At 31.6% G+C, this 72,089-nt stretch overlaps 3 protein-coding genes and 1 pseudogene across 3 annotated transcripts; 2 read left to right on the top strand and 2 right to left on the bottom strand.

Annotated features, from left to right (window-relative positions):
- Positions 1–28,934: 28,934 nt before the first annotated feature.
- Positions 28,935–32,073, top strand: LOC139087998 (aminopeptidase N-like). The gene is made up of 2 exons (XM_070636980.1): positions 28,935–31,470; positions 31,584–32,073. The coding sequence occupies exon 1, from the start codon at positions 28,971–28,973 to the stop codon at positions 31,104–31,106; it is 2,136 nt and encodes a 711-aa protein (XP_070493081.1). The 5' UTR covers positions 28,935–28,970; the 3' UTR covers positions 31,107–31,470; positions 31,584–32,073.
- Positions 32,074–43,078: 11,005 nt separating this feature from the next.
- On the top strand, positions 43,079–44,372 carry LOC139088000 (protein CNPPD1-like). The gene is made up of 3 exons (XM_070636981.1): positions 43,079–43,246; positions 43,317–43,610; positions 43,684–44,372. Exons 1-3 carry the CDS (start codon positions 43,199–43,201, stop codon positions 44,353–44,355), a joined length of 1,014 nt encoding a protein of 337 aa, XP_070493082.1. The 5' UTR covers positions 43,079–43,198; the 3' UTR covers positions 44,356–44,372.
- A 651-nt stretch (positions 44,373–45,023) lies between these two features.
- Positions 45,024–49,023, bottom strand: LOC139087999 (uncharacterized; annotated as a pseudogene).
- Positions 49,024–64,282: 15,259 nt separating this feature from the next.
- On the bottom strand, positions 64,283–67,724 carry LOC139087997 (angiopoietin-4). The gene is made up of 5 exons (XM_070636979.1): positions 66,474–67,724; positions 66,241–66,372; positions 65,636–65,823; positions 65,265–65,451; positions 64,283–65,179 (listed from the first exon to the last, which is right to left on the bottom strand). The coding sequence occupies exons 1-5, from the start codon at positions 67,632–67,634 to the stop codon at positions 64,988–64,990; spliced, it is 1,860 nt and encodes a 619-aa protein (XP_070493080.1). The 5' UTR covers positions 67,635–67,724; the 3' UTR covers positions 64,283–64,987.
- Between the last annotated feature and the right edge of the window lie 4,365 nt (positions 67,725–72,089).

Below are 72,089 nucleotides of genomic sequence, written 5' to 3'. Positions count from 1 at the left end.
ATTTTTTTTAAAGAAATCAACACAAATTTTTAATTTTGAACACTTTGAAATATCGTTTTTATATTTAATATAAATTAAAAAATCATTTCTGGCCAAAACGAATAACTTATAAATGCAGTGATTTCACAATTATTGAGATAAATGTTCTCAAAAAAAATATAAATTTGTCATCTTGAAGATTATTGTACAAATTCAATAATCAAATAGACTATTTGATAAAAAAATATTAATTCAACCTACCACTTAGACTTTTTTGTTAACAAAACACTCACAACTCTTATTTCTTTAAAAAAAAATAGAAATTGAATGAAACTTAAAACTTTTAGCTCACAATTTTTAGGACCTTATCGTCTTATTGTCAAGATACAAATGACTAAAGAATACGAAAAAAATTATATCAAAAGCATTCATGACAGATACGTATTTAGGATGAGATCACAAATTTTGTTACAAGAACTAGGAACAGATAATGATTCATTCAAAACAGTAAATTGAAAACTAATAAAAATTCAACATGACACAATTAATATTAAATATATATAACAAATGTCAATTAAATTAAAGAGATATTCATAAACTTTCTGCTTTGTTCTGTCTGATGCAGCGACCATTAGAAGCTTAGTCTTCTCCTCATTTACCTTTAGTCCAATGCGTTCAGCTTCACGTTCCAGCTTCGAGTACGCATCTGTGATAGATCGTAAATTCCTTCCGACGATGTCAATATCATCTGCGTATGCCAGTAATTGAGTCGATTTGTTGAATATCGATCCACTAAGTTCCAACCGTGCCTTCCTACACACACCTTCCAGCGCAATATTAAAGAGCTTAGTCGACAACTCATCCCCCTGCTTAAGTCCAGTTAATGTCTCAAAGCTGTCGGATAGCTGCCCTTGGACCTTAACACGACTCTGGACCTTACACAGTGTTGTTCTAAGTAGTCGAATCATCTTATGAGGAAATTGGAACTCGGTCATGAGATTCCACAATCCTTCTCTATCAACGGAATCATAAGCTGCTTTAAAGTCGATGAGCAGATGCAGCGTTTCCGTGTTCTTGTCACTACTCTTCTGAATGATTTGTCTCACGCAATGTATTTGGTCAATTGTCGACCGGCTCTTCCTAAAACCCGCCTGAAACTCGTGCAGAAAGTCTTCGTAGAGAGGCTCTAGCCTTGACGAGAGAATTTTTGAAAATATTTTATACGCTGAACTTAACAGTGTAATGCCGCGAAAGTTGCTACATGTCAACTTACACCCTTTCTTATGGAGCGGGCATATGACTCCAACTGTCCATTCATCTGGCATTTTCTCCTCATTCCAGACTTGTACGATGATTTCATGCATCTTCTCCTCTAACATAGAACATCCAGTCTTAAACAGCTCAGCTGGTAAACTGTCCTCACCTGGAGCCTTGTTGTTCTTTAGTCTAGCAATTGCTTCACGTACCTCGCTCAATGTGGGTTCAGGACATTCCTTGCCATCATTCCTCTCGTATAGTCTTGTTGTTCTGCTTTCTTGACAAGCTTCACCGACATTTAAGACCTCTTGAAAGTGTTCCTTCCATCTGTCCAATACTTTAGTTTGACTGCAAAGCAGTTCACCATTCTTTGATTTACAGATAGCTACTCTTGGATGGAACTTTTTCCTTGCGAATTTGACAGCATTGAAGAATTTCCTCGACTCATTCATTGACTGGAGCTCCTCAATATCATCAAGACACTGTCTGTCAAATTTTCTTTTCTTACTTCTAAAGAGTTCTTTTTTGTTACGTTGAAGTTGCTTTATTTCTTCAGTTCGCGCTCTCGTTGTTCTCATATTTTTTGCCTCAATCAGTCTCTGAACAGCTTGCTTGCACTCGTCATCAAACCACTCTTTCTTTTCTGGTTGATGGTACCCAAGGCATTCTTCAGCAGCTTGCTTCATTGCAATATGACAATCCTGCCATATCGTCAGTTCGCCATTTCTCTCCTTCAGTTGTTGTTCCACTCGAGCATTGAAATTTTCCTTAACTCTGTTGTTCTTGAGCTTTGTCACATCATACTTCTTTTGTTTTGTGCTCCTTATTCGTCCAATGTTGCTCAACCTAAATCGAATTTTAGCTCCAACAGCATAATGATCAGAATCATGGTGTTCGATGTCCGCTTGTGTGTATCTGAAGCTTCTTACATTCAGAATGTTTGATGCATGACGGTTGTCGATCAATATATGATCGATCTGGCACTTTTTTCCTCCTCCAGGTGGACTCCAGGTTGCTTTACGGGAACTTCTCCGTTGGAAATATGTTGAGCTTATTCTCATGTTCATTGCGGCGGCGAATGTGATAAGTCTCAGTCCGTTTTCATTTGACTTAGGGTGAAGACTAAAGGATCCAATCGTTGGTTTAAATGTCTTTTCTCTTCCAATTTGGGCATTTATGTCAACGATGACAATCTTAATGTCACTTCTAGGACAGTTGTCATAAGTCCTTTCTAATTGCGAATAGAATGCATCCTTTTCATCATCCGGGCGTTCATTTGTTGGGGCGTATACATTAATAATGCTGATGTTAAAGAATTTTCCCTTAATTCTCAATACGCACAGCCTGTCACTCACAGGCTTCCAGTCTATCACTTTTTCGGACCATAGTGGATCAACAATGAAACCTGTGCCCCTAATCCTTTGAGTTGCATTTCCGCTTGCAAACACCCTAAATCTACTGACATCCAAAACGTTGTTTCCAATCCACCTCGTCTCCTGGATTGCTGTGATGTTGCTTTTATAGTGCCTCAACTCGAGCACTAAAGCCTGCAAGGCTCCTGGTTGTGTGAGCGTTCTTACATTCCATGTGCTGAGTTGGAGATCTCTTGTCCGTTTGTGTTTAGCTGGGGTCGTCGTTGGTAACATTTAGCATTAAATCAATAAGCAGACACATATATACTGATGGTGGAACTATTCATCATTTCCTTAGTGTCAATGGCAGAAGATTCGAAGTGGTGCAAGACTTCAAGTACCTCGGATCCTTTATTAACACCACAGCAGATGTCAGCATGGAGGTACGCAAACGAATCCACTCAGCTTATGGTGCATACTACAGCTTAAAGCACCTTTTTACGTCCAAGAGTCTGTCTAGAGGCACAAAGGTGATGCTATACAAGACGCTCATTCGGGTCATTGCATTGTACGGCTCGGAAACCTGGAATTCTACACAAGCAGATGAGGAAGCACTTGGTGTCTTTGAGAGACGAATACTGCGAGCGATTTATGGACCTGCAAAAGAAGGTGAAGTATACCGATGTAGACATAATCATGAACTTTATCAGCTTTTCCAGGATGCTGATATTGTCACTGTTCTTCGTGTGAATCGGTTGAGATGGGCAGGGCATTTGAACAGACGACCACAGGATGCCCCAGTATATAGAGTAACCTTTGCAGACTTTGTGGATGGCAAAAGATCAAGAGGAAGACCGAAAATGTCCTGGATTGATTGTGTGGATAAGGACGCTAGAGTTCTCAATATCCCTAATTGGCAGAGGTTATCGAAAGATAGAGCTGTCTACAGACATTCTTTAAACGCGGCAATGGGCCCCCGTGCGCCCCAGCCAAGGAAGTAAGTAAGTAAGATATTCATAAATCAATATAAAGCATTAATCAAAGAAAACGGAAATTCCACTTATCGAGTTTTGAAGCTACTTTGTTCAATTTGTCGGTAGTTTTCAAAATATGAGTGTATAACTTGTGTTATGAAAATGAAATGTTATGTTATGGAAAAAATATGTCAATTGAAAATATAACACTCTATGGAGTTTTCACATATTACGTAACGTTTTGAAGCTTGATGTAAAAATATTTATTTAACTTGAAGATCAAAGTCTGTGTAATAACATAACATCCTTTGATATCAACTGAAAATCGTAGAAATGAAAGTGAAGTAACATAAAAACTTTTTTATATTTTGAAACTAATATTTAATTTTCTCTTTTTTTAAGAAATTGATGCTATCTGAAAAACTGCTTTATGAAAGCTCTGCTTTGAATATATTTGTGTTTATAAGTATTGGTCCTGTTGCTGGACTTCCTAACCTAAAATATTGTATGACTTTGACATCTTGTTCTTTTTAGTGAACGCTTTGGAATTTCTGGATTTGTGATGTTATGTCGTGTTATTTTATGCTATAAAAAGAGCAAAGCATTGAAATAAACAAAAACTTTTCATTTAAATTGAGCTGAATTCACCAATATTTAATAAACCATTCTGCTTTCATCAGTACGAATATCATCAAACATCCAAAAACAAACATCTAGCAAATACCAAATAATAAACTTCAATCCCAACAGCATTAAAATCCTAAATTGTAAAATGATGTTTAAGCTCATACTGCACAAGAACATTATTGAGTTCCGTTTTGACATAAACATTTAGAATTAAATCAATAAGCAGACACATACAGACTGATGGTGGAACTATTCATCATTTCCTCATAAACCAAACTCAATTGATAGATTTTCAGACACAAAAGATGAAAGGATAAACATTTGAATGCATTTGGTGATTGCGAACATTAGACATTTTGCCACACTTAAATTTGCATTTAGTTGAATATTTTGATAGCTGTACAGCACACAATATCAATTGCTTAGTAATTTATGCATTGAAATGTTTATAATGTACATGAGTTGATGCCATATTTACTTACGACAGAAGACAGTGTGTTGTGTATTTGGATAACGTCAGAATGGATCTGTACTATATCTTGTTTCCAATGACGTACCGAGTGGCATATTGTGGGATGGATGGTGAGTTTTGTTAAAGTTTTGGTGGAATTTTAGTATTGAAGACTATTTTGAAGTATTTTTTGGGAATATTGATTTTTATAAGGATGGACATTTGGTACACTTACAGACGAATTAGCTCTAAGACAGTAAGGGATGTCCTGTAACTCCAGAATCTCACTAATTAACGACCAATCTTGAAAATATCAAAGCTTCTTAAGAACCCTCAAAGTCCACAAAAATATCATGTACTTCTCAGGCATGCTCCTTGGCATCGAAAATAAATGACAATAATTGTCATAAATCTAGTCCTCTCCTTCATCTCATTCTCATCCCTTCCTCAATACAAAAATATTGTGTCAATTGCTGTTTTATCATAAGCTCATCAATTTTCATTCTTCCACAATTTTGTGCCATATATATTGTACAAAGAGAGAATGGATGAAAGCATAAACATTTTTTTGATGCCAATATGCGTGCTGCCAGTCGAGATGTGAGACAACAAAGCTCTGCCAAGAACAGAAAACAACAACATATTATTACAGAGGCTTTTAACTTTCAATGGATTAGTGCCATATCTTGTGGCTTAATATAATTTGATAATCAGTAGAGTCTAAAGAAGAGCTTGCAATGCTTCCCAAATGTCATTGGACGAGTGCCAACAAAAAATTATGTTTTCTCGCCTGCCTGCGGATATTGCCAATATATTATGTAAATTGTCATAATTATGGATATTGTGACTGCAAATTTTCATTGTAGCTTGGTTGCACGTGGCACAAAATGTTTGCCAAGTAAATATTCATGCCTCTTTAATTTGATTACATTACTTTATTCAATGCTGATTAAAGTAATTTTTTGACAGAAAGAAAACAGCATTGAGAACTTCTTTATGCCTTAAATCTTGACGTTGATTGCTTAAAAAGTAAATCTTACATCTCAAAACAACAAGTGAATACGATTGTGCCTGCATATTTTATAAAGTAATTGCTTTAGAAGCAATATCATTTGTATTATAAAGCGTACTCGTGGCAGAGTGGAGGAATGATGACAAATGTATATAACAGCCTGTCTATATCATGTAAATAAATTGATTTTATTGATGATAAATTTAGAGGGGGAAACATATCAATTCACTTTCCAATATTCTATTTAGGGATGTTGTCTTATTACGTCATTTAAAATTTGTGACACAATTCTTCTCTAATTTTGACAATAGACCCAAAACTAGACCTCCTACGTCATAAATGAACAAACCCTTAACAAATATTTGATATACGTTGATGTATAGCAATCAAAGTTATGTCAATGAAATATATTTAAAATAATTTTATTGAAATTTTCGAGATTATTTGAATAGGAAAATTGAAAATGCTTTTTTATCATAAATGGAATTGCATTTAAATTTGTGAGCTTTTATGTATGAATTTTAAGATTTATTTAAAATGAAAGGATTATTTTTAAAATAGAAAATTTCAAGGCGTGGACACGCGTTTCATTTGGATACGCAATGGACAAAACTGAAGAAGACTTTGTCAAGGCATCTATAAGGCTGCCATATTTAGGAGACTTCCATTTAGTGTTTAGCGGAGCCTTTAAATTTTCCTGTTAGAGCCGTCTTCAGTTATATAGCTAATGAAAGTCGATAAAAAGCATTTATTAGCCTGTTGAAATCAGATGTAAATTATTCAGCAGTGTCAACGCCTTAAAAAATTTGATTTAATTCTTAAACAAATTCGCAAATACGTCATTTGGGAATTTTGTAGGATTTAAAATGAAAATATTTGGTATTTAATCTCTCAAATGTAGATACGATGTTTAGAATTATAATTTAATCTGTATGACATCATTTGAATTTATAGTATTGCAGATAGCTCAGTTTAATTATTTCTACATATGAATTGAAATTTGTGTGTCAGAAAATTCAGACTTCATCTCTAAATCTAGATTAGGAAGAATAGGTTAATCAATTAAAAATCAAACACTAGGTGAACATGATGCCAGAGTCCTTTACTTACTTCGCTGGTTGAACGGATAAATTATGATAGATGGCCTCCCTTAGAAGACGCCTAAAGCTGGCTCTATCGCTGGCTTCCATCCGTCATCTGCCAATCCCAAATGCAATACTATCTCTATCTACAGATTTCTTCTAATTGCCCTCTACAAAGTCAAATTCAGATTTACTCTGACATGCACTCTGACTGACTTGATAAACCGAATCTGGAACCAAATAAGAGTGGCGTAGATCTGGAAACTGATTTTTGATTTACTATTCAACCGTTTTGTGCTATTCAGGAACCCAAATAACGGGGTATTACTATACCATGAAAGTACACTCTTTGTCTGTTAGGGTAATGTTGAGCACTAAATTTAAAAATTTATAACTTTATAACTTCTTCGTTAAATGAATCTATAAAAATCTAAATAATTTCTAAATATCAAGTTAAATGAGTATCAAGTATCATAAAAAATTTCGAAAACTATATCATCTAACAACAGGTTCACATCAAATTTTCATACGAAATGAAAAACCACGAAGAAAAAGTTTTAACCAAGTTTTTTTCTTCTTGACTCTAATCTAATTTTCAAACTATCAAATGCCATATAGTGAACATATAAAGTTGATATTGAAATTCAAACTTGTTGTTTTTTGTTCAATCAGAACAGAACTGATAATACGAGTAGAAGAAGCGCACAAAAAATTCTCAAAGATTTTAAGATATGCATGGAATATTTATTAATTTCTTCATTGTGCATCTAAATTCATTATTCAGTGTTGTTTGTATGATTTTCGAAGCATCTTTGTTGTTATCTTCGTCTTAGTCTGATGCTGAACATTTATGTATGCTGCATATTATTTAAAAGAATTTTCATATTTTTAAACTATCTCTCAAATATTTATTCCTTCCATTAAACCCTTTCATTATCAAGAAAATAAAATTTTTTATTGTGTATGCTCAAGAAATTCATTTTAATAATCTTACTATCCATAAAATTAAGCAATTTCCTCAGTCGGAAAATGTTACTATGGAAACTTTTGTCTATGTTGAGATTGCCTGAGGAATACTTGATATTAAAAATTATTACGGATGCATACTGCGTAATTCAAAAAGTTAATTATTATCTGCCCTCATTTTGGTCATGAGCTTTCGTGAAGCTCTAGTAAGAAAGTTAGGAAGTAACTCTCTTAACTCATTCTCTAACCAGTTTTAGGAATCCCTTAATTTTTGCAGTTGAATCCAAAATTTTTTGCTCCTTGTTGGTAAGCCTTGACCAGAGTCACACACAGTCCCATTGCATTTTCAAAAGATTTCGTTGCCATTTCGTTAGCGTGTCAAATTTTGGATAACATCAAGTTATGGAGAAGGAATAAGAAAAAGGACGACATGAAATGACAGGAAATGACATAAAATGACAGGGAATGATAGCATACGACAGAGAACTGTATAAAAATGTAGGTAGGAAATGATAGAAAAGACAATAAGATGACAGACATTGGCAGGATATGACTGAGATCCAGAAGAAAGGATAAGTTAACGATAGAGAGCCAGCAATAGGTCATATCCTTTGAACAGCTGATATTCTAACTCGATTGAACCAAAACTCGTTAGAACTAAAAATTAATTGTACAATAACTTGCCTTTAACTAGTTATTATGTATTTTTGTCTACTCGAGTAGGGTATATCAAGCATCGAGTCTCAATAAATTTCAACTCACAAAAAATACCCAATTCATCATAATCTACAATTAATTCACTTCCCGAATTCAACACAGCACATTAATAATAAATCAAAGAATGTCATTTAGCATTGCCAATAATAATTCATTATGCACATATCATATTATTCATGCAGATTAATTTTTAACATCCCGATATCGTAGTTGGAAGGGATGGAATTTTTCATCGCGATTTACTGTGATTTATTATGAAGGAGATAAAATTAAGAAATTCATCATTATTGGATTATTGGAAACTTCTTCATGTAATGGATTCGGTGCCTTTATCTGTTATTCTTATCTTCAATTTATTCATTCATTTTATATCAAATTGTTGTTGTTCGTGCATAAATCATTTGGATCCATTTTCATATTCAATAAAGGTTATTCACGATTTATATATTAAATGGGGTTTTCAGATTGATACAGCTATTAAACCTTTTTGATTCTTTTTTTTCTGAATTTTGCATGAATACCATGACTTGAAATTTATGAATTTACAGTTTGAATGAGGATGAGGGTTAAATTAAAAAAACCAGACGGAATACTGCAAATTAACATGTGTTGTATTCACTTGGATGGTTTTTGAGGTCGGTTCCGTTGAATTGGTAAAGTTAAGTATGCTACAATTGAGTAATTTTTTGATGATTCTTTCATAATTAATGCCTTGGAGAGTTCGAGATATTACAATACAGCTACTCAACTAGACAATCAATACAATACAGCTACTCAACAGTTGAAACTGACCAACTTCTGAAAGACAGAACGACAAAACGACACTTAAGCGATACACCAGACAGACACTTAATATCCACCAATCCAATAATCATATGCTTCGAATATATTTTCGTTTATTTTCAATAAATATATTTATTAATCTAATTGAGAGAATCCCGTTCATTCAATAATCGAGGACAACAATTCTCCTTATTTAAATATTAAGTGAATTTTTATTTAAAAATAAATGTCCATTTAATTGTTTTTAATTATATCGTAACGTGATTTTTTCGACATTTTTAAATATTCACGAATGTATAAATATGCACAAAAATTAAATTTTCATATTTTATTTAATCTTTATTTTATTTTATTCATAAAGAATTTTCATGAAAAATATTTTCAAAATTTTCCTCTGTGTTGATTTTTCACGATAATTACCTCAATACAATTATTGAATGTAATTAATAAAAAATAAAAATTTTCCAATTAATGTGTCGTAAATTTTATGAGTCAGGAAGAATTTATTGGTCATTGGAGATTATTAAGGAACGCGTAAATTAAGGCCGGATATAACTGAGTTATTAATAATTATTTATGAGTCGTTTAATGTATTTATGAACATGTTCTGTTAATTTTTGCAGTTTTATTGCCTTTATCAGCATGAAAATTTTTAATCATGCTTATGCCGGCATGAGTATGGGAGGGGGGGGGGTGCATGTGGGGATAGTTGATAAGGCATAGATAGAGCAAAGTTTAGGGTTCATTCAAGACGAAAAAGGCACTATGATCTGCATCATCTAGTCCAAAATCATAGAACACCAAGGAAAAATTCAATTTTAAAACTGTGACGTCACTCATAAACGACCCCATAAGAGGATTTTCATTACACACATAGCAACATGCAATAAAAACGATACATACTTTCATTTTGCACAGAGAATTGTCATTAAAAGACTATAAAAGCTCCAGAATATTATGTGATAAACACACAACAGCCACAAAATGAAAATTCGTTGCATAAAATTAAAACGTTAAGCTTTATATTTTTGTACAGTAATATGGCAAAGGAGGAAGCAAAATATAAAGATGTACAGAAACTTTTAGGCGTACGTAAATAATAAATATTCAGTGAAAGGAAATTTATTGATCCATTAGTGAAGGAGAAACTTGCCGAAAAGTCATGAAAGTTCAGTGAATGGAAAGGCATGACTGTAAATTTGTATATTAAAGCAGTTTGGATTCTTTGCTGTAAGAATCTCAAGGAAAATTTATATTTTTTGCTGTGCAGACAGCTGAAATTACTTCAAAGTTTCCAAGCAATTACTCTAGAGCCGAATATTAAATCAATTTAGGCTAGACTTGAGCCGACTTGACAAAATCGTCTTTCAAATTTCTCCAAAAAACCCTTAAAGCTAGATTTAAAATAAATTAGGCTTAAGCAAGATCTAAGCTTTCCTGAGTTAAGCAAGTCTAAGCTAAGCTAGTGTTACATTCTGATTACTGGCTCTTGATTTTTAGGATCTACAACAGAAAGACATTCCAAGCGACACAAATGGAAGCTGTTTTCTTTAAGTAGCCAAATGGATGTAATTAAGCCTCCACATGAAGGCGAAGCCATCTACATTTGTATTGGTCTGGCATTTACTATTGATATATCTCATTTATGAATGTGAGCTCATGAAACAGCTTTGTAAGCAATAATACAATGTACCTAGACTTTTAAAACTGATGCTTCTTGCCTAAAATCCCCAATTAGTTGTCCCAAATTCATCACATTAACATTTTACATCAGTACAAGAACAACTGACCATCAAGTCGACTATCTCAAAAAAAACATGACCTAAAGTAATTCATAATTCCATTCTATAAAAAGAATCCTAAAACTCTTTCATATTTTTTCTTATCAAACCGTCTCTTCCAAGGCAATAGCAACAAGAAAGAAAAAATTAATAATAAAAAAGTTTCAGTACGCCTCTTCACTTTAACATCTGTTATATTCATATTTATGTAAGACTGATATTTATCGAAGAGATACGCATATCATGATTGATTGTTGTTAGTGAAGAGTTGTATTTTGATATTCATGAAGGCATACTGATTCTTATGCCGGAAGCATTTTTGAAAACAAAAAAAAAGTCAAATTTTCAGCATGTTGAAAGAATTTTTTAGTGAGGGTTTGTGCTGAAATGTTTAGAAAAAAGTGTGGATTTTTTGATATTTTTTGGGTTTTCTGTTTGGAAGTTCGAGTAAATTTATCATCAAATTGTCATAAATTATTGACTTAAAATGATCAAAACTTTCCTTTGTATTGATCAGCTCTATGACGAGCAAATGGAGAGCATATACAGGATTTGTTGTTTAATCCATATAAACACTTCAAAATAATCAAATTTCATCAAATCAATACAAATTAAAACATAAAATTCACTTCAATTTCCATCAATATTTAATCATCCAATTGCAACAACAACTTCATGTCATGTCACTACAGTTTAATTAAACTTCAAGTATACATAATTGAAAAACTTGTATTCCTCAACAAAATATAATGAAAGACGACGCAAATTGATGGCAAAAATCTCAGGATGCAAAAAAAACTTTTCTTTTTCACTTCTTCAAAATAAAATTCTTCTTCAAAGCTCAAGTGACTTTTTCCTACCTTTTTTTCACAGTGATGACGATGAATATTTTTCTTGAATTTAAAAAAAGTGTTTTCCATCCTACAAAGAATGAATTTGCAATACTTTTGCAAACTCTGTTGATGCTTAAGTGAATAAAGTAAGGGTAAGAAATATTTGGTGGTAATGAAAAGGCTTAGAATTAGAGCGCATGTATAGTTAATTTGGTAGTTCAAGGCAAAAGGCAAAATTTGATTTTGCTTAGTTATTTACTGTAACGATGTCATGTTCCTATGAGGAGCTTAGGTCACAACAAAAAGCTTTCCATTTGATTTAAATGCTTGACTTTGTCAATTGCGGAGAGACCGTCCTTTGCACATCCAATTTTAAGGCTATATTGTCAGCTCTTGTCCCAGTTCTCCTGCTCCACTTCAAACTGCTGATCAGTAATGTAACCCAAAGGTACATAGAGACCCAATTATTGCTTGATCTCGTACATTGAGCAGTCTGAGTATATAAACTTCCGAAAAAGGGCAAATTTGGATATGAATAGACTTCAACCTACGATTTTCATGTTATCATTCCATATTTGAGCAAAGCACCTTACAGGGCACTTTACCTATTTGACCAGAAAGGTACTTAACTGCTTATTCTCAAAACTAAATTATTGTAATAATTTGTAAGCAGAGTTTAGTGCTCAAATTTTGATATTGAACCATTTAAACAGAACGAAATGGTACCTGAATATCCAAAGTAGCAAATCTAATCAGACCGACCTTTAAACTATCCTTACACAACAGACAAACTGTCAGGCAATGACCAGCTCATGACAATTCCCACTTTGCAAAGTTCGACATAAAAAAAAACCTGAAGCATGTTGAGAGAAAGCACAGAAGAAAAAAATATCATAAAACTTTATCTGCAGCATGAGCAAGAACAAATTGAAAGGCATCATATTTTAAGATTCTTGAGAATTTTTCCTCTCATCTCTCGTCTCTTTTATTCTATTTCAAGAAATCCGCAGCGAGTGCTTTATCAGCAAAATTAAAGTCATGAAAAGGTCAGTTTTGCTTCCCCACAAAACTTGATGAAATGCACAGTTGTGTTCTTTACTGCTACATTCTGTGGCTCAACCTTAATATATTCACTATTTCAATCGTGTGCTTTTATCATTTCTCTTCCCTACAAGGTATTAAATTTGAAAATGCAAAAGAGGATAGAAAAAGTGAAAAGTGAAATTCAATTATTTTCCTCCTTCAGCTTATTTCCATAGAAATCGGAATCTCTTCCTTAAGTCAAATTTCCTTCTTCAATTGGTGGAGAAAAAATGTCTTTAAAGCATTACTTGACATACTGACTGTGCATACAAAATTTGCTCATTTGGATGAAGATTTTTTTTTGAAAATGTCAATTCAACATTTAAATTCAATCTTGAAAATCTTCACTTCCTTTATACAGACATAAAATGATGGAAGGTAAGAGAGACATTAAATTAAAATTTGTGCAATTGTAATGTCACGTATTTTGCCGAGATATTCAGCATAAAGGAATTTTATTTGCGAATAAGTTAATGGAAAATGTAAATTTATCGATTTATTTTTATTGATAAAGTTTACTTTTTTTGTTGATTAAATCAAGTTATTTTTTTAAAGATACGGATTGAAAATTGAATAAAATTTTCATGTCACATGACATTTCCATAGGAAATGTTTACGTTATTCGTACTTTTATTGTTATTGAGTGCTTTAATGGGGTAAAAATTTAAATATTATTGAAATGTAGTCAGAAATTGGATGGAATTTTTGTTTTTATCGACCATATTTTTGGAAAGTCTAGCTGCTAGGGGCATAGTCAGACTTTTTGTTTTCAAAAATTTTTGAATTTGTATCTTGAAAGACCCGATTGACTCACTTTAAATCGTTCTTAGTAATAGAGACTTGTCCTGTCCAGAAATTTGAAGAAATCCCTTATATGCAGTCTCTCTCGGTCTCGGTTTCGGACATATGTATCAGTCTTTGCAAATCAAGCGCAAGCATATTACAAGCGGACGATGAATTTTAAAGCAAAACTCAAAGTCGACTTTGATTTTATATGGAAAAGTCGACTCCACTCGACTTAATACGATTCAATTCCAAATCAAGTTCTAGTCGACTTTGAGCTTTGGTTTAAAGATGACTACCATTTTGGTCACCTTGTGACAATATTTTGAAAGATGCGGTTCAATCAAAGAGTCTAACCCTAACCAAAAAATTTGGCTATAATTCAAACATCCTTAAAAGGTACCTGAACCTTTCAATTTCCAATTAAAATTCCATTTTCCGATTAAAACCTCTGATAAACAAAAAAGAACTGTTTTGAAGAGGAAATGTAATGAAGCTTCAATATTGATTTAGTTGAAGTGGTTGCTACTCTCGAGTACTTTATTCATGCTAAACAATTCGATGAAAATGGTCTGAAATTGAAAAAGCATTTAGCTATGCAATGAGCGGTGTGAAATCTACTTGAACTATGCATAGTGCATCTGCAAATCATCATGATCCACAAATCCACATTAATAAACAGCACAATAATTCAGTGACAAACACTATAAACAAATCTGCTTACAATTCCAATAAAGAATGGTTTTATTATTAAAAACGACATGAAGAAGTTACAACGACTCGATGATAAATGAAACAATTTTATTTGTACATTTTACAGTTTACTCACTTTAATTCAACCTTAATGCAATTCACATTTCAAAGAAAGAATCACTTTTGTTTTGTAGTATGACACGTAATATCAATATCAGGAGAAAGGAATACGAGAAAATGGAATAATCATAAAACTTCTAATATATTCACATGCATCAGATGAAAAAGTAGCAAAACAAACTAATCAAAAGAGTTGAAGCAACGAGACAAAGCAATAAAAAGCTCATCATCCTCGTTTTTTTGGTAATGGCAAAGTTTACCGTGACTGCACGAGTTGAAAAAAGAAAAGTTTTATGCTTGAAATGATTTCTAAAAATAAGAAGATATTTTAGTATCAGTGTCGTTGATACTAATTTAATTGTGAAGGATGCTGTCGATGCTTTGTAGTTTAGAGTATCGTTTAAATATAACGTGACGGAAGAAATAGCATTCTTTGCTGTAAAATGAGAATCAGGAGTAGTTATGGTCTAATTCAACAATTTCTATGTTAAGGTATGAATTTCTTCTTTTTCGCTGGATCAATTGCGATACATGACTTCTCTTGGACTTTTTCTAAAGCTGGCTCTATCTCAGGCTTCCGTCTGCAATTATCGATATCAAATGCAGTGTATCTCATCGACAGCTTCTCTCTATGTGTTCTTGGGCCTTCCTAACGCTCTCTTATGATCAACAAAATTGGACTTAAATACCTTATTTAATGGAGCTTACACAGATCGGATCACAACATGTTCTGCCCACCGGAACCTGTTCACCTTGATTTTTCTCACGATATAACGTTCTATTAATAACTGGAGGTATAAACTAGCTGTTAAATACCCTTAATAGTAACTATCCTCCAAAATGATGCTAAAAACTCTCTAAAAGTCCTGTCTATCAAATTTCCATTTCAAATTTTCCCAAAATTTTCCATTCCATATTCAAAATTCGAACATAACATTCAAGTGTCTTTCAACATATATTCAGCTACAATGTCAAACTTTCTCATCCGAATAAAAAACGCATGTGATATCGTTCGTGCTTATGGTGTCATTAAGCGCCTTCAGGTACTCTGCATTTTGAGCACACCAAAAATGTTTAAGATATATTTTCATAGAATTACATGATTCTGTACATGCTTTGGTCATGATGATGATATTTTAATGATATTTTATGAGAACAAATTTCATCTTCGTTACATCCCAAAGCTCACACGTTTTTCAATTCTATTTATTTGAAGCATAAAGTTGATCCTTTTTTTTTGAAGCATCCAATGCGCGTAAATGGGTCCATGCCGCAACTTCTTTCATACCTATAAAATACAAATTTCTCGTCGACGAATCGTTAAAACGTGACGCACACAAAAAAGATATATAATGTTCTGAATTTCTATTCCAGACTGTGTACAAATGTTAAACAGTGCGTCATGTGAATTGTGGACAGGAGAATTCTAGGGATGAAATAACATTTTTTGTGTGATTTTCATAGGATAAGGATAAAAGTAAATAAAATTTAGGTCAGAATAAGTTCTATTTAATAAGAAAAGTGGGAAAATGCTTGAATGATTTTTTTCATCAATCATTACATCTCCACGTTTGTGCTTCCAACAGGAATGTAGTCGGGTGACGTAGAGATTGGATAGGTGGATTTTCGGAAAGAGTGAAGCTTGAATGAAAGGTTTTACGATGTATTACGAGTTTAAGAGCAATGTACACTGTGGAGCAGTTGTGCTTTTGACAGAGCAGTTGTTCTGAATCTAGGGATTGATCCTGTATGACTCACAGACCGCGATATTGAAATCCTTGGTGTTGATATTCCCAAAATCACAAATCAGTTAATTGGTCAAAATTAGCTAAGCTTAGAGCAAATCTGATTTGTTTTCGGATTAAGTAATGATCCAGCACCATGTCTGAGTCACTCCAGACTGGTGCCGGATTCTGAATTGGTTACCCAGTTTGTGATATTCGAGCTTGAGTCCCTATTTTAAAAGCCAATCTACAACATTGTCCGCATTCCCAGAATACATCCCCACCATCCAACACTTTTATGCAATGCAATGTAAGCATTCTCAGGAAAATGGTATAAAAATTTTTTTAGACGCGAATTTACCATAACTGTATTTTATTTTTTATTGAATGCGATTTGTCTCTCATGTATTTCCCTTTTTCTACCATCCACATAAGGAATGTCGAAAGCCACACGAATGAATTTTTGCTGTATTTCACGAATTGCTATGATATTAATCTTTAAGTGGATAGAAAACCTTTTTTTTTACTTCTCCTTTGCCATTGCTCTTTTCCTTCTCATATTTTAAGCCAGCCAGAGAATTTATTTTTACGGTCATAGCTCTTCTCTGCTCCTCTCTTTTGGTCGTGTCATTTCTCTTTATTTATTTTTATAAGCGATAATAATTTTATGCTGTCAGATAATGTCTGACTGATATATACAGCGACAATAGTCATTGTTGTTGGCATCAGCGGAGGAGAAAAAAGGTAAAGAATGAGGAAGATTATGTATTCTTGATGAAATTTTATGTTAATTTGAATTAATTTTTATTCATAATAAATTTATGACTGCGGATATCTTGGGAGAAATATTGGTTGAAAAAGTTCACCAAAGACTAAGATGGTGCTGTGTTGCTCTTAAATAGCTTAAAGCTGAGGATTGTTTTTCTTGTTGGGTGCAATGACATTGGGATTTTTTGTATGATAATTTAGCAACATAATAATTTAAATAATTTAGCTAAAGTTTTGATAGTTTTAAGGCACTAAACCCGAGAGATACAAATAAAAAAGGCTCCACCATAGAACTTTAAAAGCTTCTCTAAATTTGTTTTACTAATACCAAATTGAACCTGGCTTAAATTTAGTAGCCATATGGATTCCAAACGGATGCTACAAAGATTATGTAAATGGAAGCCTCAGTTTAGTGTCCATATGGCCGAATTAAAGCGATTTCCATTTAAAATTAATAAAAGAGTTTAAGCGGATCCTTTAAAGTTTCGTGGTTGAGATTTCTTCATTTCTGTCGCTCAGGAAAAGTAGTTGGTGACAATTTTTATTTCGTGTCTGGACAAACGTCAGCTTAAAAAAATTATCGCGACACGCCATATTGAACTAAATTTTTATACGACACACCATTATATAGATCTAATATTGACTAGAGTAAATAGACTAGACAAGAGGTTAACCTTTATCTTCCCGTGTCAAATAATATGCAAATCGTTCAAACAATATGCCACAAAGTTAAGAGGGTATCCAAGAGTGGAGTTTGATGTCAAACCTCCTTTCTTGGACAGAATTCTTAATTTTGTTTCAATTTTTCGAGACAAAAACCTCAAATATTCTCCAAAGTTCTGGATATCGGACAAACACCTAGTTACGTATCTGCAAACAGCTTTAAACTCTATTTCTGTTTTTGCAAAATGAAAATTTAATGAAAAGCTTGCTAAAAGCTTAAAACGAGGAAGCTATAACATAATTAATGAACAAACTTTAACTGCGTAGATAAAATCAAAAATTAAAGCATCATAAAAAATTCAATAACATCTGAAGGTTCACAACTTGTAATAAGATAAAGCAAATATTTTCATTTCATCAAGGCAAAATATCGACATTGGCAATCTAGTAAAACTTCCGAAACTAGATTTCATCAAATTGTGCGTAAGGCGAAGTTTGACAAAGATTCAAAATGTTTGAACACAAACACAAAAAAACTCGTTCAAAGGAAACAAAATCCTCAATCAAACCTTGAAAGCTCTCAACAAGAAAAAAAGCCAATCTAAATATTTGGTTTGTTAATAGAGAAAAAGGAACGATAAGAACAAATTTTTTAGTGTACGTACAACGAATGGATGGAATGAAAATGAACGGATGTTTCAGCTAATTGTGAATTAAGCTTCAATTAAATTATTTTTAATCTCGTACAAATTAGCACCAAAATTTCTACACGCAATCAAGCACAAAGCTTCAAATTCAATTTTCATTTATGATTCTCACTAAATATTCAATGATAAAAATTGATTTGAATAACTAACGTCGATGGAAATATTTATTTGATGAAACGAGGCACAAAAATTTAATTTAAAAAGGGAAAAAGCAGACTCATTTGCATACTCGATGCTTAAAAATTGTTTTTTTGGACGAGATTATAATTACGGCACAAAAAATTTAAATATCAATTTTCATGAATTTAATATTTCGCAATTAACTTTATACTAGCTTTATATTATCAAAGCTTGCAGCACTTCATCAGCAGTTAAGAGGGTAAAAATATCACGAAAAATGCCTTTAATTAATAACTTTTTTTGGCATTCATCTACAAAATTGAAATATGAATACAGGAAAGATATAGAGTGCTTGAGGTCATCCTGCACTATGCATTAATAAAATGTATTATTTTTGCAAATTATTATTATTATTTGCATATCGGAAAAAATTAATTTTCGTGATCAATGAGACGGAAAGAATTATTATCTTTTATGCCAACCACTGCGGATAATTTTAATGTGGAACTGTTTATGCAGTCGAGTCTACAGATGAGAATGTTATGAATTTTTATGGAATATTTTTAAATATTTTATTGAATATGCGACTAGTTTTATCAATGTATTCAAAAAAAACCCACTGAATAGCACAAGTCGGTTCATTAATTTACAATTTTGACATCAGTGAATCTGGCATGCTTCTGGACAGAGGTTTAGCCAGAAATTTTTAAAGAAGGGGCTCATGAATTTTAATTCAAAATTTATTTAGGATTTTAAGGAATAATTAATATTGAGCCCCAAAAGCCCTTTCCCTTGACTATGGATCTGGTTCTGGATTCAAATTGAATCCGACAAATCAGAGCCTTCGAATCGATTTTTGATCGATTAACTGGTTTATATCAACTAAGCAGATTCATTAACACGTTCATTTAGGTGAACATGTAAGGTTCGGTACCTAGAATACCCGAAAAAATGATCGGTGGATATTAACAGAAACCTTACAGGTTTCGACCTCTTTCTTTCAAAATATCCTTTTATATGACTTTCGTGTGTATCTCAGGTAGACAGTCTACAGATTTGCCCAGATTATCAATGATATTTCACATGAATATCCTTTCCAAAATTGTTAAAGCATTAAATAAATTTTAAAATTATGCAAATGCATCAAGTTGATATTAATCTCCGCTGAAAATATAAATATTTTTATCATGTTCGTAAAGCTGATGCTTTATTTAGATTTGTCAGACATGAAAATGCAATAATATAACTTTTTTATCAACAAAAAATAATCAAATATAAAATGTCGAGTAATTTTTATGCAAATCCAACTTCCTTATTTTCCCTGAATAATGATGTTCAATTATGTTCATTTTAAATTCTCTACACATCTTCCGGCATTTTCTTGAAAATTTTCTCCTTTCAACATGAATTATATAACAGATGAAATCAAATCAAATATATTGCATAATTTATTTTTCTTTTCATTTTACTCGTTTCTCACTTACTTACTTTTAACTTTTATATGGATCTTCATGTATATTGATGAGGGAGTATTGAAATATCAAAGAAAAAAAATTCTCATCAATAAAAATGAATTTAAATATTTCATCGACTCAATGAATGAGTTGGTAAAATCAACATTATCAATAAAATAGTGCTTTAAGCTGTATAATGATAATTCAGCGATAGAATTGAATGGTAAAGAGCGCATTTTGGAAACTGAAGTTCTAATGATTCTGTAGAACCTTTTAATACGTTCATCAAGTTTAAAAAGCAATCCGACAGATTTTTATCCATTTTTAATTATGGCAATAATATATAAATTGATATTTTGGCTACGTCGTGTTGTTCAGTCATTAAATTAATCCATTTTCTACGAAAAAAATTTCAAAAATGAGCTAAGTATTTTCGTTTTAAATTTTTTGGATTTGACGGGATTCGAACCCAAGAAAAATGAATGAAAAAAAAATGTACTTTTTGTATTCTCAAACGTTCTGAGACTCACCAACACAGGCGTTCTCCGTTTACAAAAAGCACAAAATGTATTCGGCAGAAATTAAATTTAAGTTGCTAATTGCGAAATTTTTTTTTATTATTCTTTTCTACGCATTACGCAGTGTAACACAATTTTTCATGAAGGCAGAATATGTGCAGAATGATTTCATGTTCATTTGTGCATCGAAGAAAAAAAATTTTAATGCAAATTGCTCCGGGAAAAAGTGAAAAATGCGCAAAAAATGGTGATTTTGTATGAAGACAAAAATTTTCTTTTTACTTTTTTTGGATTTGACGGGATTCGAACCCAAGAAAAATGAATGAAAAAAAATGTACTTTTTGTATTCTCAAACGTTCTGAGACTCACCAACACAGGCGTTCTCCGTTTACAAAAAGCACAAAATGTATTCGGCAGAAATTAAATTTAAGTTGCTAATTACGAATTTTTTTTTTATTATTCTTTTCTACGCATTACGCAGTGTAACACAATTTTTCATGAAGGCAGAATATGTGCAGAATGATTTCATGTTCATTTGCGCATCGAAGAAAAAAAATTTTAATGCAAATTGTTCCGGGAAAAGTGAAAAATGCGCAAAAAATGGTGATTTTGTATGAAAACAAAAATTTTCTTTTTACTTTTTTTGGATTTGACGGGATTCGAACCCAAGAAAAATGAATGAAAAAAAATGTACTTTTTGTATTCTCAAACGTTCTGAGACTCACCAACACAGGCGTTCTCCGTTTACAAAAAGCACAAAATGTATTCGGCAGAAATTAAATTTAAGTTGCTAATTGCGAATTTTTTTTTATTATTCTTTTCTACGCATTACGCAGTGTAACACAATTTTTCATGAAGGCAGAATATGTGCAGAATGATTTCATGTTCATTTATGCATCGAAGAAAAAAAATTTTAATGCAAATTGCTCCGGGAAAAAGTGAAAAATGCGCAAAAAATGGTGATTTTGTATGAAAACAAAAATTTTCTTTTTACTTTTTTTGGATTTGACGGGATTCGAACCCAAGAAAAATGAATGAAAAAAAATGTACTTTTTGTATTCTCAAACGTTCTGAGACTCACCAACACAGGCGTTCTCCGTTTACAAAAAGCACAAAATGTATTCGGCAGAAATTAAATTTAAGTTGCTAATTGCGAATTTTTTTTTTATTATTCTTTTCTACGCATTACGCAGTGTAACACAATTTTTCATGAAGGCAGAATATGTGCAGAATGATTTCATGTTCATTTATGCATCGAAGAAAAAAAATTTTAATGCAAATTGCTCCGGGAAAAAGTGAAAAATGCGCAAAAAATGGTGATTTTGTATGAAAACAAAAATTTTCTTTTTACTTTTTTTGGATTTGACGGGATTCGAACCCAAGAAAAATGAATGAAAAAAAATGTACTTTTTGTATTCTCAAACGTTCTGAGACTCACCAACACAGGCGTTCTCCGTTTACAAAAAGCACAAAATGTATTCGGCAGAAATTAAATTTAAGTTGCTAATTGCGAAAAATTTTTTTTATTATCCTTTTCTACGCATTACGCAGTGTAACACAATTTTTCATGAAGGCAGAATATGTGCAGAATGATTTCATGTTCATTTATGCATCGAAGAAAAAAAATTTTAATGCAAATTGCTCCGGGAAAAAGTGAAAAATGCGCAAAAAATGGTGATTTTGTATGAAAACAAAAATTTTCTTTTTACTTTTTTTGGATTTGACGGGATTCGAACCCAAGAAAAATGAATGAAAAAAAATGTACTTTTTGTATTCTCAAACGTTCTGAGACTCACCAACACAGGCGTTCTCCGTTTACAAAAAGCACAAAATGTATTCGGCAGAAATTAAATTTAAGTTGCTAATTGCGAATTTTTTTTCATATTCACACAAAATTGTGTGAATATATTGTTTTTTGTTTTACAGAAATCTACTTTTTTCGATTTACTGCCTCAGCCTTGCCGAATTATAAAAAAAGTTCGGTCATTCAAAGTTTGTGCTTCGTATTACCTATCAAATGGTAAAAACTACTTCATGATTGGTGCTTCCAGTGCCGAGAAATCGCAAAAAATCACGTTCTGTCCTTTAGCAAGTTAGTTAGTTTCCGCGAAAACTCAATTTTAACACAAAGTTAAGACTTCCGGTTTTTTCTATCGATAGATATTGGTTATCACACGAGCTGTATAGTTTTTGGGGTCATGAGATGCATCCACTGAGGCACAAAATGCAAAAAACTGAAATTTTTCCCTAAATATTAGCCGCTTATTCCAAAACACGTGTTTCAAAAAAAATGCGGCCTCGCTTCGCTCGGCCGCAGACAATTAAGTGTATTTCTTCTATATTTTTCATGATCTAAAAATCATTAATTTATATACATGTTTTATCCAAATTATTAATAATAAATTTTATTGAGATATGGCTGATTGCATTTGGTTACGAGTAATTGAAATCTTCAGGTTGTTAGTTCGAATCCTATGAAATTCTGGAATTTTTTTTTTTTTCATTTTTTTTGAGTTTTTTTTTTGAGTAATTGAAGTATACACAAAAAAAATGTAAATAATAAATGTAGATATTAGAAATATCTATCCATTAATGTGCTTAATTATTAGAAAACAAAAGCGAAGTGAACAAGTTTAAATCAAAATACTCCTTAAGAATCAATACATTTAGCCTAGTTCGTATATACACAATACGAATATAATTACTCAGCCGAGCTCGTATAGTGATCTATATAAGTACTGTAATCTACCCAAGTCGGGCGAGCGAAGCTCAGCCCGGCTCGTATAGTGATCTATATAAGTACTGTAATCTACCCAAGTCGGGCGAGCGAAGCTCAGCCCGGCTCGTATAGTGATCTATATAAGTACTGTAATCTACCCAAGTCGGGCGAGCGAAGCTCAGCCCGGCTCGTAGAGTGATCTATATAAGTACTGTAATCTACCCAAGTCGGGCGAGCGAAGCTCAGCCCGGCTCGTATAGTGATCTATATAAATACTGTATTTTCTCAAACATTAGAAACTGCATATCTATGAAAATATGTTGCCGTGAGAAAAAAAAACAGTTCGAGCGAAGCTCGAACATCAATAGTTCGAACGCAGTTCGGACTTGGTTGAGCGAAGCTCACAAATTTTTGCGACCTGAACGGAGCGAAGCGAGTGAAGGCGTGAAAATTTTCTCAAACATTAGAAACTGCATATCTATGAAAATATGTTGCCGTGAGTAGAAAAACAGTTCGAGCGAAGCTCGAACATTAATAGTTCGAACGCAGTTCGGACTTGGTTGAGCGAAGCTCACAAATTTTGCGACCTGAACGGAGCGAAGCGAGTGAAGGCGTGAAAATTTTCTCAAACATTAGAAACTTTATTTCTATGAAAATATGTTGCCGTAAGGAGAAAAATTGTTCGAGTGAAGCTCGAACTTTAAAAGCACGAACGTAGTAACTATACATGTTATACTCCATCTAAATAATTTTAGTTAATGTGCAAGTAATCATTATTTATTTCATAAATCTCTTATTTTTTTCAAGTTGTTTTATTTTTATTTATTTTTTTTCTGTACAGTTTTCTGATCTACGTATTGTGTGAATATTCTCATGAAGCGTGATCCGCTTCATTACTAGTTTTATTATTCTTTTCTACGCATTACGCAGTGTAACACAATTTTTCATGAAGGCAGAATATGTGCAGAATGATTTCATGTTCATTTATGCATCGAAGAAAAAAAATTTTAATGCAAATTGCTCCGGGAAAAAGTGAAAAATGCGCAAAAAATGGTGATTTTGTATGAAGACAAAAATTTTCTTTTTACTTTTTTTTGGATTTGACGGGATTCGAACCCAAGAAAAATGAATGAAAAAAAATGTACTTTTTGTATTCTCAAACGTTCTGAGACTCACCAACACAGGCGTTCTCCGTTTACAAAAAGCACAAAATGTATTTGGCAGAAATTAAATTTAAGTTGCTAATTGCGAAAAATTTTTTTTATTATCCTTTTCTACGCATTACGCAGTGTAACACAATTTTTCATGAAGGCAGAATATGTGCAGAATGATTTCATGTTCATTTATGCATCGAAGAAAAAAAATTTTAATGCAAATTGCTCCGGGAAAAAGTGAAAAATGCGCAAAAAATGGTGATTTTGTATGAAAACAAAAATTTTCTTTTTACTTTTTTTGGATTTGACGGGATTCGAACCCAAGAAAAATGAATGAAAAAAAATGTACTTTTTCTATTCTCAAACGATCTGAGACTCACCCCACAACCCACCTGGGCGTTCTCCGTTTACAAAAAACACAAAATGTATTCGACAGAAATTAAATTTAAGTTGGTAATTGCTAAATCTTTTTTAATTATTGTTTCCTGCGCATTACGCACTGTAACACAATTTTTCTTGAATGTAGAATATATGTAGAATGATTTGTGAATGATAATTGTGCATTAAAAAAAGAAAATTTTAATTGCATTTTTGTCCCAGTGATCAGTAATTGATTAGTAGGTCACTTTCGGACCTAAAAACCAAGATCCAGTTAGATCTAGGTCCCTTCCAGTCCTAAAACACAAGACCCAGTAGATTCATAGTCACTATGGAAAAAACGATTTTCACTGATTAAAACAAAGTGCTTGAATAAGCTACCTTATTGAGAAAAATTTCAAATATCCGCTAAAAAGAGAATGAACGGGAAAAAATGAAGTAGAAAAAAATCCAATCGATTGATAAATATATTTTTTAAACTATCACTCAGTAAATAGACTTTCTGCCAATCCAATGTAAATAGAATGAAAGTTTCCATCACTCAAAGCGACTTGAACATTTCTCTACATACGATGCAAATCTAACTAACTGAAGATTTATACATTTTTTTTTCCATCTCTTCTATTTCTCTTCACATCAGAGTAAAATTGTGATTACTGCATTTTATGTAAATTGCATCAGTTTCAACTTGAGAGGTTACGAAAACATTTTCACAATTTTTTTTATTTTTTGTAATTCTTTTCAATCCTGCCTTTTTTCGAGTTGAATAAAATAAAAAAAACATCATGTAAATGCTCAAAGCTAAATTTTTATTTTCCATTCACACACATTTACAATTTTTTTCTCTCTGTGATGTTCATTAAATTTCATTTCAGCAACAGTTCAGACTTTTTTTTATCATATGATGTGGTTCTTTTGTTGTTGAATCAGTGAATGAGAAAAAAAAACTTTGAAACATTTCTGTGGATATATCTAGGTAAAAAGAGAGCAACATGAAATGAGTCTGTGTATCAGGAGCATCAGAAGCACTAAGCTTCCCTTAATCAGCTACGTGATTGTGTTCAAGAATAGCAGTTTTATATGCAGTATGCACGAATCTCATTACAGACAAATATGAAACAGAAGCAATTTTTTTGTCGTATGCATCATGTAGACACAAAAAAAATTATTTTTGTGACAAAATTGCAATATTTAGGAAAAAGTTTTGGAGATAAGGAAGTGAAGAAGAACCATTTTGACATGATGCAAAAATTATGTTGTGGTGTGACATCATACATTTTTGTAAAAATTATTCAATTGTAGACGTCTATGTTTTTGGTGAAATTTATCACAGTTGTGATAATTTTGAGGACTGGGTCTGAATTATCTTGATGCTTATTCTTTGAAATATCATGAAAACCACTGAATCTTTAGCAAAAGCTCGAAGTCTACTCAGATTTTTTATGGAAGAGTCAACTCAAGTCGACTCGACTCCATATAGAATTCGAGTCGACTTCGAGTTCTGTCTTCAGCATATGGACCTCATTAAGCCCAAAATTAACTACTGAAATTAAAGCAGTTTACATTATTTCCAAGAACTTCAAAGCTTCTGTTGTTAATACCTAAATATTTATTGATGAAGGAATTTATGAATGTAATTAACAATAATTAACTCATTGCCAATAAATAGCTGTGTAAATATTTTGGCAAAATTTGTTTTAATTACATTTTACAATTGAATTTATGGTAGGTACTATCGTTAAATTAATTGTATTTGCTGATAATTTACTGGTGCGAGTGACACAAATGAAGAATAATCCAACACGGACGCTTTTAAGGATGTATCAAAGTTCTGTTATTAGCACCAAATGGAAGCCTCCTTCGTGTAGTATTCTTCATGTGTGTTGTCTAGGTTTTATAATTTATTTTTCACGTGAACATGCAATGCTTCTATGATTTCGAGACTTTCTGAGTAGTTGTGGTCTCTTTCTCGGTCTCGAGAATTTGTCGAGACTGATACTTCGGGAAACCCTAAATGTTTTGTTTTGACAAAAAAATGGGACAATATTATTGCAAAATTATCACTTTTGATATTGTAAGGTGCGCATTTTTTTATTGCAACCGACACCCATGCACAAACAATTTTCTTTATAGAGGACAGTAAAATTTAAAGGAACATTAAAACCAAATTGATTGATTATTTGTTGTTCCAGGTGCATAGCCAGGGGAGTATGTGTCCCAATTCTCGACTCATTTTATTTTTAAATTACTAAGGTGTCAGATACAAATTATATATTTAGGGATTGTTGTCAATTTTAGAAGATGCTGTCATTTAGATGTCTCACATCACTGCTATCACTGCTCTATAGATTGAATTGAATCGGTGACGCATGTATTTCTGAAATATCAATTCCATCATCATTTTAGAACTAAATATAGGTCAGTTATCACCTAAACAAACCTATTAATCATTCTTACCACCATAAATACCACAATACCTTAAATATGCGTCAAAAATTGTCATCATAAAATAGTCATACTTCATCCAATATTTATGACGAAATCATCTATTTTTCCTGTTTGTAAACAAAATTATAATTCCATAACAATAGAAACGTAAGTGGAACCCTTGAGCCAAAATGGAAAGATTTTCGCCAGACTTTTTTTGTCCGTCCGATTTCGCCAGATTTTCGCAAGATATTGGACGATTTTTTTTCGCACGAAAAACTCTGTCCGATTTTGGAAGATTTTTGGACGATATTGCCAGAAAAAAAATCTTGCATTTTCTGGCAAAAATCTGACGAATCTTATACGTCCGACTTTTGCCAGAATTTGCCAGACATATTTTTTTTGAAAACGTACGAAAAATCTTGAATTTTTCGGTCCGATTGTGCAAGATAAATCTTGCAATAATCGGATGATAAAGTCTTTCGAATATCGGAAAGAAATTGAAAGATTTTTGAACGATTTTGCCAGATATTTTTTGAATTTTTTTGGAATTTTCAGAAAATCTTATAAGTTTTATATTTCTGATTTTTTCCCAGATTATGTTGAACACATGTTTTACTAGATTAACAAAAAGTAGAGATTTCGGTTTCTTGTTACTAAATTTTCTTGATTATAAACCTAAAATGATTTGGTTAGAAGATCACTATATTACATAAAGGGAATTTCGCAATTTCCTCGCCAATGCCTCTACCAATCTCAATTCTGTATGTAGATTATGATGTAGAATTAAAAAATAAACTTATAACAACTTATTGTTAATTTACCATTCGTTAAAAAACTAACTTCTGAATCTAAAAAATTCAATAAATTCACATGTGAATACGATGTGAATAAAATACGTTTAAACTAAATATTTTGAAAAATTAAAAAAAAAAAATTAAATTAGTTTAACATAATTTAAATTCAAAAAGTTATATTCAAAATATAATTATATTTCATGCTAGAAATTCATTAGTAACTTATATATGTCTTTTGTCATATATAAAGTTATATAATTTCAGATAGCGGTAGCTCAGCGGTTAAGTGCAGGACTTCAAACAATTTTCAAAACATGCGATCCAAGGTTCGAATCCCAAGACAAATCTGGCATAATCTGGCAAAAATCGGACGAATATAAAAGATTTAAAAAAGATACATACGCTTGTGAAGTATATGAGAAAGGAAAAAAAAGATGGGAAAAATATAATTTTTAAAATTTTTTAAATAAAAATCTTGCAAAATCTTCCAAAATCTGGCAAAAATCGTCCATAACTTGTATGCAAGTTGATCAAGTTATGGACGATTTGTCTGGCAAAATCTTGCAAAAATCGGACCGATAAAAAAAAATCGGTCCGATTAATAGCTGTTTTCTTGCATTGTCGTGCAGTTAAGGATTTTCATTGTATGGAAAATCTTGCAAAGTCTGGCAAAAATCGTTCTCGGGCAAAAATCTTGCATTCGAATTCTGGCAATATCGTCCAAAAATCTTGCCATTTTGGCGCTAGGGAATCGCAATAAAATACTTTTGTGACCCTTATCAAATCTTTTTCTATCTCTATTTATGGATTACTCATCATAATATATCATTGATTATTGTAACATCAAATATTACCGAAAATACCTATTCTCACACAAAATCATTGTAATCTAGTTTTGTACACTTCATTGTGTTATCGAGATTACGATTGACAATTTCACTAATAAAACTAATAATCGATAGATAAGATTAATTGGCGTTCAAAATAAAAGTAAAACAATGAATTATTTACCATCTGGCCACAGTGCAAATTGAGAAATCAAATCGAAATGTCGACAGTACAAAACGTGTGCCTTATTGTGGTTTTAATATTTATTACTTCCGTAGCTAGTAAATTAGCTACTAAACAGAATAAATTATTAAGTCAACGAACCAAAAGAAGTGATCAATCATTAAATTACAGGCTACCAAATAACTCACTTCCAATGAGCTATGATCTATGGATTATGACGAATATCCATAAAAGTGAGTTAAAATTCAATGGACGTGTAAAAATTCGGATCAAAATTATCGAGGAAAGTGAGACAATAACAATACATTCACGTGACATCATCATCGATAAGGTGGATTTATACGATAAGACAGGGAATTTAAGTAAATCCAGTTTAGAATTTGAGAGTTCAAAGAACCAAGACTTTCTTATTATCGTCTTGCCATCACTCCTGAACGTCAATGATGAAATTATACTGGATATATACTATAATGGTAATATGACTAACAATGAGATGAGTGGATTGTATGCGACATCGTATCAAAATGAAGCAAAAGAGAAGATTTGGTTAGCATCGACCTATTTTTTTCCAATCAGTGCCCGTAAAGCATTTCCGTGCTATGATGAGCCGCAAATTAGAGTTCCAATCCAATTAAGTATTCAGCATGACAAGTCTTATCATACATTATCAAATATGCAAATGTCAAAAATTGAAGCACTATCTGGAACCAGCTACGTCACAACGACATTTGTCGAGACTCCACCAATACCAACACACTTATTGTCTTTTGTTGTCTCAGATCTCGATTTTATCAGCAATAAAAATGAACAATTTGAACAAAACATTTATGGAGAACCTTTTAAAATTCGCAACGGAACCGCCAAGTTTGCACTTAAAACAGTCGATGAAGTGCTGAATAAATTCATTGAAGTACTTCCGATTTCACTTGGAATAACTAAACTCGATCACGTAGTTATTCCGATTTTTAACGGTGTATTGGAGCACTATGGATTGATAACTTATGAGGAAAGTTCCTTACTATTAGACGAGTGTCAATTTGCCGAAGAAGTTTTAGAATATTTTAAACCGCAAATTATTGGCACAATCACACATTGCATAGCACATCAATATTTCGGAAGTATTGTCTCGAATGATTGGTGGCAATATTTGTGGGTAAATGAAGGAATTACGATATTTTTCCAATACCACATCTCAAATCTGCTATATCCGGAATATGATTACATGGGTTTGTTTCAAGATTTAATTGTTCAGCCACTATTTGGTTTTGATATTGGACGTACGGATACAATAAATGACTATGTAGAATCACCAACAGAAATTCAGCAAAAACTCATTTCATTTATTGTAGAAAAGTCAGCTGTGATTATTCGAATGTTTTACGAGGCACTATCACCATCAACATTTACAAAAGGACTTACTGTCTTCTTAAATGAAATGAGATATAAAGCTGCAAATTCTCTTGATCTCCACAAAGCCCTACAGAAAGCATTTGATGATGATAATCCAGATAATAATTTAAATATTAGCCAGCTCATGTCATCGTGGGAAGAGCAACCGGGATATCCAGTCATAAGCGTTAAAAAATCTGGAAATGATGTCATTTTAACACAAAAGCGTTTTCCAGATGAGAAAATCAGTGATTTTTATGCGATTCCACTTACATTTGCGACAAAAACAAATTCAAATTTTAGTGAAAAGACAGCAAAAGTGTGGATGACATCGGAAGTAATAAAAATTAATGAAATCTTAACAACTACGGATGAATGGATAATATTTAATATTCAACTAGTGGGATATTATCGTGTTGATTACAGTCGGGAGCTGTGGGATGTCATTATAAAAGGCTATACGACAAACTATGAAATTATTCATCATGTGAATCGTAGAGCCTTGCATGAAGAATTGTATCTTGGATGGAAAGTCTTAAATACAAAGACGGCAAGTGACTGCTTGGAATTCATGAGTGTATTAGAATATGAAACGTCTGGCATTATTTGGATGACTGCATCGTATTATCTTCAACAACTTCATAACTTTCTGTTATTTAGCGATGTCTATGAGAATTTTCAGTCTAAAATGCATAAAATTCTTCTGCCACATATGAAGGTATTAAAGGCATCAAAAATGTTGACAAGGAATTTCCAATTGAGATTAGAAAGTGGAGCATTGTAAGTCAACATCCTGAATTTTTGGAGCAACAATTGCAACAGCTTCTTATATACATGCAAACAAATGCCACAAGAGACAAGCCAGACTTGTGCAGTGCCTTAACTATTGCCAATGAGACAATTTACAGACACTTTATCAATAAAGTTATCAACTTTGAAATGTTTCTTGACATGGAAGTGGTTGGACTTGGCTGTTCCTTTAATCGAACACTACTTGAAGAAATGTTTAACACATTTTTGAATCCAAATAATGGAGTTGGATCCTATTTTGTGACAAATGTGATTGAGGTTGCAATTGGAAATAGTGTTGTTGGATTAGAGACTGTTATGGACTTGATTAGTGATAAGTGGTGGTTAATCAGTCAATTGTAAGTATTGTTAAGTGATTTATGATTATTAGGGTGCGGGTTTTGTTTGTACTAAACAAAGCACTTGAACAGGCGTACTATCCTCATTAATTTTACAATCCAAACCTTTCTAGAGAACCAGAATACATTACTAATGTAGTCTCAAAGACCCATGTGTTAATCAACTCACCAAAACATCTCGAAAAGTTCAAAACCCTCACAGATAAATTAATTCAAAATCTAGCTATATCACCTGAACTAATAGCATCCCAGCTGAAGACCATCGAAGAAAAACTTGAGGATGATGAGTGGAAGAACATCAAAGAGTGGTTCGGTGCCGAGGAAGAGCAAACATCATCATCATCAACAATTACATCAACATTCCAAACAGAAGATACAACATTGGATGCCGTTTCACTATCTACCTCAATTAGAATAATTGCAATTTGCATTTCATTATGCTTCCTCTTGAAACAGAAATTCACTTAGAGCAATGGAGCTAATTTAATCATGGAAAATAAAATAATAAAAAAAAATGCAATTCACTTTATGAATTAATTTAATTTAATGAATTTAAATTAAGAAATAAAACAAAAAAAAAGCTTTCTTTATTGATTTTTCTCATCCGCTGTACTCGTTTTCAATTTTTTTTTAACCCACATATATGTGAGCAATTTGCAGCCAATCGTGGAGTGCAGTGTGAAATATTTCTTTTAAAAATATATGCGCATCAAATAGACATTTGAAATTGATGGGGTTTAGGGGTTCTTAATAAAGTGGTTTGTTGGAAAATTGACGAAATGATCCGAATTGACCCGAGTTGGTTCCAAAATCCAAAATTGTTCTCATTCAAGGAATGTGGCTCTTTAATGAAGGGAATTTAAAAGTGAAGCAGAATATTATTCTAAATTGGCATTCTGCCAAGTACTTCAAACAACCTCAATAGATTAGTAGTAAGAGCATACAACCGGAAATTGTAGGATTCGGGTTCAATTCATATTCGAAACAAGTTGTTGAAGAAATGCTATACAGTCTTAAAATTTAAGTTATTAAATATCAAAATTGTTTACCGTAAGTTGCTTTCTTTGTACGTTTTGATTTCGGAAATGATCAGTTGTAAGCCTTACCTTTTGTAGTCTGATTGTGGAGCTGCCTCTTTTCAGACAAGGTGCATTGGATGCGCTTTAACTCTATCCTTTAATGGCCTAATCTCGACACATAGTTCGGTGGTCAGTGGAGTATTTAGCGATATCAGAGAACGAGTAGGTATACATTTGGCATTTGGTCAGCTTCGAAATAAGACAGTTTGTTCAGTTCCTCAAAAGTTTCTCTTTCCATTCTCAGAAATTTGTATCCAAAATTACTTCATTCAAGCACAACATCACCACTACCCAATCAATCCGTTTCAATTCAGTTCACAGAGATAAACATTCAATTCCATTCAATCATCCCAATAGACCTTTAAACCCCTAAAATTGTTTTTTCACAATATCCATAAAATTTATGTCTTCAGACAGACATACGAAAAGGAATATAAAATAGAAATCTAGAGACCGTTTAACGCTGTTTTCAACATTGTAGCATTTATTTTTCTGCAATCTGTTGTTGCATTTCTATAAACATTTGAATAGATTTCAATATCGTATGCTTTGCGTATGTATGAATAAGCAATAAAAAAGAAGGATTGAGCGACCCTCTGAACAAATTTTTTTGTCTGTGCTGTTTCCTTTTTATAGAAATGAATTAGACTATAAATTTATTTTTTCAATGAATTGCTGTTTGGTCATTCATTTTTGCATGTAGGCACATAGAGAAAATTTATTGTACTTTATTATTGAAACTTTATGCTCAAGTATGAAGCATAAAATTTAGTCGCATTTCTATAGATTTTTTAAAAATAGAAATATGAATTTGATATCCAAAATTTGAATTGCTTTGTTTATGGATTTGGACTATATACAAAGAGTCCTTCTAATATTCATTATGTCATGAATATTCGCATATTAAGTGCTAATGTTGTCCTCATCATTTTACGCTCCGATGTCGACAGAAATGCTGCGTAAATGAATTCTACGAATTAGAGTACGAAATTATAGAGTTGAATTTCTATTAATTGATGATGCAGAATAGACATTTACATACAAACGAAGCGAGCTTAATTTTTTAGATAGGAATATTTTCATAGTCAATAAAAGAAATCGAGTGGAAAATGGAAACAAATTTTTTGGTGCTGGAGAATTTTTTTCCTATTTTGGGTTTATTTCGTTTCTGTTGAATAATTTTGTTAGGAAAAATTCTTGGAAAATATTCTTTGAATGCCATGGATATGACGATGAGTTTTGATTTTTAAACTGGAAATAGAATTTTAAAAACTTAAACTCATTTGAAATTCGAACAAAGGAATAGATTTAGAATAGGTTCAAAAATGTTGTTGCTAACAGAATCGGTAGCATCACTATGAAAACAATAATTAAAAATGTGGACCAGCGTAGACCCGAATGTCAAATGAAAAGACATAAAATCTCGTGTAGATCTCTCTGATTATTTGACTCAGTTGGTTCAGTTCACTGATACCTCAGATTGCCATTCTATTTAGATACCAGATATATTCGTGCTCTTCCTGCAACTTTAGTATCTTCTTGGAATGATTCCAAAATGAAGTTTTTGAATTGACTTCAAATCAAAGTTCTTCAAAATATCACAATATACCAAATTGTACCAACTCTTCCTGCTATCCCTATCATTTGGAAGTATTCACTTCTTCACAAACTATCAACTAACTTTTAACAACAATCCTGTAATCAGAAAGCAACATATAATTTTGTAAACCCTTTTATCAATGTTAAAGTTTCTATTCAGCACATAAAATTACATTGACAACAAAAAAGAAGCTTTCAAATATCATTCAAGAGTCATTAGATATCCGGCAAGCTACCAAAATTGTTCATAGTTTCAAAACTTGTTAAATAATAAACAACAATTTCCTTGATTTTCCTCTTCCTTTTTTCGTTTATACAAAATATTGTCAACAAGCTCGATAATTTTTGTATCAATTTACCATAACTGGTGTACAATGTTTCCATGCTCAATTTCACTTCACAACTTTTTTTTTAAAAAAATGATACTTTTTTGTTGATTCACTGTTTTCGTCAATGCAGAACAGGAAAATGGATGAAAAAAGAAAAATCAGGAATATTTCCAAACAATTCGAAGCTTTTCTGTGCTGTTCACTTTATCGCTTGCATAATGAATATCAATAAGCGTTATCTTGAATAAAATCCAATAACTGACAAAGTTTTGTGGTCATTGTACCTTTGTCATGCTACACATTCAGTGATTTTTCACACTAGAACTGATTGAATTGAAAATGAAGAGAAAAAGTTTTTCTTTTATAAAGGAAATAAATGGGCTTGAAGAATGGAAGAAATATGAATTCATGAATTCACAACTTTAAGCTTCACAACTTTCTTGGACCACTGCCTTAAATACTACAATTTAGTTAATAAAGTTGAAGAATCGTGAGAATAAATCTGGGATTAAGATCGGGATCTATGAAAATTATCTTTACCGTGGAGCCTTATAACCATTGTTTGAATTCTACACTATTCCAAGGACACGTCAGCCTGGTTCTGGATTTTAGATCGATTAGCAGACTTGTGCACAGTTAAATTTGTAAAGACAGTTAACAATTGTCTGAAAAACAATTAGCAAATTGATTACTGAGACCAAATTGTATGGAATAAACACAATCATAAACTTCATGAAATCCTCCTTAAACTCAAACTAAACATTAAAGTTTGAAAATGAATAAAATCCATTATTTTTAACTAAGCAAAGTGCCAATAAACGAACATAAATTATTACTATATCAGACTTAATGACAACATCGTCCATAACATTTTATTGGATTGTCTGTTAATATATTTTTATTTCATTTGGCAATCGATGGCTCTTTTCAATTTTAATTGGATTGAATAAAAGTTCTGCAAAAACTTTTCTTTCATTCCAAAATGACTTTTTAATCATTTCCTTCTCCTTTCAAATTTCTGAAATTATAATGAAACTATTAAAAATCGATAATTTATATCTTTCTTAAGATTTGTCAAAATTTTATGGTTGGGGTGGAATAAATTGAATAAAATTGGATCTGTTTTCATTCCAACTTCTTCAAATTCATCCTATTTCGTCATGTCCTAACTGTTTTAATTTACAACTGCTTCAATGACCTTCATTTGACTTAAAATACTGGGCAATTTAGATTTAGGACGAATCTACACTTCAACTATAGTCAGAGATGGAAGCTTATTGAAAATCCATTTAAAATTCAATGAATTCTTAAATGTGAATTTACTCAGTAATTGAAATGATTCACTTATTACGTTCAGGAAAGGAAGGAAATCTGATTTAAACAATGGAAATTCCGAGGATTCCTCAAATTCCGAAAATTTCTTTATTCTGTAACACAATATGTAAGTAAAAGACACAAAAGACGTTTCTTATTGCGATAATCATGATTGAAACTATTAAGATCCCGAGTGACACAAATTAAATGAGGATTCCATCACGAAAGCCTTAAGAGCAGAGCTCAAATTCGACTCGGATATTGATTGAAAAAGGTGATTCAACTCGATAAGAATTCATATAAATTTCGAGTCAACTTCAAACTCTGTTTAAAAGCTCAGTGTCGAAGTCTTCTTCGTTTATGTCAATCGGGGATGCCTCATGCCATAAAAGAGTCAACTATCAGACTTTTACTTAACATAAGTTTTCCAAAAAGGTATCAATTTGATATATTTATTGTTAAAGAAAATTCTGAGAAGGATGTATCACCATTTGTAGCCCATCCATTCTGTTTTTACAAGACCCAACTTAATTACGCTCATATAATCAAATAAGTTAGTTTTTAATCATGTCATTCGTTCTTTTTTTCATGTCCAAGAATATTCTTGTTTATTTTTACAGCCTAACAAACTCTAAAGCAAATTAATTTCATTTAAATATTCTAACAAAGTTTTATTGCATAATAAATTCATACACAGCAACATTCACAAGAGAGTATTGTGACAAATATTTATTTAAATGATTAATGTGAACGTTCTGTATGCATATATTTATTTTTATAAAATTGTAGTATACATTCGAGTTCGACCTAGTAGGTCAATTAAGTTGTTTATAAATATACAAATCAAGAGCTCTCACATCTATCAATATTGTTATTACAGCTTTAATAACAACTTTAATATGTATTTGATGCAAGGTGTGGGAACTTTTGGATTTGTTGCTTGTTCCAGGGCATCAATAAGAACTGTGTCATATGAGCATACCGAATAGCACACCGTGTTTGGTAGGGTACGGATAAGTTGCAGTATTGACGGTTACTCGTAAAGTTGCCATGACGGCACCACGACACCTGATTTTGACCGATTTTTATGGGGTTCGCTGCATTGTTCCGCTCGGGATTGTAAAGAGAAAACGGCTTAAGTGAGCATTGTGGACCGGTTCCTCCTGCTTTGACATCCAAAGATCCCCTTTCGTGAATACGCCCCAGAACATACTCTTCCAGCCACGCACCTCAAACTACACAATTTTAATTTAAATTATTTAAAATAACAACACCTTGATATTCTCAATTCAAGCGTAATTAATGGATGTGCACATTTTCATTTTACTAATGCATTCATATGCACAGACAGTTTGATAGTAAAGCGCCATTAGAATGGAAGCTATACGATTGATTATAGTATTTAGTCTCACACCAGTTCTCACCTCAGGCTTTATAATAACAAATTTGATTGATTACACCGATTTTAAAGAAGATTGCATCGTCCATTATCTATCGAGGGATCATCCGAACCACAACCTTAATATTACTTCCTTCGGCATTGTCGGTGAGGACAATAATCATGATGAGTTTTGTGATAATGAGATTGGAACGTTTGAGAGTTCATTTTACAATACATTAGAGGAAAATTTGATGAAAAATCATTGGAATGAGAGTCAAGACGTATTGGAATGTACAATAAATCAATTGAGAGCTTACAATGTCAGTGAAGTATTCTTAAAAGCAATCGCTTACAATTATTATCCAACAAAATTTGTCACATTCAATAGCATGATGGAATCATGTAAAGGAATTATAAATTTCAACAATAATGTCATTACAACTGTATGCGATGAGCGTGTATTGGCTGTAATTTTAACAGACGGTAATAAATCTATAAACGAATTACAATCGTGCCTGAATGACTTATTCAGAGAATTGGAACTAAGTAAAATTGTGTTAAATGATGAATTTGATAATAGTCCTTACAGCATTCATGTAAGAAGCTTTGGAATGCATACAACAACATTCGTACAGCTATTGACAAATATTGCTATCAACTTATGTTCAACGATTGAAAATATTGACAAAATCTTCGATTCAGCACAATTGAATGCCATTGAGAATCTTTTCAATATCAAATCGGAATTATTTGTTGAAAAATTTCATGAGATTGCCATAATTGATCTTTTTGGCTTCTCAAGACCATCAAATAATGTCGAACAATGCATAATTGATGAACATCGAAAGAGATTTGTGAATCGACTCTGTTCGAGATCAAGCGAAGTCTCGTTAGGCATTGATGGAAAAAGTTTACAAAAACAAAACCTAAAGGAATTGATTAAAATTGTATTGAGTTGCTTGAAATTTTTCTAAATATATAAATGAACATCTGAGACCTTTTCATTGCTTTTTCTATTCTTTTATTTTCTTTTCGGATATTTAATATAAATATTTTATTTATCTTTTCTGCAACTTTCAGTGATTTGATGATGATTTTCTTCCTACTTTTGCCTTTTTTGTGTCTATTCTATTTTTGGTATGCAATAGTTTGATTCAGAGTTAACATACGTGAATTAGACTCCTATATGGTGCTGCTAAGGCTCTTTTAGCATTAACGAAACCTTTGTTTTATTTGTGTCGCATGGGCTGGTGACTTTCAAGCGATATTAAAATTGAGAAGCTTAACATTTTCAACTTCAAATACACAAGATCTAAAACTTTGAACCTGTAAACCTAAAAATCTGAAATGTATTTTAATATACAATTCCAAGCGACACAAATGAAGAAGATTCCGCCCTGGAGCTTTAAAAGGCTCTTTTATTAACAGTACTAATTTAACACCAAATAGCAAGCACCTCAGTGTAGCAATCATTTATTATCCATTTGGCAGTCATATCAGTCGAACGGATGCAATCATATGGATACCACACTGATATTACGGACACTTACCTGACGGATGCAGTCATATGCATGCAGACATAAGGATGCCACACTGATATGACTGAGAATTGGATAATAAATGGATGATATACTTAGAAGAGTTCCATTTGATATTATTAAAATAGCTTTGACTGGGTCATTAAAAGAACCTCAAAGTTTGGATTGAAAGGTAAAATCCAAATATTACGCCTAAATCATCAATTTTAATTGAAATTTCATCAACTTTCTATTCTACAACTCAATAAATTCATTACAAAAGAAGCACTTTAAGTTTACACTGTAAACTATAAACTTTTCAATAACTTCATTACTTGACTTCCTACGTTTCAACTCAAAACCAAATGACACAACTATTTCTTAAAGTTCAAAAGACTTCTTCTTCTTTCTTAAACTGTAGATCACACAATAAAGTTCAAAATTAAATGCTTCATTGATTCGATGACGTGAATTCTAGCAGTTCAATTCATTTCGTTTTTACAGAAAAGTTCTCCAAAGAAACTTTTAAGTGCGGTCCATGTGAATAAATGCATAAATTTAGTTCCCATGCTCTTCGTGTGCTAAACGATGGAAATATTCCTTTTTGTGCATTTAAAAGGGACGATTTTCAATTATTTCTAACTTTATGGAATTAGGGTCCATTCGTTTGTTACGTAACACAAAAATTAACTTTTCGACCCTCATTGTCCATAAAATCTGAACTATATATCCATTCCAGTTCTTATCCGAGCGATTCAAATGACAGTTCCGTGGAGGAGCCTTCTTAATTTGTGTCATTCGGACTAGAAGCTTTTCGTAATAAGAGAACTGCCCTTTTGAGCTATCAGAGCTCGAATTGACTCGAATCTTGTATGAGGCTGCTTTTTCATACAAAATTCGAGTCTAATTTGAGTTCTGAGCTTAAAGTTCAACCTTCAAGCTTAAAGTATCCAAAGATCAAACTTCTTCTCTGCTATCTAACAAGCAAGTAGCAAAACCACATTTATGAATGTTCCCCAAAAGGAGATTGTTGTATTTTCCATGAAATTTTAACAAAAGCTTCTTCCATGACAAAGTTGGATGGCAAAAGTTTTAAAGTACAAAACATAACCACAAATCCCTAAAATCAAGTTTACATTTGTGCATGCACAAACTATTCATGTAATTTTTAAAGAAAATAACAGAGAAAACTTTATTTGTTGGAATTAATGAATCAAGAAATGAACATTCATGTATCCCGATTAGCACATGTTGATGGCCGAACAGATCAACTGCGATCTATGGATCCCTCAGATGTCGCCTTAATCTGGTTCTATCAATATACAATGCTCCCTCAATTGACAGCTTTTTTCCAGTTGCGGACACTTGGAAAAATATCCAAATTTATCATTTGACTGTCACTAGTCGACGTAATGGCCATATTTCAGCATGTACCGATCGGGCAGAATTCATGAATTTTTGTAGATATTTTCTCAAAATTGAAGAGATTTTGAAAAGTTTTTAAAGTTTTTTTTGTGATATATTTAAAGAATAATTACTCAGAATGTTCCCTCAGATAACAATTCATCCTCCCAAGTGCTGCACAAACATCACAATTTTTCAGCAAAAATATGCATATTCATATAAAAATCATTCATGCAAAAATTTATAATAATATTTTAAGAATTTTTTTCTATAAATTTATTTTTATTTTTCAACATAATATTTTCCTTTATTCTGTATGAATTGAATATTCATCACTGCTGCATGTCTATCCTTTATACAACAATATCAACACTAAAAAAAATATTAAAATATATTTATAATCTTCATTGAATAAACAGCATGGACGCTTTTGATGAATGCATTTGAGTGCACACTTGCAATGTTTTTGCATAATATATTATGCTGCATATTTCGTTTGATGGACGGGAATTCATTATTCTTTTCAAAAAAATGTTTTTGAACGTTCATGTGGATAAAAAAATCTATTTTTATGTAAATTTTCATGTTTTTACTTTTTGGAAGTATTTTTAAATCACAGCTGCTTTAAATTGTAAATGCAAAACTGTTTCCGGTTGGGTCCAATCTTTAAAGGATATCAAAAATTCAAATTTCAATCATTTTCAAAAATTTGAATTTTGACTACTTTAAAAAATCCAAATTTTATTTATTTTTAAAAATTCGAATTTTAACTGATTTCAAAAATTCAAATTACAATCATTTTCGAAATTTTCATTTTTAACGAATTAAAAAATTCAAATTCTTTTGTTTTCAAAAATTAAAATTCTTACAAATTTTAGCAACAACTCGTTCTCTATATTTCTAACTTTATAAAATTCATTAGCTCTTGACCGTAACATTAAGGAGTTCCAGTTCTTGTTGAAAAACTAAAATACCATCCCAATTCCTTCACACAACCCGATCATATTTCACAATTTCCATCGCAGTTTTGAACGATTTGAAATTGATTACTTCCGTCATTCACAAACATCCACAAAAAAAAGACCGAGAGGAAACAAGCAACAAGTGTGCTATTTATTTTCACCTTTACCTCTGACATTGTACAATTTATAGTAAGATATAGTTAAATTTAAAGCACCATTTAAGATGCAATTTAGCTCATGTAAAATTGTTAGCTATAGAATTTCTGTTGATGCTATAAAGGATTTAGATAGGAAAAAAAAAATCTTTGAAATATGTTATTTGGATTTATGGATGAGTGTTCCTCAATATTGAAATCTCTTCCGCATGGAATATGTGAAAATCTGATGCTGAAATTGACACAATATCGTAACATGTTGTTATCAGGTGATTTGTCGTGTAATCGGTAATATTGGAAAGCATGAATAGCAATGTTGTCATAGCAATCATACTTGTAAACAGATTAACAGAACGACAATTACATTTCCTGTTGAATTTAGCAATTAAAAGGATTGAAATGGATGTTGTAAGTTGTTTTTAGGGATTCTAGAAATTGAGTACAGCAATTGAACTTGGATTATGTTTAGCTTAAGTCTGTTTTGAAGTTGTTCTGGATGTTTTTGTTGTAAATGTTACTAAATTTTGGTTATCTTCCAAATTATAAGCTACAATGGCTACATTACTATAAATTCAGCAACAACCAGACTTCCTAAATCACTGACAGCATCTACAATCAATTTATATCAATTGCAGCATCTCCTCCACTGCAACACTGAAAATTTTATTAAAATTTCATTGAAAATTAAATCCTAAATGCAGTTAAAATTTAATTACCTAGTTCCAATGCGAAAATCACTTGATGCAGTAGTACATCCATTAATTTGATAGCAAATATTATCAGCACCAATTTGCCATTACTATTATGAGGCTTTTTTGGCGATGAATTTAGCAAAACATTAATTAAATTTTATGTGTGGGTGTGCGTAATTGAAATTTGTGCTGACATATGCTGTTTAGGGTAAACCCCCAACCAATGCTGCACAAATTCTCTCAATTAAGTTATCAAATTTGCATTTTAAAGAGGAAAGAAATTAAAGTTAATTATGAATTTTATTTCATTTCATTTGTCAGAAATTAAAACAAATTGCTGCGATAATCTGAACGAGCTATTAACAATGTGAAATGTTTTATTGAAAATTATGAGATTATTTTTTGGCACCTTCACAACTTTTTTGCATGGCTTTAATGCAGGTATGCTGATTTACACAAACTTGGTAATTAAAGTTTTAAATGTTTGGGTAATTTTTATTCTTTAAACCGTCAAAATTAATTTAAAAACTGTTACATATTCTGATGAATTTCGAATTTTCGAAAACCGTTAAAGTTTGAATCTTGAAAACCGTTAAATTTGTAAATTTATCGATCAGTTTTAAAAACTTTGAAATTGATTTTCCAGAATAAAATCTAAGTTTACAAAATAAACAATCATAGAAAGCTTCTTTACATCTCATTAAGAGTTTCATGATATTTTATGTAAAGATTGCAGCATAGATAGCTTATTAGTGCAAACAATCTAAAAGCATAATAAACTGTCCATTCTGTAAAGTTTAAAAATAGCCTAGAGCATGTTTCCTTCTTGTTTGATAATGTAAATTTTAGTTGAAGTTTTGATAAATATCTTTGGGCATTAAGTGTTCTAAATTACTTGAAAGTCATGATCGTATCACTATTAAGAAGAAGTAATTAAAATTAAAATTTTATGTGGATGAATTTTATATGAACGCATTAAGTGGCTTCAAATCAAAAGATTTGTGAATATTAAAACATTAAAACAAATCAATTTAAAGAAACGGCTGAAAAAGATTTGAATTCAAAATCTGCTAGAATTCATTGCAGTCATTTGAATTTCAGATGACCGTTACACTCTCAAAATAAAATAACGGTCGAAAAGAATTCGAATTTTTCATCACAACATTTTGAGTCGAGGCCAACTTCACTTTGTCAAACCAGATTTCACTAAACTTTTTAAAAATAATATTTTAACTAAGGAGATATCGAGTTCGAATTTATCCATACTCTTGTGGAAGTAGCAAAAACGCAAGCAATATGGTGTCGCTTTTCAATAAAGCGAAATCCTCAAATAATCCAAATAAGGTCAGATGATTCATATTACAATGTAACAAAACACACTATAATTAACCAAATTTGGGCATTATTTTTACAGATTTCCATTAAGCATCAAGAGTTCTTGAAGAGAATCAAGAAGACGTTGTATTATGGCCCATCAAATCCTAACCGGATGATTTCTCAGCCACTGGCACAACAAGTTGCGTCGCATTTCAATGAAAGTCGTAGGAACTACGACTTGAATGTGCTGGATCTTAAATTTATCTCAAAACTGCGCCAACAAACACCCTGCTCAATGATTTTGTCGATGATTTACTTGGAAAGGCTCTTAAAATCTGATCCAGCATATGCACGATTAATTAGCCCATCGGAATTACTCCTAGTTACTCTAGTAAGCATTTAATGACCTTGTAATGAATTCTTACGAAATTAACTAACGAAACACCTGTTATCTTTGTTTATAGATGGTTTCGGCAAAATTCTATAGTGATTATGATGAAACGGAAGTATTTGTCAATAATTGGGCATACGAAGGTGAAATGTCACTGGAACGACTTAAGCAATTGGAGATCTCATTCCTTAATGCGATACAATGGAATCTGGTTGTAAGTGATAATGAATTTCATGAGAAATTAAAGACTGTCGAGAGATTACTAGCACTAAAGGAAGGATTGACGCGGAATTGGTTTACGTATACAGAAATAGAAATGCTGATGCCGACGATTGAAATAGCAAAACAAATAATTCATTATGCGACCGTATCAATGTTCATTTATGGATGTAGTATAATGACCATTGCCTTATCTAGTATCATATTGACGAGTATTCCTGTACAACTTAGTAAAGAACTCAGCTCAAGTCACAATCATACAACAGATACCATTTTACCAAACGCCTTACCAACAGATGTGATGATCTCCTTTAATGACAAATGTAATCATGATAATCAGACTGAATGTACCTTTGATTTCGATGTAAACGATACAAGTTTGGAACGACATGTTGACGATCAATCGTACTGTAATTTTACAATCGACTTTCCTTTATCTAATCAGTTCAAATTGGAAACGAAGGGTTCCGACAAGCTACATTTTGATATTTTCCAAAAATACAATCCAGTTACTTTAGTTTGGTAGCATCACTCAACCAACAACTTTAATTATTATTTTATCAAAACTTATTTAATTTGAAGAATATTGAAAGGAGAAATTTTTCTTTCTCCGCTTGTTAATAATCGTTAAAATATCAGTGTTAATTAACGATTTAAAATTGTTTAATTGAGTATTCACATTGGTGTATTCAAGTTATTTTCGTGAGCTCAAAGTGGTGTATTGTGCTTTTTAATTATGATTGAATTGTGCTGCAATTGTACGAAACGAAAATTTCTAAAATTTTTTCTATAACGGCTAAAATTCAAACTCTAACGGTCAAATAATATTTGAAATTTCTATGGAATTGTACGGTTTTCAATTGAATTCAAAACCTAAAAAGCCCTTAATTTTCAAAATGTGTCTTTGCTACTTAAATTCCAAAAAACCGTTAAATTTTAATAAATTTTAAAACTTCCTTTAAATCATAATTAAATGCACATTACCCAAACTATTGACTAGCTAAATGATTAGCCAGTCCTAAAATATCATTGCTCCAATCCTATTAGCCACAAAAATCCTTAAAAAAAATATTTTTATATTTTTAAATCAAATTGAGATGTAATTTCTAATTTATAAATTGTAAATTTTTTGATATAATTTAATAAAAATTTACAAAATAATGAAATATTATAAAAAATGTTTATTGATTGATTACACAGCAATAGCTACAAATATATAAAAAGTGCAACTGTATTGGAGATTTTAAAAGGTTTTTTTAAGTACAATTAATATAATTAATTTAATGGACGAATAATATTTATAAATTCTTTTAATTTCTCATCCTTGATGTTCAGTCTACAAGCTTTACTGGAATTTCAACGCGTGACCCATGAACGATAAGCTAAAAAAAAGAATTAAAGCAATTAAAGTAAAAATTAGTCATTGAAGAATCTTAATTATGCTTACAACTATAACAGCAGTAACAGAGTATGGAGTTTCATAAGCCTTTTCAGTAAGTGACACCTTAATTTCGCATGATTCTCGAGGATTCAACTTCCCGCACGATCGCATTGCCGAAATTAATTTATGATTTGATGGAACTGCTTCAATATACATGAACTCATTGTTTAAGGATTCTACTCGAATGACCTTCGTTGAATTATGATTGTCTGTTGACCGATGGAAAAATAGTTCTGATGGTGATATGCGGAAGTTTTTGCTTTCCAAAAAGCTGTTTTGAAGGAATTAGAGAATGATGTATAATTAATTATTAAAGGTACGATGGGAAACAAATTTAGAATGTAGAACGACTGTGGCGTGAATAATTGTATATTAAATAATTATTGATTTATTAGTACATATTGAGTGGATTATATTTAGTCAAGCATTAGAATTAAAAACTTAGAAAAAATAACGGAAATTTTAAATTTGAATTTTCAAACAAATCCATACAAATGTTTAGTATTTTTTTGAAACCTTACAAATGTTTTTATTTTAATATGAATGCTTTAAAACCGTACAACAGTAAAAATATCCAAATAACAGCTTCAAAACCTTTCAAATGTTTCTAAATTTACTAACTTTTGTATGGCTTAAAAGTTCATATTTACTATTTAACTACTGTGAGAATCAAAAATATCTCAATTGTATTTTATACTTATTAGCTACTTAATTTAAGAAATGCCATTAAACTAGATTGTAAATTCATTGAATTACACAAGAAAAAAATGTTGACTTGATAATATGCGCGCTTGATTAATTACTTAGATCCGCTAACGGATCATTCCAGCTGTACGAGTATTTAATTGAAAAACAACAAGTCGTGCTTTATCTACCAAAGTAACTTAAAATCAACATCAGGATGCAAGATCAAGCAATAAATCATATAAGTTACAGCAAAATTCAGCTTCCGAAAAATGGAAATGCCAAAGTGTCCAATGCACAAAATAAATACTCACTCGCCATGTCCTGGAACATCATCAAAATAAAGTGTATCCATAGCATTTGGCATGTTAGTTTGATCTAGGAAAGTCTTGAAACTCATTCGTGTATCATCAGCCATTGACATTTCTGTAGACAGCATTATTGAATCTTCTAAATCTCTATTAACTGTAAGTGCAATTCCATGTGTACGAATAGTCTCTTCCATAATTGACGTCAATTTATCACGACTTAGATCTTCGTTGAATTTTTGCAATCGCATTTGAATTTCTGTCTCATTTGGAAGTAATTTTGGCAGATGACTAAGGAATTTTGGCTCAACAAAATGCTGATTTTTGAGGATCCTTAATCTCGTCGGTTCGTCACCGCTAATGACGCAAATTTCACCAATTGTCGTCACATCCTTATTAAAGGAAATAATTTTTCGGACCTCAGATTTTGATGGCTTAAATCTAATTTTCACGTCTGCTGATCTTCCAGGCTCAATTCTTAATTGCTTTGGTTCCACAGATATTGAATCTGACAGTACAAAATCACTGAGCTTAGTTCTTTCAAAAGCAAGACTGGCAAAGCCTGGAAGTGTTCCTTTATTGACCAATCTGATTCTGGACTCGATCATAGAATGAAGATCCTTAACAGTTCCCATTGTGAGGAATTGCGGCCCAAATGGGACCTTTTTGAACACCCTCAATGCTGATACTTGAATGTCCACCATATGCATACAGAGGAATTGCTTTTGAGCACTGCTTGTTCGTGATAAGTTCAAAAATCAAGCTTCCCTGTGCTGGGCCGACAATGCTAGGCATAAACTTGACTTTAAATGTTCGAGCTTCCATTGGAACCATTCGGAATTCTTCTTGTGGTGAGACTGAGAATCCTGGACCGATGACTTTAACTCTTAATGGCAATTTCTTGTTAGATCCGTTTTGTATTGTGATGCTTTTAGTGACATACTTGTCAATTTTCACAGATGGAAATGAAATCTTTCTATTATCCATGTTATTAATTTTAATTGGCAAGAAGTCATCATTAAATTCACTGTCGTTACTTAATTGTGAGGCACTTCGTCTCAGTCTATGTTCTGGTGACCAATTTTGTGAATTAATTGATCGAATCGATGATGATGATGTTGGTGATGTTAAGGTTCTGTCAGGACGTTTAAGACCGTAACTAGGCAAGGATAATTTTTCGTTTGGTGATCGAATTGACAATCCTTGCATAGCTGTAAAATATTCTCTGGATGATTGTTGAGAATCGGAATTTTCACTCATTGTGCTTGTTGGAGATTTAAGACAGCTTCTTAGGTGGGTGGTATCACTTGGTAGTGGCTTTTTAAAGATATCATCATCGTTGACCATTTTTGGTTTAAGATTTTCTGCTGCTTTCTCAAGTTCTCTATAATTTGATGGCGATCTTGATCTAAGGCATTTATCAAGTGCTGATCGTGGAGTTTCATTTGAAAGTAATGACTGTCTTCGTTTTGTACCACGATTTTCTGTATTTAATTCATGTCTGCCTCTTTGGAGTTCATCATCACAATATTCTCGTCCTGAACTGGAATATCATCGAGCATGTCCATTTCTTGCTCCATTCTCATCTTATTTTTCTCTTCTTCAGCTAATTCCATAATTCTATCGACATCCAGTTCCTGCATCATTCGTGCAACAGAACTTGGGAATGTATTGCTGGTCCTTTGATTGCCAAACAGCTCTGAAACGTCCTTTTGCACTTCCTTGACTCTCTTTTCGACGTCTTTTTTGAACAGGATGTTTGTTGCTTTATTTGGGTCGCATTTTTCTGTGAAATAGAGGTTTTATTTAATGAAAATCCAGAGCTAGATATAAAATGAACTTACTGATTAGCATCTCGAGATTCTTAGTGTCGTACTTTCCATCCTTTTTCAATTCATTTATCATTATTGAACTGTCATTTGCACTTAATTCTACTAATGGAATTCTATCTTGTCTTTTTGGTGGACTGATATTGCTATAAACTTCTCGGATGTTGCTCTGCTTCATTTTATCCATACAATATTGTCCAAATGACATTTCCGGTTGTCTTGATACATTGTTTTCCCAATTTATCGTTTCTTCTTGGATTTTATTGACTCGAGGAATCACAGCATATTCCATTTCTTGCATTTTCTCGTCCTCTTCTAATTGAAATGCCATATGCTCAGCTGGTGTGAATTCCTCATTTGAATATGTTATGTTCTTTCCAGTAAAACTCGAAAATGATGGATTTGCGTCATCCCAAAAATCTTTTCGACTGGCTGTTGATGTTGTTCTCACTATTTCATTATTTTTGCTGCTAATTGATGATCTAAAACTAGACTCATTCGTTTTTGGGAAGTTACTTATTCGTCCAACAGCTAAACTCTCACGATATTTGTTTCTTACAGCTTCCGACGAGCTGGATTTCATTATTTGATCAAAATCTAATTGATCAAGCATTTGCTTTGATTTAATGTGCGTAGATCTTGCAGATATCTCTTTTGGCTCAAATGGTGAATTTGGTGCACTTTTTAGTTGATCTGTTTTATCTAAATATTGTGTTTTATCATTTTTAATATCACTCAAATCAAAGTTCCAGGATGCTTCCTTAGGATTCAAAAATTTATGTCCTTGATTGCGTTCCTGTTATACATTTTTGTAAAGAATTGTAGATTAATATGATATATATCTGATAATGTATTAATAATTTACCATCACTTTAGATTTCCTTATAAATTAAATAAATTAAAATGTTTTGTTTCTGGAATAAGAAAATTTGAAATCAACCGTTGTTCGAAAATTCGAAATTCCTTAACGGTCTTCGACAATTTTGAATATTTTTCCAAGGGATGATGAATTTTTTCTTGTTTTTTTGAATTTTGATTTTGAAAGTGTAATTTAACCGCCAAATCTAATTTTATAGATAACAAGCATGATAAAATTACATTCGTTTCAAATATCAACCTGATTTAATTATTAGACCACCATTGTAGAGAAACAAACACAGAATTCAGTTCATGTTATGCTTAATAATGCAAACATTGCTTGATTCAATGTCTATGACTTGTAATTAAAACATTTCTATTTTATTGTAATCCGAAAGTCCACATTTTTGCATAGTTGACAATAAGATGCTGCTAAATCAAATGATATTGAAATATTGATGTCATTATTTAGCTAATAGAGTATAAATAGTTGATAAGAACAGTTTTGCTCATTAGTTCTACTTCATTTTCACTCGTAAGCACCTACACAATATTTAGAAGCTTTGAATCAATCATATTCAATCAACTGAGTGATCCAATAAGCTAAACAATGAACAAATTAATAATTTTTGTGCTTCTTTTGGCATTAATTGGAACTTGTAAGTCGATTTAACTATCAATTAAATTAATTAACAATATTTAAATCTATTTTTCAGTCAATTCTGCTTTTGTTGACGGGAGACGCCGTAGATGTCGAGAACGATATACAGAGCTTTCTCAATGTGGAAATCTTTGTGAGCCATCATGCGCTAATCGTCATCCGATCTGTCCTTCGGTTTGCGGTCCTCCAGCATGCGAATGCATTAAAGGTTATGTTAGAGATAACGTTAAACGATGTATTCCTGAAAGTGCATGCCCACGATGATGGAAGAATCAATTGATTATTGATTCTTGATATTTGGGGAATTTTTAATTTCATACACCCGAGCGACACAAATGAAGAAGGCCGCTTTGATGTTTTTAAGGCTTCGCTAAACCGCTTTTACTAATTCAAACGGAAGTCACCTCCGTTTGGCGTCCATATGGCTGCCAAATTTGGACGGCTTTCATTTAGTACTAAAAAGGTTTAGCGGAACCCTAAAAGCTCTGTGGTGGAGCCTTCTACATTAGTGTCGCTCAGGATATTATTTGACATAATGGTGATTGGCTTTAATCTGTTTGTCTCTTATATTCTGTAATAAAATAAAAAATCAATCCCTAAATATTACTACATTTTAATTTGCATCCACATGATGAGCTTTATTAGATATAATTGAAAACATTTAGTAAATTGAAATTACAGCAATTTATTCCCACATGATGAATTTATAAAATCAAAATATTAAAAGTCCAACCTGCTTCCTCAATTCAAGTGCTTGCTGTACTAATTTTGCAACCTACAAGTCATACATTTTTATTGCTCCACAATAAATTAACAAAATATCCAAAGAGATACAGTTTAAAAAGGAAATCGCGAATTGAAATATGAAAAGAAACTTAATTGAGAATGGTTTTGGATGTTGAAGCTTGAGCGCATTTTTTAAGGGGGTCGATCAATATGAGCAACTAATTAAGGGGTAGCAGTTGCGTACCTATGGGGTTGAGAATGGTCTGATCAGACACCTCTGTTGCCTCCTAATTCAACATAATCGTTCTTCATATCCTTAAATTCTACAAATTTATTCAAATTTTCAAAAAGTCAAATCAGATGCATTACTTTAACCAAGCCTTTCATCCAAACCGAGCACATTCACCTGTTTGATACAGCATATGCTGCATTTGAAAAATCCACGTATGTGGCCACATTCATTAGCAATAATTATTTCTTTTCTAACGATTAACTGTAGTACCAATCAAACAGTGACAGATGAAATGCGAAACAAATTTGGAAACACGAACGGTACATGAGCAAATAAAGTAAAATTAAGTTTTGTATATGAAAGCAATCGAGATACGAATGAAAAAAGAAAAATATTTGCAGTAAATTTTCATTAAGCACCATAACATTATGAATATGTTAAACTACTTAAATGTGCTAAATGAGCACTAAACGCATGTAAATTAAAACAAAGAGCAGTGGACTTAATTTGACGCCATTTAGAATTGCAAAATCCTTTTTTTAAATACGCAAATTAAGATTGATGCATGCTTATATGCCAAATTTTTTTAATTTATTTAATCTGCAGCCTTATCGCTTGACATTAATTTTAATAAGCAATAAAAAATTAATATTCTATTCAAAGTCATTAAAATTTGTTTGCATTGGATAACGATTTTTTGAATTTTAAATTTGCTAGCTAAATTCTTGAATTTGAATGAACTGAAATGAAATGAAGTTGGATTAGTGAACGATTTTTTTTATAGAACTCATCGAAACAATCTTTGAAAACAAATATTCATTTCAAGATTGATTCTTGTGTTCAAATCAGTGTTTTAGTTCTGTTTAAAATGTTAAAAGAAGTCGACATTTTCAAATCAACAACATCCACTAAGTATTACATACTTTAATTCATAAATTGTGTTATAACTGAAGCTTGCATCATAAACAAATAGTAAAAATTGGCAAAAAAATCATCTTCTGAAATGTGCTTGAACTCGACAGATCATCAAAATTACTCAAGTAACACACATGTCAAACAAATGAAATCTGCAAACATCCAGTGAATCATCTACATAGTTTGTCAGAAGGTAAGCTTAATGACTGAACATTTATGAGCAAATATAAAGCAATTGCGACTTCCACAAATGTACATAAATTTTCTACTTCCACGAATCCAAATAATTCGCCATAAAAATACAAACGTCATTACCCATACGAAATTATTTATACATAAAGCATAAACTGAATAGTAAGATGCCCGAAAGGTAAAAGCTAAATAATCATGACAAGAGCAGCAAGTTTCAATTTGCCATTCAACAATGCAAATTGGGTTAAATTTTATAAAATTACAACATTTCCTTTGCATACATTTCAAGGCTCTAATAATCACTTATGAGCTACGGTCTCGTGAAGTCTCTAATAGTCTTATCCGGTGGTGCATTTAATAAATCGTTTTAGTACGTGGAATGTCAACTATGCTCAGCATGCTATGCCGAATGGAAGCGTGAATCAACATTTTTTTTTGTTGCTGAATTGAGCATTAGAAGAACTTTAACTTCCTGAATAAAACTACTGCTTTGCGATTAATTTCTCACGCACTTTTCGATTGTCTTGTTACATTATGAAAAATTAATTCAAGTCGGATTTTTTTTTCCATTTACAATTTTTCTCTTAGGTACAAAAATAGACAATAGCTTCCAAGTACTATAATTCGAATTTTCATATAAAGTACGGAGGCTGCTTTTGTTTCATTTCATTGCATTATTGTTACTATTATTATTGGTATTTAAATCGATACGTACCATGTATATTCTATTCATTCAATTGCAAAGTGAGAAAAATAAAAAAAATGGTTGTAATGTACTTCCAACAGCCTTGAAATTGCCACACACAGTAATTTAAATTCGAGTGTATGAAACTTGCACCAATTTACTATGTGTTATGCAATCAATTAAATTTGAGATTATTTATTTCTAAACCCATAGTATTCAAATGCTCTAAACATATACATGTTGGTTGCTATTGATCTTAATAAAATATCTCATAGAAAAAAGTCAATAGCTATGCAATTTTTTACTAATTCTGTACTTCAAATGACTTGCTTGGCCGTTAATAATAAATTAATTGGATTAAAGTATAAGTGTGAGGTTATATTGTTGTCTTAATCACAATTGATCACGCAATGCAGCGGTCAAATCTCTATTTAACATTTTTTTGTGTGTTCAATGGCTTACCGCTTTTTATATAGAATTATATGGATAATTATTGGTTTCATATGATCCACTTCATTGTGATCTGATTGACAAAAAAAGAAAGATTTCTCGTACGTAACAAAGGAATTAGAAATCATAAAATGAAATTTACTTCATGTGCAGTGTTGATCGAACTGTGTGATGCGACACATGTGCTTAAAGCAAACTCACCCTAACAGACAAAAAGAAGGCTCTCGAGAGCTTGTCCACATTAAATACACTAGATGAGCAAGCTTGTGAGCTTTGATGTCACCTTACGCTGCTCTTGAAAGCACCCTCTTTGCATACTAGGGTCAAATATGCAGCAAAACAAGCTCAGGCAAAAATCGCTTGCAACCCAAGTGTCCCTTTCCTCAAAAAAGTTTAGACAACCCTGAATTAGTGAATTTGAGACGAAAAGATCGAAGATATGCTTGAGAAATTTTCATCTTCCGCATTATTCTGTTGAGATTATTGTAATAGCAAATCAAACCTTTTAGATCTTCCTTACTTACTTACAAAAGCTTTTAAAAAGCTCTTAAGGAGGTCTTTAAGAAAGATTCAATCATGACCATCTGTTAGATTAGTTTACAACAATTAAATAGCAGTGAAAAATTGCGAGCGTAGTCGTTCATTAATGTTAGGAGTGTTATCTTGACAACAACAATCTTGAGAGAGTAAATGAGGAATCTGTTGGGCGACGACGAATGGTAAACTGTGATTTTAATGAATCTAAATAACACTACAGAACTATTGAAAGAACTAACGAGAGGATTGATATTGATACACATTTTATAGACAGCAATAACTTGTCAATAGCCCTAAAAAAGCTAAAAACAGAACTGGCGCTCGCCATGACATTTAAAGAAGATGTCAACTTTCTAATCTGTAAAACAAAACTGTAACATTTTTCATGACCATAACATGAAAACCTTACAAGACAAGCATTGTATCACTCGGGCTGACCAAAATGATGACTTAAGAGTCAACTTAATTCAAAATACGCTCCTAAAAGTTTTAATTTTAAACAATCAATCTCATAAAAATCAAACAAATAGTATCCGACATCAATTTCCTGTAACTTAGCCATGTTCAGGTCACACAACAACATAGGAATAACATTCAGTAAGTTGCTGAATGAATTTTCAACAATCTTCATCCAAATTGCCTCTTTGGACACAAGCATTTGGCCTTAGATGGTGTTTTTCTAATGAAATAGCCAAAAACTATAAAGTTTCCAGTAATGAGCAATAACCACATAAAGTCATTTGGCGTAGACTTTTTGAGTATCCCACTTGTACTAAAAGAGACTTAGGTCGAAAAAACAACGAAAAATCTTTATGATTCACAACAAAAGTGACAATCGTCAACCACGGAGGAAGAAAACGGCAGCATTGTAATTGACGTTTATTTCACATGAATGAGTGAATGATGACAGGCCATTAGTTGGATTGTATGTAATTACGACAAAAACTTGTGCACAACAATTTAATTACACATTTCTTTTAATTTAGTATGGAGAGCATTGAACCAATTAAAATGTATATTGAATTACTTTAATTAATTAAATTAATAGTTTGTTGTTGACAAAAATCTTAATAGTGCCACACACAACTGAAGAAAATCAATTTAATATATGCAAATTAAAGACTTTCCGAAACAACTTGATGGATTTTTAACGATCTTAGGCAGCTCGCAGATTGTGCTAATTAAGAAAGAAGAAAATGTCTCTCTCATTCGGAACTTGTTTACATTCATACTAAAGAGACATAACTATTTGTTAAAATGACTATAAATTTGACATTGATGCTTAAAGCCAATGCTTTGCGTTGTGAAATATGTTATCAATAATTTTAATGTCGTCTAAGTTCTCTTTTTGGTTGACCGCTCTCTGTAACTTTATTTTATTTTTTACAAATTTAGAGATTTCTTAATTTGCAATCAGTTCCAATTCACACTAGGGTTGTAACCTGTGAAATGTCTCGGTATTCAATTTTCTTAATTTAATTTTTGCAACATTTGTTTTTGTCATGATTATGATGTGTTAATCTGGTGACAAGGAGTGTAGGGGCGCTGTCAATATCAATTTTGATAATCAACACAGATAAAAGGTGCGAATTGTGGAAGCAATTAGTAAACACATTATGCATCATTTAGACACATTTTGTTTTAGGACTGAAATTTGAACTCAATCCTTCAAGAAATTTTGTAAATTTTTAATAATTTCTGGGATCGTCGGGGTTTTTTGGAAATAATTATTGGTTTTTTTGAGGTTATCATTGTGGATTGAATTAATTAGTTTGGTAATTAAAGAAGCTTACGGAGGCTGATTGTTTTTTGAGAAATATTAATTAAAGTGAATGAAAGCTGAGCCTTCAATATGCTTACCAAATTCAATCTATAAACTAGATTTCCTGGCTTTTTGTGAACTTGACCTAACATACAAACGCATACTCATCTAAATTAGTGTTTTCAAGAGCATGTTCAATTTTTTGAGCATGCTTCTTATCTGATCAGGCTAAGTGGATTTGAATCCTTCAAAATCAAGCTACAGTCAATAAGCTATAAGCTTTAAGCCTGACTAATTCAAAATGATGTCTACGCATAAATTGTACTAATTATTTAAGCACACAACTGAACAAACTCTATAAAAGCTTATCACGGACAAAAAATCTAACTTTAAATTCAATAAAAAAATTTACAACTGGAAATGTTCAATAAAACTTCAAAAGTCCATTAATGTATCCGTCCCTAGCTTAGCGACCAAAAAAAGTCTCAGCACATTGTGCAAGCGCGAACGATCCATTCGATATAAATTTAATTGCTATCATTTCGCATGCCATAAACGGCAACAGTTCTTGTCAACTATTGAACGTTCTCTTTTCTTTTAAGTTTTTTTTTCATATTTGTACGTAAATAAAATTGCATAATCTCTTCGTTCGTTTCCACGAGAAAAAAATACTGTAAAGAGAGCAAGTTGGAGATCAGTCTCGTACGGTAGTGATTGATTAGAGTCTGAGCAGCACTGCACGCCAAAAGGCATAAAGTCTCATTGCGTGTTCAATTATGAAAAATTAAGATCTGCAAGAGCAGTTACTTTTGCATGGTCTAGTTAATGAAAATCAGGATTAGATATTAATCACAAGAAAACATGTATCTTTTCTAAAGCTTACCGCAGTTGTTGCCAACACATTATACATGATTATTATGAGCGTGCAAAATTGTGAAAAACTTTTATGCGGATTTTTTTTAAGAAATTATAATTGAGATTTATTTGCTGAGTGATTTTAAGATTAATTGTTGAAATGATTTCGCACTCGAAATGAAAAAAATAATGAAAAAAAAAAGAGATGTGATGACACACGATGCTTGTTTGGAACGTGTAATGAATAAGTGTTGAAGCGACAAAAAGATCTTTTGATTTAAGATTATTTAATTTATAATTTTCAGTGGAAATTACCTTAACAAAAATAACTCAATTAAAATTAACGCAATAAAGGTTGTAAGTTTTAATGCTCACACAATAAAAATTTATATTTTTTTTTATATTTATGAAACGTACGTTTGGTGCTTTTGTCGGTCTTTTTGGATAGAGAAATTCAGTTGTTTCGAATTTTTATTGACTGCTGATTGTGGGTCATAAGACTTAGAGTTCATTCACTTGTGAAGTCCATCATTAAGCTTACAATGTTAGTATAAGAAGTAGATAAGCTGTGTTAAACTAGAACTAGCATGGATAATAGCTATTAAGCTACATTGATTAGTATTAACTCGTTAAGATAGGCTTATTGCAATTTAATTGTTTAATATTATAAGCAAATAATCTCGAAAATCAGTAAATCTTAAATGTCTATATATCCATATAAAGAACGATCGTCATTTCATCAAAATCAACTAATCTCACTATCATGCACACATATCAAATCATTTCATAAATTCAAATTAATTCAAAATTACAGCAGCAACCCCAAATGCCGATAGTGATGCAAATGATATTCGTGACTCATATCGTGCAAGATTAGAAAGATACTCACGATTGCAACAGTGAAATATGTTGAAAATTAACATTTAACACTCACACATTCTCATAAACCGTTTAAAAAAAATTTGTTAAGCAATAATGTTTATTCCAATAAATCTTTTCACTGCCATTGATGAGTGAGTCGAATGAATAGATTAAGAGAAAGGCACACTTAGATGTGACACTAAAATATGTTTTATTCCTTTATTTATTAAAAAGCGTAAAGCTCACCATAATGACTTTTTATTACCTGACGATTAGCCATTGAGAAGCTTCAGAAGATTACATACTGGTTTTTACAGGAAGAAAAATCAATTGATTTAATTTATTGAAATTAATAAAATATTTATTGCGTACAAGATTCATTGGCTTGTTAATGTCAATCAAGTTGATTAAATTTGTAATTTATTTTATTGCAAACACGTAAATTTTAATCTCATTTTGTAAGTAGTCATGATGTTATATTCCTTCTAAGATATTACTGAACTAGATGTACACTAATGATGCAATCATATGTGGCTGTGTCCATTCACAGATCTAGCTTGACTTTTTTAATGCAGTCAAATTCGATTGTTGACTAATTTAATAAATGAGCTGAAAATTACTTTACGGATGAGCTTAATCGGATACGCATGGCGCAAGCTAAATTACGCGTGTTATGTAGAAATGTTTAGGTGATGGACATTCGCGATGTTTATGATGATGGAGTCTCATTACCGCTCGTAAAAATCGTTTGGGCATAATTGATAATGTTTCAATTAGTTGGATATTTTGGAAGTCTGAAAGTGTGGGTATATGGTGTGTTATATGGGTCCTGACTGCTTAATGAGAATTAAATCAATTAGAAAGTGTTGTCCTCCAACTTCAAATTATGCAAATCGCTACTTTCCGAAAGTTATTAAAACTATACCAGTTTTTCACCTTTAATTTCCTCAAGGAAGTCATTTATCACTAAATCAATCCTAATTACAGATATTAGATACAAAAAAACAAATTACAATGCGAACGCTTTAATAAATTCATTGAACTTTTTTTTTTTTCATGAGACTAACCTGTGTGACAGTCGAGTAGACTTCAAATCATGGACATAAACGCCTTTCCTTTCTTTAAAAAATATAATCCACTAGAAAGCCTTTACGTCTAAGTAGCTTTACCACTCTATTCATATCTCAAGTACTTTACATTTTTTAGCTTTATCTAACAATGCGTAATAATGATTTTAAGAAATTTGAAATGTTTACAATGCAAAAGGTAATAAAATTATCGAAAAAAAAAAAACAGTTGCCACAATGAACCTTCGTTTATAGAAATATGCAGTTACACATGTGAATATTGTTAAGTTGCAAATAAAGAAAAGAAAAAAGCGTATGTAATGACGCTAATAAGATATCGCATATTTACCAATTGATCCCGAACAGCAATGCTTCTTAAGGAATTTATTTATGTGGTCTATACTTTGCAATGCTTTGACTTATCGGCAATCTTCTTAGTTGCTGTGTAAAGGGTATAGATTATACCTTACCAAAGAGTATTAGATCCTAAAACAGAGCTGAAATTACTCCATTTAGAAAGCTTCTTTAACCTGGATGTTTGTGTTTGGACTTGTGTAGTCCGAACTCTCCGGAATCAAGCTATCTCTGTCCTTAAACACTAAGTTTGATGTAAATACCTCATTTTGCTTATTTAAAAACTTGATTGCTCCAACCTCTCTGCTTCTTGTTTTCATCAATTTAACGATAAAGTGCATTAGACACCTGTAAAGCCATAAAGTTTAGTGCATTTGCTCATTTGCAATTTCACACCTAATCATGCACAGTTCGGGTGCATTACGAAGCTTAGCACATTGAAGGAACAAAATAAGATCTTCTTTTGTTACCTCTTCTTCTTCTTTTACCTTTTTTATGTCTCTTATTTTTACCACTTCAATTGAAACTCTTTAAAAAATCTATTGTTTGACGGAATAGAAAACGTGACGCAATTACAATTTGATCATTGTAAATTGGCGTCTATTTATTTTCCCTAATTGTCTCGTATTCTCTCTACCTCTTTAGTTATATTATTTTTTTTTTCTATTAAGTATAACCAGACACACCATATCTATCTATGTTTTTTTTTGCTGCTGTTACTTTTAGCTTGTTATTGTTATATCTCAATGTTTTAATTACATAGTTTTTTTTTTGTGTGTAAATTGATTTGTCGGCTTATTATAATGAATTTTATTTATGTAATGTTTTAATTATTGTCTCACAAAAAACAATGTGCAGTGAGCATCGACATAAGTAAATGAGTGAATAACAAAAGAAGTATTGCAGTTTACTTATTAAATGAATGATGAATTATCGCACTAATTATGGACCATGAAATTGCTCACACACTTTATTACATATCTAACAGCTAATTTATTATGTGGCAAAAGATCTATGCGTAGACACAATAGCGGCTTGTTGTTAATTGAAAGAACTGCAATAAAATACATTCAAGCATGTAATTCCTTCTCTAGAATATCATTGAAGGTCGTTTGAATGTAAATTGTTATTGATCCGGTCGCAAGTGCACTTTCATCGATTAATTCTAGAATCTATTAATCCAGATTAACAAGATTCAGTAGCATGTAGTTAGATATGAATTGCAATTAAAATTTTACAATCATAAATGTCAAGGAAATTTTTCCCAAACCCAAAACTCCAAAGTTCAATTTGAAAAAAATGCAAGATTTTTTTTTGATTATTGGCTTTGTTTTTAAATTGCATAATGCATCTATATACATTGCGGCCACATTCCAGTTTCTTTGGTCTGTGATTTTTCTCGTTTCTATTTTTAGCCAGATTATTTGATTGTCTGGTGTTAAGTGGGTGTTCACTTTGTTCTTGATTATTTGATGTGTAATTAAATTGCTGTATTTTATGAATCATATCTAGTTTAAGAGAATATTAATCAGATGCAGTGCCTTGAAAGACAGTTGACTGCAATTTAATTTGTCTAGAACAGTGAAAATGAATCATTTTTGAGACACAATAAATCTGAGCACCTTCTGTGATACACTAGTAGTAGGCAACATCTTGATTGGCTGACACAAATCAAGAAAACTCTCTCTAGCATTTCTTGGATACCTTCATGTTACGTCTGAAGGGTACACTAGTGTACAACCACCAAAGTTCTGTTATGACAGCCCTACGCCCCTCCATTTTTCCCAACCATTTTTCAAATCTGTAAAATGCGCCCCTGACATCCCACAAACTCAACTAACTATGAAACAACATTTTCATGTCGTTTCCATTTTTTCTCAATCAATTCTCGTTCGACTATAATGAAATTTATTATGATAAAACCCTTCTCTAATAATCCACTGTATTACCTGCCTTTATATATAGCATTTACAATTCATATGAGAACGATCGGAGATCAAGAGACGAGTGAAGTGTTTTTTGCATAATATTGTAACTGGTTGCTTTATAATTAGAATTTTAAAGGCCATTATTATATTTTTTTTTCTCTCCATGTTAGTTGTCACGGTCGTATCACTAGCGTACATAAACCATTAAAGGAACAAGTGATATCGATGTTTGTGTAATACACTTTAAACAACACGTAAATTCTCTCTTAAAGTTCTACTTTATCTTTTGACTCAACGAGTGACTTGTGTGTTTTTTTTAGCTTTTTTAAAGCACGTCCTTGAAATATGATATGATCAGTCACTCATTCATTATATATGAAAATTTTTCAATCAATTTTTTTTAGACAACGAATAATCATAAAACTTATTAGATTGCTGTATTGTTTTGGACTAATGGTGAATAAATTAAGTCTCTAACTATTTTTTATTTGCAATATTCATCATCATCTAGCTTTTAAATCAATTTTTTCGCATAAACTTATAAAATGTATCATCTTTTGTCATTCACATTAATTTTACGGCTCATAAAGTCTCCAAACAAAGCCATAATATTTATTAAATGGGGTCTCAAATATCTTTCGTTGATTACTTTTGCCCCTGAAAAGACACCAGAAATGCCATTAGAATGCTGATGAAGAAGTTGCATGCAACAGTTCGGTTATTTATTATTTTGTCACACGATATTTCCACTCCAATTTTTCAATATCCCACGTCGTAAAACGGTTCACTTACAAAAGATGCCGTATTATCTCATTTTTTCTCTCTCTCTTTCTCTACATATATCTCTTTTGTGTATCAAGGTCGTCTGCATAATTTTTTATTTTTTCGAGTCTACTGGTTTTTATTTAATTTAATTTTGAGGGCACCATAAATCGCTATCGAATAAATAAAACTTAACTTTTTTTTCTTCTTCTTTATGATGATTTAATTTTTGTCATTTCATTTAAGTCCTACAAATTAATTAATATTCTGATCAAGCGCTGTTGAAACGTGCCAACGTGCTATTTTGAAGTTTGAGATTCGTGATTATGGCATTTGAAAGATACGCATTTTTTTGGTTTAAGAATTTGAATTTTTGAATAAAAATGTGCAAAAAATGAAGGTTAGTTGATGATATAATATGCATCATAAATCTGCATCGTATGCTTAATTAGGTCCTGTATGTAAGGTTTCCCGAACTCTCGATCTCAAATCTGATTCTCAATTCTCAATTCCCAAGACTGCCCAGGAAGTCTCGGTCTCGGTCTCGGCATTGGGGACCTTTAGTCTTGTATCCTCACCTGAAGCGCAAACAGAACTTTTGTGAAGATAGAGGAGGTAAACAATTTGAGGGGTTAATGACTTTCATGAAAAACCCTAGCAAAGTAGAGGACACAGGAAAGTTTTTGACCCCAAACCACTCCGTTCCTCTTGAATACACCCCTAAACATCACCAAAACTCAAAATCCGATTTCAATAATCTTTCTCGACATAATTGACGGGAAATTGTGCTAGTTATTATACCGTTTTAAAATTCAAGATCAATATGCAATTTCCCGTCAAACAGCATCAATGTTTTTTTTTTTCCACGGGAAGCTGCAAAAAATTTGACCATAACATTTTTTTTTTCTTCTTTTGATAAAAACTTATTAATTCAAAATAGTTGTTGGAATGTGCACCTTGCAAATTTCAATGTTTAACCCTGACATCTACCACGTGTGCCGGACAACTATTCAAAATATTATTCACAAGAGCACTCATTTTAATAAAATTTCGCGCTAAAAACTTCGTCAAGTAGAATTCTCGATGAATTCTTAGCTATTATATTATGAAAATATCATTATTAAGTAATTATTCATAAAAAAAGATCTAAGGAAGCTTCTTAAGAAAATATTTAGTTTTTGAATAATTTATTATTATTCATTAAAGTGGTTTAATATCGCTACATGAATCAGTAAACAGCTATGCGTCTTGACTTTACTTGAAAATGAAATCCTATTGTGAATTAACCAAAAAATAATACAGCAAAAATAACAAGGCTTAAAATTAAATGCTTCATTAGTATGCTCTTGCCACTGTTGGTTAAAATATCAACACACAGAGAGTCCATTAGCAAATAGACTGCCAATAACTCAACTTAATGGAATTTCACATTCGATGATGCTTAATTTCGTAATTGCTATGGAATCTTTTCTCTCGGCGTTGACCAATGCATTCGCAAAATGTCTTGATTAAATCATGATAAGGTATACTCTTCTTTTTTTTCGGCATAAATTATCTTCGTATCTTAGGTCATTATCGCGTTTAAAATGAATAATATTTACAAGCATTCATAGAGATGTATCTATTGTGTGAACGAACGGATTTCTGTTTGACTGGCCGAAATGACATACATTTTTTGATATCATCCGTTTATTGTCTCATATATAAGCTTGTGAATACGGTAATTTAGGCAGAGTTGATGACGATGAATGGACTGAAGTTTGAGAATGGCCTTGGGATTTCAATTCTGGAATTTAAATTTACTGAATCTTAGGATTGATCCCTAGTCTAGGCAAAAGCTTAGCATTTAGACTGCAAATGGTGCCTAAGTTTGTGATGGCTACCTTTTTTTCGAGGCACAGGTTGGTTTTAAACCTCCACCGAAACCACACATGTCATATGATTCATAAAGTTTCCAAAAATTTCAGCGGCATACTAGTGTCGCCCACCACTGACCTAAAGTAATCATCAATAATCTAATTAAAGCTATTTGACTCAAATGCATTATTGCATGAATTCGAATGATTTAGGAATTTGTTTACTAAGTTATGAACAACAGCAGTCTAGTTTTGGTTTAATACAAAGACATTAAGTTTCTCAAAATAAATGTTACTTTTGCAAAGTTTCACAAAACTTCAAGTCCAGGTACATAAAAAATGTATATACCATTAAGAATATCGAAACTATTATCAGTCTAGATTCTCATATTATTCATTAAACAAGTACGCTAAGCAGCCTCAACTCTGCATTTTATTATACTTTATTATCTCATTTCATTTTTTTTTCTGATTTTTTCATTCACGAATCCACCAATAAATGTGACTATTTGACTTGATTGGATTTTGAAAAGCATATTTACCCTATCTAATATTTGACATTTAATCATTGCTTTACCGGTCGTTTCTCTCGTTTTTTTTTGTTTCTTAAACGAAAGTTTTGATGTATTTTTTTACAATAAAAACCGTAATTATTGATATGATGTGACAACAACTGATTAGATTTGAAGCTTTTATGGTAGATCAATAATTTATTGCTGTTGTCTGGATTAAAACTTGAATTTTATTACATCATATATTATTTAAATTGAATCATTTGAATAACATTTTGTTTGGCAATAAGAACGATTCTTATAAGAATTAACTTCTAAACGCGCTCAGAATATTAAGCCGCATTCACATTTCTACCGGTAAAAAAAGTATTGTTTACTGCTGTGAAGTTGTTTTGTTTAATATAATAATATTATTATAAGGAAATTGGAAGTGAAAAGTGTTAATTAAGTGCTTAAAATTTCATGCTTGTGTCACTTTAGTAGCTCTCGTGAATGAAGATATAAAAATAAAAAATATGGATGAGCGTAAAAGCATTAACAAGTGAACGAAAAAAAAAAATTCAAAGTTTCTCTGCAAAACAAAACAAAAAAAAAATTTGAATAAATTAATAAATCTTAACGGTGAGTCTTTTTTTTCTTCTTAATAAAAATATAATCTTTATTTAAAATAATTATCGTAAATCATCATATAACGAAAAAAAAAATGAATATTTACAAACATTAAATGATTGATGAATGATGGGAATCTCCAAAATTGCATTTGAAAATGTGTGAATGTGTGTGGTTTTTTTTGGATGAAATCTTATTTACAAAAGAGCTATAGATTTTTTTTATTTTTTTGCATTCAGTCATATAATAATTATACTTTTTTTTTGATGAATACTTAAGTTATTTTTTTGAAAAACTTCAAGAAGAAAAATTCATAAAAACACAAAAACTAATATTTTTTGTTCTTGAAGTTTTTGAAAGTCATGGGAAATAAAGCATTGAACGAGAAATAACAAAAAAAAAACTACTCAAAAAGTTAATTTAACTATCAAACATAATATATAAATTATTGTTACATTCCTTTTTTGTCATCAGTTTATTATTAAATTTAAATTTGTGAAACGAAAAGATTTTTTAAGTAACGATAAGCAAACAAACTGATTTCTAATGAAAGTGCGGCGCATACTGTGTGAAAGATCTTTCTACTCCAAAAAAAATATGAAAGAAATGATTGAGGGTCATTCATTTGGTTGTGTAACGCAAGAAATTCAATTTCTCAGAGCCACTAACTCAGCTTCAGACTCTTCCTCCCGCTGAATCCCCATTAAATTAAATTGCGATTAACCCGCATAGCTTCTACTAGAGGAAGTCAAGTTACACAACAAGTGATCGACCCCACATAGAGAAGTATTTCCATAAAAAGATCAGTCCATAATTTCTTTTTGTATGCGAATAAATGAATTGATTTTTAAAGTGCATGAAGTATGGTTAATGGAGGACTTTTTGTCGATGAATAAATAATTTTGGAATTCATTTATCCAAAAAGCATCTTTCAATTAGTTACAGAATTGAAAAGGAAAGAAATAAAATAGTGTCCTTGACAAACAATTGTTAAAGTTAAAGAAATAGCGAGTGGAAGTCTCTCAACGGAATTCATCTTCTTCTTGTTTTTTGTTTAAAGCTTTTATGTACACTCTAAGAATTTGTATTTGTTACTGTGTTGAGCGGCTTCGCAAATGGCTTAATCATCATTGTTGCTTTTTTAAGCGTATAGTCCCATCCTCTCCATCTGAACCAGACGATACCTTGTCGAGCTGTTATGTCTTGTGGATCGTGAAGGTAGAGACCATTAAGACCTCGTCCACAACTCTTCCACCACCAACCACCCTATTGTATTGAAATTATTCACAAAAAAAGATAGAAAATTAAATATTCATTATCATAATTTGAGTTTAAGTAAGCATTAACAAACCTTGAGCATACTGGCGCAATTCAGCGAACTTCTGTCATTGTCTCTGTTGTATGTTGAGAATGGACTGTTGTTTGAGCCATACCATGGATCATTTAGTGAATCACCAGCATTTCCTTCATATCCATCAATCTCAAGCTTGTAATAATCAGCTTCTGAGTGAATTTTAAAGTGTGAATATTGAGCGTATCTATAATAGGTTAATAAACAATAAAAAACATCGTTATTTTAATGAAAGGTTTCTATAGACTGTTATAAATCGATTAAAGATAATTGCAAAAATTCAGTCTACGCCAATAAATATTCAAATTGACTCTGTTTGGTTTGAAACTAGCTTATTTACATAAATTAATGAAGTGGAATATGATATTGACCTTTTATTGCCCTCAAAGTCCTCTAGTTCAATGCGCAATGCATAATCTTCGTTATTTGTTAGCATATAAATGTTTTCATTTCCCATCCAAAACTCCTTGGCCGGATCACCAAATCCATTTTTATAGTCAGCCCAATCGCGATTGAAATTCTCTCGTGGCTCGCCAAAATCATCACGACGTTGAATTACCTGCAAAAATTATTATTAATAATCAGTTACTACTTTATCTCTGTTGTTTTGTTCAACATGATTGAAATGACCACAACTTTTCTTCTTACTCATTGTTGTGTACGGTCGTAAAAATACTAAAATAATTTCGTTTTCTTGCATGTCAATATGTCAAAAATGTATCATGTCAAATATTTAAAACTATTTAAAGTGAACTAAAGAAAACTTTCATAATTATAAATAAGCAATAATGTTACATGACTACCATTTCGATAATATTCAGAAAATAAATGAAGGAAAGAAAGTCGGAAATGCGACAAATAACTCGACTTTAATAATTGACACCGAAAATAATGCCCAAAAGCATGCCGCAGCTATGTTACATTTTATGCAAGTTCCCACACACAACAACAACTAAATTAACTTTTTTTTCCTTACCGTCCATCCGCCATCAGCAATTTCTTGTTCACAAAAGACTTTCAAAAACCAATAAGTTGTGCCACGAATCTGAAGATAATAGACACCTGATTGTCGCATGCCTGCATTCATCAATTCCGTACATGAAAATCCCTGTGAAAGAAAAGAAAATTTATTAATTATGTCAATTCCATTTTACTTGATAAAGTCCCACTAATGTGCATATAAAAAAGTTAATTAGTTAAATTACTCACTTTAACGTCTTTAAAACTGAGAGCATCAGTTGTGAAGGTTGTGTTAAGTTTCGATGGCTTATTTTTAATGCTTGGAAATATAACGCCACCTTTGCGTGGTGCCGCATTTTTCGTCAAATTCGGTTGATTCGTTGATGTTGAATTAATGAAATTATTTATGCCGCTTCCTGCAACTGAATTGGTTGTGGCTTGCGTATTCGTTACTGATGATTGTGTTGTTGGTGCAACAGTTGATGTTGTCGTTTGACTTTCAGTTGATTCTTGAAAAACTGAATATCTATTTGGATTGTATTCAACAAGTCGATCTATTGTTGGGTCAATTAGCAAATCAGCTGGAACTGGACGTTGTGAGAGATTTGTTACATCATCCTCTTGCTTTTTTAGTCTCCTTTCTACCATATCGAGATTTTCAATGATTAAATTAGTCTTTGTGCGAAGATCTTGATGTATTTGACCAATTGCGCGCTCTTGTCGTTGTGTTTGTGTTAGCAATTTGTCAGATTTTGGCAATAAATCATCAATGGAGCTTTTTGTTCCAACGACAACATTCCACACTTCATCCATTTTCTCTGACACTGACAGAATTGGTTTAACTTGATGGACTAATGAATCGATTTTACTTGACTTCAGATATGGCGGTATTGTCGTCGTGTTATAAGCGTTGACATTTTGCTCAACAACAATTGCCTCGTGTACATCTTGAACTAAATTAAGCATCTTGCCAACATTTTGTGACACTAAATTTACATGAAATTGTAGCTTTTTGTCAATGGCCTCAGTGGTTTTTCTCAATATATCTAAATCCTTAGTTACATGGCTCATAACTTCACTATTCATTGCTCTAGTTATGTCAGCTACATTCATATGAATTGGCTTCTTCTCGCTTGCCTCAGCATTAATGTCATCAACTGACAAGAAATTATTGTCAATTTGTGTCTTAATTTTAACTAATTTTGTGTCAATGTCAGACACTTTCTGATCTAATGACAACAATCGATTATTTAGCACCGCTGATGATGCTTTTGAGGCAACTTTATCTCTCATTAATGGATCCTCATCAGAGAGTCTTGTATTTAAATCACCTAATCTCGTTATAATGGCATCTGTTTTGAGTATATTGTCGGCCACTTTATGGTCCAATGACTCGACACGTCGCATCATATGCTCAACAGCTTTATCCAGATTATCGATTCGCTGTAATTTTCCCTCAAGTGTTGAAATTACAGCTTCGAATATCGACAGCAATTGCTGTTCTCTATAATTTCAAAATTCATGATATTGAAATATAAGAAAAAAATACATAAAATTGAGGAAGAAAAAAAAGAGAAAATTTGAAATTGAATAAAAAGACTAGAAGCACTTAACAGATTATCAAAAAGGGAAAATTAAATGTGAAAATATTTTAAGTACTTAATTAAATTGACTGTCTAATTCGTCATCAATTTGTCATTTGTGTTAATTGTGACATGCGCATGAAAGGCAAATGTGTTATTTGTACTTGCTATTTACTACCTTAGCATACATTCATTATGGATATTATTAAGCAATTTGAAACATTGCAATTATGGTTTCATAGCTTTTAAAAAAAAGCAACAATATCGGCGGAGTTCACAGTGTGTGCACAAAAATAGCAAATATGATTTGTGTGTATTTTTAGTCTCGAGTCTCTCAGCGTGTTGATGTCAACAATCAATTGGTTTTTTTAGCGTAATTAAAGAAGTGGAAACGTTTGTGGTTGACTTTATTTTGTCAATAGGTCTTTGGGGTTTATATTCACGGAAGGCATTAATGATCTAGTTTCCTTCCCATGATTGACATCAAGTCAATGTCTTCAAGATCACATGAAACTGATTCCATTCAAAAATATTTGATTTATGTCAATCTACATCCAAAATTCAAATAACAAACAGCTTAAAAACTAGAAATTCAATCTAGAAGATCAAAGATAACATCATAAATAATGCGCTCTATTCAATCATGTTCAAATTAGCATTTCATGTATCGTATCTGAATAAGCTTAAATGAATTAGTCAGCAAGCTAACGCTATGATCCGAAACTGTGTCAAAAGATGCTGAATGTGGAAGAAGAAACCGTGAGGAGCTTGTGTGAATTATTACGACACAAGTCTACCGACGTTAAAAAGAAGATGAAGAAGACAAAAAGATTTATGATGAGTAATGGTACAATAATCAATTGGATGGCTTCAATTTACAAGCTGATGATATTTTATTTCTGATTTTTCTGTTATGTTTAGCAATATAAAACGTGTGTGTCCATACAAATTATTAATTTTTATTTACTATCCAACCGAATCATATTTCTATCTTGCATAGATTACTGAAGATACTCAATTTTATGACACGGTCCATTATCGTTTAGAGCTTGTGGATATTAACTCTCATCATCCCTCTTTAATAACTATGAACATGATTACTGTTGATATTTTTCAACTTTTGTGTGATCTTTAAACATGATATATTAGTGACCTATATGCTTACTTTAACAAACTTATGATAATATAAATACGCGATCATATCGATTTACAATTTTGTATGTTGCCGAAATTTCGAATAAATTTAGCATATATTTTATGGATGATTTCAAAAGAAGTTCAAAGAAAATTAATAATCGCATTAAAAATTTATGGAACAGTGTTGCAAACGATAGGTCAGGGACTGTCATGGATTGTCCTAACAGGGAAAGAGCGTGCTCTCCAAAGTTTGGTTATCTCAAATCTAAATTAGCATGCTTGCGAGAGTTCCTCTCTGCCTGCTCTTCTCTTGAGAGGATGCTCTTTGCCTGCTAAGGATGTTTAATATTCCTGATAAAATTTGAGATTCTTGAACAAATAAAATATATTAAAAACGCATAATTAGCTTTTAAGCATAAATTAGCTTTTAATTTCCTTCTCAGAAACAGAAAATTTTAACAATCGTGACTCAATTTTGTATCAAATTTTTATGATATATGTTACTTTATGGCATTCCTTAATCACTTAGTTTTATAAAATACTTCGATTACCATCTACCTTGCAAAAATCATTATGCCTAATTTAATAAGTATAAACTGTGATAGGCGCCATGTGATGCATATTCATGATGCTATTTCATCGTTTCCACGCTCAAAATGATTAAATGTAAAAAATAGTAGTTCTCAAAATGACAAATTGCTTCCTTATAAGTTATAAAAATTTTAATTAAATAGGAAACTCCAATTTAGCAGCTTTTAAATTACTAAGATTTATATAAAATATATATTCATATTTTTACTACAAGATTATGCATTTTTTTTTGGCTAGAGTTCCTCATAGAATGGAATGTGCTTGCTATACCATAGAATTTATATTCAAGAGTGTGTATCCATAAAATAGAAGAATAGTAAATGCAGATTTAGCTAAGCTATTCGAATTCATCAATGATCAATAAAATTGCAAATATGAACTAATATTTACGACTTCTGACTTCATAAATGCAGATATGGCTGATTTGATAGTTAATAAACTTGATGTTATTTTGCGTATTCGTGGCATACTTAAAATGTCACACAAAAAACGATAAAAAATAAGTCAAAATCTAAACGGATAGTTGATTGCAGTTAGCATTGTGAAACTTGATTAGTTATGAATTTGCATAAATTTCAGTTCTTATCAATAATCAGTTGATAACTTGTAGTATTATCAATTTACTTGATTAATTCAGCAGATATAAATTAATATTAACGTTAAAATGTCACACAAAAAAACAGTACAAATTCTTGTAAAACCGTAAAAATTAACTGTCAAGTCAAAATAATCTCTGCATATTGCAGCAGATGTTAATGAATCTTCAGATTTTGATATGAAATATCAAATAAAAATCAATGATGTTAGAAGGATTAGAAAAAATTGAAAATGTCAGCTGATGTATTAAACATATTTTTGATATTTCAAAGAACCTAGACTAAATCATTGATAACTGCCGGTTTTTTATTGATATTAGGCCATAAAAATATGAAATGTCTATTTTTAGAGGCGTTTATAGACCCCACGAGATACATCCTTGCAGGCACGGATGACATCACTTCGTTGTGATATTGTCAAAACTTTGGTCTCAAATTGACATTTTCTCAAATTTTAATTTACAAAAATCCAGATTTGATGAATCTGATTGAAGAAAAATGCTTCAAAATTTCAAAAATCTTAGAAAAATTCAAAATCAAGAAGAACGTTCAGTTCTATAAAGATCGAATACTCGAAAAAAAACTTCGTCATTTTTCCTCAAAAATACAATCATATGCTGTATATTATGCTTATTTCATCAATATTCAATTAAGGCTCTTTTATTCAAAAATTTGTATGAAATACGACAATTTATTGCAAAATATCAACAAAAATATTTTTGTTCATGAATAAAATATATTAGCACGGGTCAATGTCATAGTCGGTGTACAAAAAAATCGTAAAATTTTGAATTAAATCAATCGAATGACCCGAGGATTAACGAAATTCTCAATGATATATTTAATAAAATATTCCGCGCATCTTTCTAAGAAAAAAAGAAGCATTAGAAATGCCAAATCGTGTTAATCAGATTATAAATTCAAGTCATAGCCCAGTTTTTATATCGAAGACATAACTTAATTTAAATAAAAAAGTAGTTTTGGAGGTAAGGCATTATTTATCTGAATTATTTAATATTTTGGATGAACTTGTCGATAAAAATATCAACAAATTGTGCAAAACTATAGTTTTTGACTTTTCCGAAAATAAATATCAAATTTATGGATGTCAATGCGTACGCTACCAACCGCATTTTGTAGTCTCGAAATTAAAATGATTTAAATAATGTCATTCAAAAGATCATGTTGGTATTTTGCATAAACTCTTCTTCTTTTAATGATCTATTGCTGATTTTATGCACAAATGTCTATTAAATTAAGTCAAAGATCATGCAAACTTTTTTCCATGCCGGTCTATGCCTATTTCAGAGATTAATTTTTCATTCTGTTAATAGATATACGAATCAATTGACATTTACATTTCACAAAATTTTTTATATATTGAAATGTGAACGACTTTTATCAAAGCGTTGCATACTAAAAAAGTTCAACTCGTTGTGCTTGTTATTGATCAAATAGATTGAAATACATAAATAAGTAGTTTGCTTCTTTATTTTCTTGTTTATCCAAAATTAATGAAATTGGATTTTTATCCTTGATTCGAGGCACATTTTATACAATGTCACGAGATTGCATTCAATAGATTTGACCGCATGTCTAAAAATATCAAATGGAGAGACAAAAAATTCCATTTGCGTGAAAAAGGGAATGAGAGAAAATCAGATGAAATGTTAACAGGTGTTGAAATCTTATAAACATTTCTTTGTTGATGATAAATGCAAAATAAAAACTTCATCTCAGTAGTAAGCGATAATGGGTAAAAAATAAAAATCAAGGTAGGTCCACCGTGAATAATATAAAAGATCCAAAAATTCAAGTGATTGTTGGTAGTTAGTAGATGCTGAATTGCATTTTACCTAAAATGTATGATCGTTTTATTGATTTTTGATCTTATTTGAAATTTGATTAAGTGAAAAAAGATTTGCAGAAATTTGGCACAAATTGGCAATTTCTCAAAC

The sequence above is a fragment of the Chironomus tepperi genome, unplaced genomic scaffold, assembly GCF_022539635.2.
Source record: "Chironomus tepperi strain 1889 unplaced genomic scaffold, CSIRO-AGI_Ctep_v1 contig_159, whole genome shotgun sequence".
Lineage (NCBI taxonomy): Eukaryota > Metazoa > Arthropoda > Insecta > Diptera > Chironomidae > Chironomus > Chironomus tepperi.
This window is presented reverse-complemented; position numbering and strand designations above follow the sequence as displayed.

Coding starts and splice junctions, on each gene's coding strand:
- LOC139087998 (XM_070636980.1), top strand. CDS start 28,971: ATGTCGACAGTACAAAACGTGTGCCTTATTGTGGTTTTAATATTTATT.
- LOC139088000 (XM_070636981.1), top strand. CDS start 43,199: ATGGTGTCGCTTTTCAATAAAGCGAAATCCTCAAATAATCCAAATAAG. Junction 43,247..43,316: donor CCTCAAATAATCCAAATAAG/GTCAGATGATTC, acceptor TTATTTTTACAG/ATTTCCATTAAGCATCAAGA. Junction 43,611..43,683: donor AATTACTCCTAGTTACTCTA/GTAAGCATTTAA, acceptor CTTTGTTTATAG/ATGGTTTCGGCAAAATTCTA.
- LOC139087997 (XM_070636979.1), bottom strand. CDS start 67,634: ATGATGCGACGTGTCGAGTCATTGGACCATAAAGTGGCCGACAATATA. Junction 66,373..66,473: donor TCAGTTTTAAAGACGTTAAA/GTGAGTAATTTA, acceptor TTTCTTTCACAG/GGATTTTCATGTACGGAATT. Junction 65,824..66,240: donor TTGCTGATGGCGGATGGACG/GTAAGGAAAAAA, acceptor TAATTTTTGCAG/GTAATTCAACGTCGTGATGA.